This window comes from Glycine max, chromosome 9 (assembly GCF_000004515.6).
Source record: "Glycine max cultivar Williams 82 chromosome 9, Glycine_max_v4.0, whole genome shotgun sequence".
Classification (NCBI taxonomy): domain Eukaryota; kingdom Viridiplantae; phylum Streptophyta; class Magnoliopsida; order Fabales; family Fabaceae; genus Glycine; species Glycine max.
In genome coordinates, this window is record NC_038245.2 from 11,120,182 (window position 1) to 11,192,270 (window position 72,089).

General features: G+C 35.8%; 1 protein-coding gene, 1 non-coding gene and 1 pseudogene across 2 annotated transcripts; 1 reads left to right on the top strand and 2 right to left on the bottom strand.

Moving 5' to 3' along the window:
• Positions 1–15,517: 15,517 nt before the first annotated feature.
• Positions 15,518–16,261, top strand: LOC106794344 (uncharacterized). Its single transcript, XM_014761591.1, has one exon. The coding sequence runs from the start codon at positions 15,518–15,520 to the stop codon at positions 16,259–16,261; it is 744 nt and encodes a 247-aa protein (XP_014617077.1).
• A 16,090-nt stretch (positions 16,262–32,351) lies between these two features.
• LOC100784502 (14-3-3-like protein) lies at positions 32,352–32,672 on the bottom strand (annotated as a pseudogene).
• A 19,019-nt stretch (positions 32,673–51,691) lies between these two features.
• LOC112997984 (small nucleolar RNA R71) lies at positions 51,692–51,798 on the bottom strand. Its single transcript, XR_003263031.1, has one exon. It is a non-coding gene; the product is annotated as a small nucleolar RNA R71 (small nucleolar RNA).
• Positions 51,799–72,089: the final 20,291 nt, after the last annotated feature.

Consider the following 72,089-nt stretch of genomic DNA (forward strand, 5'->3'; position numbering starts at 1 on the left):
GACCTTGGACAGGAGTCTTTCCAGCAAGCACACGCCCCTGTGTATGAAGGATTGCAGAGTGATTCAAAGAAGCCTTTGTATACAGGGTGCAAGAATTCCTTAACCCTGTTGTCTGTGGTGTTAAGTCTGGTTAATGTGAAGGCCAGGTATGGGTGGAGTGACAAAAGTTTCACCTCACTGCTTGAGGTAGTGCACAATCTGCTTCCAGAGGACAACATGCTGCCTAAAAGTTACTATAAGGCGAAGAAGATATTGTGTCCCATGGGTATGGAGTATCAGAAGATTCATGCTTGCCCCAATGATTGCATACTCTACAGGCATGAATTCCAAGAAATGTCCAAATGCCCTGTCTGTGGGACTTCACGGTACAAAGTGAAGGATGAAGAGGAAAGCAATTCTGATGAAAACTCCAACAAAGGCCCCCCAGCGAAGGTTTTGTGGTATCTTCCAATCATTCCAAGGTTTAAGCGTCTGTTTGCTAACGAGGATGACGCAAAAGACCTTACATGGCATGCAAATGGAAGGATTTCTGATGGAATGGTCCGTCATCCGGCTGATTGCTCGCAGTGGAAGAAGATTGATGGTTTGTATCCGAATTTTGGGAATGAGCCAAGAAATCTTAGACTTGGACTAGCCAGTGATGGAATTAATCCATATGGCACCTTAAGCACTCAACACAGTTCATGGCCAGTTCTGCTAGTAATTTACAATTTGCCTCCTTGGTTGTGCATGAAGCGAAAATACATGATGTTGTCTATGATGATATCGGGCCCAAGACAGCCAGGAAATGACATTGACGTTTATCTAAGTCCGTTGGTTGAAGATCTGAGAAAGTTGTGGGACGAGCGGGTTGTAGTATTTGATGCGTTTCGCAAAGAGACGTTTGAAATGCGTGCAATACTTTTTTGTACCATTAATGAATTTCCAGCATATGGGAATCTCAGCGGTTACAGTGTTAAGGGTCATCATGCATGCCCCATCTGTGAAGAAAATACAAGTTACACACAACTGAAACATGGGAGAAAAACAGTCTACAATATGCATCGCCGCTTTCTAACACCCAATCATCCTTACAGACGACTTAGAAAAGCTTTTAATGGAAGTCAAGAGCATGATATTGCGCCGATACCATTCACTGGTGAGCAGGTATATCAGCGGGTTCAACACCTGAACACTGTATTTGGGAAGACCCAAAAGAAGGATAAAAGTCAGAGTTGCATATGGAAGAAGAGGTCCATTTTCTTTGATCTTCCGTACTGGTGTGATCTTGACGTTAGACATTGTATTGATGTTATGCATGTGGAGAAAAATGTTTGTGACAGTGTGATTGGGACGCTCCTTAACATTCAAGGCAAGACGAAGGATGGCTTGAATACCCGTCAAGATCTAGCTGATATGGGTATACGATCACAGTTGCATCGAAGGTCTGATGGGAAGAAAATTTACTTGCCCCCAGCCTGCCATACTTTGTCCAAGAAGGAGAAGATAAGTTTTTGTCAGTGTCTTCGTCGGGTGAAGGTTCCACAAGGATACTCTTCAAATATTAAGAGCCTTGTGCAGTTGAAGGAGCTTAAGCTTGTAGGGTTAAAGTCTCACGATTGTCACGTGCTGATGCAACAATTGTTAGTCGTGGCTATACGAGACATCTTGCCAAACAAAGTCAGGTTCACGATAACTCGCCTGTGCTTTTTCTTCCATGCTATATGTAGCAAAGTGATTGATCCAGTAATGTTTGATGAGTTGGAAAATGAGGCCGCAATTATACTCTGCCAGTTGGAGATGTATTTTCCCCCTGCTTTCTTTGACATCATGATTCACTTGATTGTGCATCTGGTCAGAGAAATCAAATGTTGTGATCCTGTTTATCTACGGTGGATGTACCCGGTTTAGCGATACATGAAGATCTTAAAAGGGTATACAAAGAATCTATATCATCCGGAAGCATCTATTGTTGAGAGGTACATTACAGAAGAAGCCATTGAATTTTGTTCAGAATACTTAGAGAAGGCTAAAGCTGTTAGGCTTCCTGAGTGTCGGCATGATGACAGAGTGGGTGGTAAAGGTTCAAGAGGACTGCAGGTGATCACTCCAAGTGTAGAAGATTTGTTACAAGCTCACTTGTATGTCTTGAACAACAGTAATGAAGTTTTGCCATACATAGTTAAGCATGAAGCTTTAGTCAAACAAAATAATCCGAAAATGTCAAAGAATTGGGTGTTGAAAAAGCATAACAAAACTTTCTGTGATTGGTTTAAAGATACAATCTTTGCAGATGAGAATGCTTCAGAAACATTAAGAAAACTAGCAGATGGGCCCAAAAGAAATGTTATAACCTGGCAAGGATACGACATAAACAGGTATTCATTTTACACAAAAGCACAAGATGACAAAAGTACAATGCAGAACAGCGGGGTCACCCTAAGGGCTGAATCTCAACACTTTGCAAGTGTCAATGACGCGAATCCCTGTGTAGCTTCCATCCCTTACTTTGGGTTCATTGATGAAATTTGGGAGCTTAATTATGTGAAATTTACAGTATGTGTTTTCAAATGTAAATGGGTTGACAGCAACACCGGTGTGCGCACCGATGATATAGGATTTACGTTGGTAGACCTAAAGAAACTTGGTTACCATAATGACCATTTCATCATGGCAGAACAAGCTAGACAACTATTTTATGTGCAAGACAATTGTGATGAAAGGTGGTGCATGGTTCTACAGGGCAAAACAATTGGTGTTAATGTAGAAGATGATGATTCATACATGGACACCTATGTTAGTCCTTTGACCGCTCAAATCACTGGTAACGTTGTCGGAGAAGAAGAAGCTGACGACATTCATGCAAATCGAAATGATCATGATGAAGGAGAATTGATTAACATCGGCTAATGTAATTTTCTGCAGAGACAGAGGTCACCAAACCTAGTAAGTGACAACTACATTTTTCTCTTATTGAGGCATCGGTTTTTTGTTTCAATTTGCCTCCTTAGGACTTCATCCAGCTGATGTTTGTTGCCAGTTTCATCATCCACCACTCTTTTCTTCTCTGGCTTCTCACGTTCATTGTTGTTAAACCCATATTTATGCTCTCTTCCCTTCATGTCTTGTTTTATCACAACTTTAGCTGAATCTCCCATCTTCAGCATAGTTGAATCTCTTGTCTTATTGTCCAATGCCAAATTTTGATGGGCTGTATCTCTTTTGTTCGTATGTTTCTACTGCTTCAGCTTCACAATGCATAGAACAATCAGAATTTCCGAGTGATCACCAAAGGCTTCTGCATCAGTATTGACACTCTCCACCCTTTTTGGTTTATGCTTCTGTGTTTTTCTTCCGTGCCTCCTCGTTATAAATCTCAGCTTTATTCGAGGTTGCACTAGAACGATCACCACCAATCTGTGCTTCTTCCTCGTCTATCAGGTCAATATCTTTCCTTTCAACTTTTGTTTTGTAAATTACAGTGTAGTTTTCAAAAGCAAAGGTGAAAGGAAAGATATTGAGCTGGTAGAGGAGGAACAGGCACGGATTGGTGCTGATCCTTCTAGTGGGACCTCCAATAAATCTGAGAATTATAAGGAGGAAGCATGGAAGAAAACACAGAAGCATAAACCAAAGAGGGTGGAGAGTGTCAACGCTGATGCAAAAGCCTTTGGTGATGACTCGAAAATTCTGATTGCTCTATGCATTGTGAAGCTGAAGCATTAAAACATATGAACAAAAGAGATACAGGCCATCAAAATTTGGCATTGGACAATAAGACAGGAGATTCAACTATGCTGAAGATGGGAGATTCAGCTAAAGTTGTGATCAAACAAGACATGAAGGGAAGAAGGCATAAATATGGGTTTAACAACAATGAACGTGAGAAGGCACAGAAGAAAAGGGTGGTGGATGATGAAACTGCCGACAAACATCAGCTGGATGAAGTCCTATGAAGATCCTCCTCATTCTCAAAGAGGGGGAACGAGCAACAATTTGAAGGTTGTACATTCAGGAACTAAAGAATTCAAAATAGTTAGTCATAAGAGGGATTTGTTTTTGGGATTTTCTGAGCACCAAGAGCGGCTACGCAAGAAGTTTGCACTTGAGGAGGGAAGGATATTTGCAGCTAATGAACAAGTTTCTTAACTATTTGTCCTTAAGATTTTACTGTTTCTTTTTGCTAATATGTAAATATAAATGGTATAAGGGTATGGCGTAAAAACATGGTCTATATTTACTTCTAAGATTGTTAGGGGTAAAAATGACCATGTCCCTATGGCATAACCTTATATTATTTATATTTACATATAAGAAAAAAAAACAGTAAAATCTGAAGGACAAATAGTTAAGAAAGTTGTTCATTAGCTGCAAATATCCTTCCCTCCTCAAGTGCAAGCTTCTTGCATATCCGCTCTTGGTGCTCAGAAAATCCCAAAAAAAAATCTCTCTTATTACTAGCTATTTTGAATTCTTTAGTTCCTGAATGTACAACCTTCAAATTGTTGCTCATTCCCCTCTTTCTTTTCTGCAAAAAAGAAAATCAAATGCTGTCAAAACATGGATGAAGTCCTAAGAAAATCAATATCAAAGAAAACATGGATGAAATCACAATTAAAAAGCACAACTACCTATCTTTCAGAGTCCTTTGGTTAATTTGTCTTGTCTCCTTATGTGGTGGGGTTTTGTTTAATAATCTTATACTTTTGCCTTCCAAAAAAAACTTATCACTAATCCTCTTTTCATTAATCCAATTTTTTATGTTATTGTATAAAAGATCATGGGTTCTCCACCTGCCTCCACTACTCCTCCTCCTCCTCCTCCTTCTCCTCCTTCTCCTCCTCCTACTTCGGACGCATCGGCTTCGACGTCTGCCGTGAAGCGGACACGCAAAGCCTCACGCCTACGATCGTTGTCCACTAGACCACCTGGTGTTGAGAGACCAGTGGTGCATGTTGATCCTGCTACAGGGAAGGCCGACGGTCCCCACAAGAAGAAATTAAGAACATATTTGGGGATTGTGGCACGTGATAAGGTGGACATCACCTACGAGAACTGGAAGGAGGTCCCTACTGCTCAGAAGGACCTGATTTGGGAGGATATTCAGGTATTTCTCTTTTCTTATTTGATTGTGTGTAATTAATAGCCAAAAAATTTCATTATTGTAACAAATAAACTTTGTTTCATGTTGTCAGGCGGAATTTGATTTCCCAGAGGCTTCTGACAGTAGGACGAAAAGGAAGTTACTACAGACCGTGTGGGAGAGATGGAGGCAGTTTAAATCAGACCTCACGAGGAAATGGGCCCTTGCAGCCGATCAGGACGGTGTCGAGGACACTGTCTGTGACAAATACGGCATCAGCAAGGAAAAGTGGGCCTAGTTTTGCCAGACTCGCAGAGACCCTTCTTGGGAGGTATGTTCCTTTGCCATTTAAGTTGTTTTTCATATTAAACATGATGTTGTTATACTTCATTCTACCCATTTCAAACATTATTGTTTAATTTTTTTAGGATGTGCGCATGAAGGCACAGGCCATCCAGAAGCAGAATACTGCCCCCACGTTTTGTCTCATGGGGGTTATGATTATTTGGAGCAGAAGCTCCTGGCTGAGAAGACCAAGAAGAAGATGCAGGAAGCTGCACAGTCAGGAAGCGTTGATGGCGTCATCGACCCTCCATCCCCGGTCAGACGCCACGTGAAGTGGAAGATGGCCCGCACGAAGAAGACAGGGGAGATGACGACTGAGGCCGCAAAGGAAATCGCTGAGAAGATTGTAAGTCATGTTCAACTAACCATTACAATTATGTTTGAATATTTTGAGAATGCCATGTACCACTGTGTGTTTTCTGTGCAGGATTCGTTTGAGGAGCAGGCCACACAGGGATCGTTCGTCCCCCATGGACGTCAGGATGTTCTGGCCGCTGCTATTGGACGTCCAGAGCACCCAGGACGTGTCCGTGCTGCTGGAGCCGGTGTCACCATCAAGCAATACTTTGGATCGGCTCCACGGACGTCCCGCAACGCTTCCTCCCTACCTCCTGACGAATTACACCAGCTGACCCAGCAGATCAGGAACCAACTAGAGGAGTCCATCACAGAGAAAGTGACGAGGTAGGTCATGGCATCCTTCAGCCACCTTCAGTCGTAGATGCAATCTCAGGGACATGCAGTGCCTCCTGAGCCTCTGGTTGGTCCTGGTCCCTTCGGTCCTCGAGTGAGCACAAAGGGGAGTTGTGTTGATCCCTCAGGAAACGATCCTGAGACCGGTGACTCTGACAGGTGCGGCTTGTACATAGAAGCAGATCCACTGTTGTTCATAACACTCCTTTGTTGCCTGGCCAAGTAAAGGTGAGTGTGGAGGAGGTTAGAGATGCAGATGCTCCAGTTCCTGTACCCACTGATGAGGTTTCCTTAGTGGGACAGACACTTCACACCTTCCTTGCTTGGCCGACACATCTGGTCAAGTCTTTATCACAGCAGGTACTTATTGTCCTTACTATATGTTTCTTCTTTTCAAATTAGGCTATTTAACTTTGTTTCATGAACAGGTAGCTGTGTCTCCGCCAAAACTACCTCCGAAGCCCGATCCGGAGGTCGATGATCCGCTTTATCTGATGACATTGACCATCCCAGAGCTTTTCTTGAGGTCTTATCAGGTTAGATGGAATGCCACCGTGTTCGGGGTCGTTAATCCAGATTTCCCCCTGTACATAAAGCACGAAGACCTCTCCGAAATCGCACATGGTGGTCAATGTCTCAGCATATCAGTGTTACAGTTGTGGATTCTGTAAGTCTTTATATAAAACGCTTTTATTTACCTAAGTTATGGCTTTCAATTCATAAATATTTAACTTAACATAAACAGGCATCTCACTGAAACATGTATGCGAGCGGGGAATTCTGATATCTATGGATTCCTCGAGCCTCAGTCCATTCAGAGGTCTGGGCAATCGCAGTTTGAATCTGAAAGTTACATAAAGAAGTGGATGCAGAGTTCACAACGCGATGTGTATCTTGGAGCCTACCTAAATGGGTAAGTCACAAAATAACAAAATTTAATTAATGTTTACTAATGTACTAACCCATTTTAGGTTCCACTGCAGCGGACACTGGCAGATGGTGGTCATCCTGCCCAAGGAACACTTAGTTGTCTGGTTTTGTTCATTGCATAACAGGCCAAACAACTACCTTAAGGGGATTATTAATAGGTTAGTGTTGTTTTCAATACATTTGCATTGTAATACCTCAACGTACAACACCAATTTTTAATTGTTACTCATATGGAACTGTGCTATCAAGGGTCTTGATGATGCTCCACAGCCTAAATCAAAGGCTCCTGCTAGGCGGATTGTCGTCAAGGTACGTCATTTACATAAAACTTCTACTTATATATATTTCTTTATGTGTCTGTACACTAGTTGTTTAATTAATATCCAAATTTCATTATGTATTTAGTGTAATAGACAAAAAGGAACTACTGAGTGCGGCTACTATGTCATGCACTGGATGTCCACCATTATTTTAGGAACTTTTACAAATAATTGCGAAGCGGTAAGTTTATTTCAAAGAAAATCGATTTATTTATAATTTGTATTACATTATTAACTTAATATGATTTATTTAATCATGCAGTATTTTAACGACCCTAGACCATTGGAGCCTGAGAGATTAAAAGCATTGCGGATCCAGTGAGCATAGTTTTATCTCCGAATTAGAGATCAGGCCTAGGATTTAGGGACATTTTTTAACATTTTTGACATTTTCTATGTAACATGAACATTCAATTCATTTGTTGATAGTTCTTTATAATATATAAATCAATTATTTGATGTTTATTATCATTAAAACTGCTTGAAACCAGAATAAAATGTTTATTTGTTGTGAATTGGGCCTTCTGAAATTGCATTTGACAGGTACAATTTTGGGTTTACTGTAAAAACAGAATGTATATATAAAAAAAAAATTTGAAAACAACATCGGTTATTAACAAAAACCGATGTTAATATCATAACCAACATCGGTTATAATAGAAAACCGATGTTAAGGTTTGTATATTAACATCGGTTTTTTGTGTATAACCGATGTCAGCGTTTGTAATTTAACATCGGTTATCTGTAGAAAACCGATGTTAACTAGTGTACATTAACATTGGTTAATTATCAATAACCGATGTGAATATTTGAATATTAACATCGGTTATTTATAATTAATCGATGTTATACACAAAGAACTACACCAAATAAGTGTATGCATCATCAACGTTGACATCGGTTTTCTAGCAAAACCGATGTTAAGGGCATATATTAACATCGGTTTTTCTAGAAAATCGATGTTAAACTAACATATTTACATCGGTTTTACTGGAAAACCGATGTCAACGTTCATCATGCCTACACTTTTTTTGCTGTTGTTCATTGTGTTTAACATCGGGTATTTGGAGAACCGATGTTGTCATATGTATGTTAACATCTTAACATTCATACATTCAACATCGTCACTTTCAACATCGGTTTTAGAACCGATGTAGAATGTCCTAAATAACCGATGTTGAAAGTGTATTTTCTAGTAGTGAATCATATTGGGTTTTAGTTCCTAATCTTCTCTTGCTAGTAATGTGACATATATTTTTTATTATGTCACCTTATCAATTCGTTTTGGAGCAAGCTGGTTATCGTCGTGACTTGCACTATTAGAAAATATACTTTCAACACCGGTTATTTAGAACATTCTACATCGGTTCTAAAATCGATGTTGAAAGTGTCGATGTTGAATGTATCAATGTTAACATCGGTTTTATAAAACCGATGTTAACATATATATGACAACATCGGTTTTCTAAATACCCGATGTTAAACACAATGAACAACAACAAAAAAAGTGTACGCATGATGAACGTTGACATCGGTTTTGCAGTAAAACCGATGTTAATATGTTATATTAACATCGGCTTTCTAGAAAAACCGATGTTAATGTAATATATTAACATCAGTTTCCTACGATAACCGATGTTAATATATTCCATTAACATCGGTTTTGCTAGAAAACTGATGTCAACGTTGATGATGCATATACTTATTTGGTGTAGTTCTTTGTGTATAATATCAGTTATGTTTAAATAACCGATGTTAATATTCAAATGTTCACATCGGTTATTTATAACTAACCGATGTTAATGTACAAGAGTTGACATCGGTTATCTACAGATGACTGATGTTAAAATACAAACGCTGACATCGGTTATACACAAATAACCGATGTTAATATACAAACGTTAACATCAGTTGTCTATTACAACTGATGTTAAGGTTCATGTCGACATCGGTTTTTGTAAATAACCGATGTTTTTTATCATATTAACATCGGTTTTTGTTAATAACCGATGTTGTTTTTAAGTATTTTTTTTATATATACTTTCTGTTTTTACAGTAAACCCAAAATTGTACCTGTCAAATGCAATTTCAAGCCCAATTCACAGCAAATAAACATTTTATTCTGCTTTCAAGCAGTTTTAATGATAATAAACATCAAATAATTGATTTATCATAAAGAACAATCATCAAATGAATTCAATGTTCATATTACATAGAAAATGTCAAAAATGTTAAACCAAAGTAAACTAAGGAAAAAACCATTGTCCCTAAATCCTAGGCCTGATCTCTAACTCGGAGATAAAACTGTGCAATAGATGCTTCTGGACGATATAGATTCTTTGTATACCCTTTTAAGATCTTCATGTATCGCTCAACCGGGTACATCCATCCTAGATAAACATGACCACATCATTTGATTTCTCTGACCAGATGCACAATCAAGTGAATCATGATGTCAAAGAAAGCAGGGGGAAAATACATCTTCAACTGGCACAATATAATTGCGGCCTCATTTTCCAACTCATCAAACTTGACTGGATCAATGACTTTGCTACATATAGCATGGAAGAAAAAGCACAGGCGAGTTATCGCTAACCTGACTTTGTTTGGCAAGATGTCTCGTATAGCCACGGCTAACAATTGTTGCATCAGCACGTGACAATCGTGAGACTTTAACCCTACAAGCTTAAGCTCCTTCAACTGCACAAGATTCTTAATATTTGAAGAGTATCCTTGTGGAACCTTCACCCGACAAAGACACTGACAAAAACTTATCTTCTCCTTCTTGGACAAAGTATGGCAGGTTGGGGGCAAGTAAATTTTCTTCCCATCAGACCTTGGATGCAACTGTGATCGTATACCCATATCAGCTAGATCTTGACGGGTATTTAAGTCATCCTTCGTCTTGCCTTGAATGTTAAGGAGCGTCCCAACCACACTGTCACAAACATTTTTCTCCAGATGCATAACATCAATACAATGTCTAACGTCAAGATCACACCAATACGAAAGATCAAAGAAAATGGACCTCTTTTTCCATATGCAACTCTGACTTTTATCCTTCTTTTGGGTCTTCCCAAATACAGTATTCAGGTGTTGAACCCACTGATATACCTGCTCACCAGTCAACGGTATCGGCGCAATATCATGCTCTTGACTTCCATTAAAAGCTTTTTTCAATCATCTGTAAGGATGATTGGGTGTTAGAAAGCGGCGATGCCTACTGTAGACTGTTTTTCTCCCATGTTTAAGTTGTATGTAACTTGTGTTTTCTTCACAGATTGGGCATGCATGATGACCCTTAACACTGTAACCACTGAGATTCCCATATGCTGAAAAGTCATTAATGGTACAAAAAAGCATTGCACGCATTTCGAACGTCTCCTTGCGAAACGCATCAAACACTACAACCCCCTCGTCCCACAACTTTCTCAGATCTTCAACCAACGGACTTAGATAAACGTCAATGTCATTTCCTGGCTGTCTTGGGCCCGATATCATCATAGACAACATCATGTATTTTCGCTTCATGCACAACCAAGGAGGCAAATTGTAAATTACTAGCAGAACTGGCCATGAACTGTGTTGAGTGCTTAAGGTGCCATATGGATTCATTCCATCACTGGCTAGTCCAAGTCGAAGATTTCTTGGGTCTTTCCCGAAATCCGGATACAAACCATCAATCTTCTTCCACTGCGAGCAATCAGCCAGATGACGGACCATTCCATCAGAAATCCTTCCATTTGCATGCCATGTAAGGTCTTTTGCGTCATCCTCATTAGAAAAAAGACGCTTAAACCTTGGAATGATTGGAAGATACCACAAAACCTTCGCTGGGGGGCCCTTGTTGGAGTTTTCATCAGAACTGCTTTCCTCTTCATCCTTCACTTTGTATCGTGAAGTCCCACTGATAGGGCATTTCGACATTTCTTAGAATCCATGCCTGTACAGTATGCAATCATTGGGGCAAGCATGAATCTTCTGATACTCCATACCCATCAGACACAATATCTTTTTCGCCTTATAGTAACTTTTAGGCAACGTGTTGTCCTCTGGAAGCAGATTGTGCACTTCCTCAAGCAGTGAGGTGAAACTTTTGTCACTCCACCCATACCTGGCCTTCACATTAACCAGACTTAACACAGCAGATAACAGGGTTAAGGAATTCTTGCACCCTGCATACAAAGGCTTCTTTGAATCACTCTGCAATCCTTTATACACAGGGGCGTGTGCTTGCTGGAAAGACTCTTGTCCAAGGTCACGAATCATGTCCTCCAACCAATCTCCCATTTCTACATCAAAAGGTTCAGATTGGGACCCACTCTGCATGTCTGTGACTTCACCATGCCATATCCACGTCGTGTAATTCTTCTTAATCCCATCACACAATAGATGGTCCCGTATGTCATCGAGTACTTGTCGTCTTCCATTCAAACAGTTGATGCAAGGACAATAATATTTTCCTTCTTCATTCGGTCGACCTCTTTCTGAAGCAAATTGCAAGAACTGTTCGACGCCATCCTCATATTCTGGGCTCATACGACTTTCATTCATCCAACTTCGATCCATCTAAGCAATTCCATGCATGAAAATCTCACTTTTTTATTTATAGGTATGGCCCTATCCCATTTAGGAAAACTGTCTTTTATGTTAGCTTCAAACGTCAAGGTTACCATTATTTACAAAAATTTGACTAAATTTCGGCAGCATTTCGCATTGGTCTCCAAGTACACGACATGACATTGGTGAAATGAATTTCCCGATAATCAAGTATGCACTCAGAGAACAATTTGAAATGCATTGAACCGAAATTTAATCAAATTAATGAAGATAATAATAACCTTCACGAATGAATCTAACATAAAAATACCAGTCTCCCCAAACTGTCCAAATGGACAATTCAAGACTAAATACAATGACTAATGCAAACTGTCCGCAAGAGTCATTGCATTCAGTCTCAAACGGGAATCTAAGGTTCACTCAGCATGAACAACAGTTGTTTATATAGCAAATTACACTGATCACATACAAGAACATACAAAAGGTAAAATTCAATTACAGGCAAATATAGACATCAACAGTTGTTTATGTATCTAATTTAAAATGCTGGGTTTGAAGGGTGCTTATGCTTTATTATTGTAGTTGGGTATATGTCTATGTGTGGGTGTGTCTGTGGTTCCTTCAGGTTTGACACTGCACAAACTCTTGTGTCAAGGTTCCTTCAGGTTTCTTCTTTTTTCGAGGATGAGGGTGAAAGCCCCGTCGAGTCTGATGACACAAAAGTCCAAAGTTGGAGCTGTGTGTGTGTGTGTGTGTGTGTGTGTGTGTGTGTGTGTGTGTGTGTGTGTGTGTGTGAATATTGGGAACGACGAACAAGATTGCTAATCCAAAATTGATTTTCTTCACTTTTCAATGTTTTTAGGTGAACAAACAAATTATGTCACATAGAAAGTGGGAATATAATTCAGGGTCGAACACGTACAAGAGAAAGCGACTTGGTACTGCTACAAGGAAAGGATTATTACTTATTAGCACCATGACTAAGATGCCAAGCCAACCATTTATTTCACCAAAAGACACTAGAGAGCTCCATGTTTTGAATTGTGATGGGTTTGGTTGTAGGCTTGTAGCTAGCTAGCAAAGCAAAGCTAAGGTACCTTTTTCACTCTAACCACTAGTGAGAAAGGCACGACCGACCCACGACCCTTTATTTTGCTTTGAATTGTAAACATTTTGTGTCCTCACTTAGAAGCATTTATGACCCTAATTAGCGACGAAATAATAGTTATATTTTTTTAAAAGGAAATAATAGTTAGATTATTCTCTCTCTTAAAAGGTTTTCTTATCGTGATCATTGGCTTATATGGGGACCAGTAGAGAGGTGGTGCTAGGTGAAGATTGATAACTGATAGAGGGGAATCAATCAAAAAGGCCATGCCCTGGGCTAGCATTCTTTGGAATGACTGTGGTGTGAATTGGCATTATACTGACTTTGGATGCAAACAAGAGACGCTGCTGTTGCCCTTCAAAGCTCAAGTACCAAACGAATATATATGTTGTCATTTCAACGATACATCCCTAAATTTAGCTTCTTCCGCACGAAAAGAGTTAAAGAGAATGGTCACTTTCCAAATTAAGTTATTTAACTTTTATTCTTAAATTTCATCGTCTAAGATCAAATTCAAGTCTTTCCTCGTGTTAAATAGGTTTGAAAACAATATAAGTATGTGTCAAACATTGATTTTCTTTAATTTAAAAATTTAATGTCTATGTATTTAATCTCAAATTTAATGTCTATCTTAAATTTCTATGTCTGTGTGTGTGTGTGTGTGTCTGTGGTTGTGTGTATGTATGTGGGTGTGTGTGTGTGGGTGTGTGGCTGTGTGTGTGTGTGTGTGTGTGTTTGTGTGTCTGTGGGTGTGTGTGTGTGTGTGTGGTTATGTATGTGTATGTGTGTGTGCGTGTGTGTGTGTGTGGGTCTGTGGGTGTGTGTGTGTGTGTGTGTGTGTGTGTGTGTGTGTGTGTGTGTGTGTGTGTGTGTGTGTGTGTGTGTGTGTGTGTGTGTGTGTGTGTGTGTGTGTGTGTGTGGCTGTGTGTGTCTGTCAACAGCACAACCTGTATTTCAAAGATAGCAAAATTGAATGCAGTATAGAGGTGTTGAAACCAAATAGAAATTCAGCTACAACATTGAGCTTATGTTTGGTTCTTCTTGTATTTTATTGCAATTGCTTTGCTTTCAGTCTATGAGTATGTTTCTATGTTGTCTAGATAAGCTGAAAAACTTAAAAGCTGCTATAAAACAGTGGAGTAAGGTAGAGGGGAATATTGATGTCAAGAAGATCTTCAGCATTCAGTAGAAACTAAATGAGGGGGAGGATCTAGCCTCTCATCGAATTCTGTCTGATCAAGAGCTCAAGGACAGAAATTCCCTACAGCAGGAATTATGGAATGCTTCAAATGCATTTGAATCTCTATTGAGACAAAAATCTAGGGCCAGATGGTTGAAGGAAGGGGACTGCAGCACTGGTTATTTCCACAAAATAATAAATTTCAGGAGAGCATTCGATGCTATTCCAGACATTTTTATTGATGGGGTGTGGCTCCAGCAACCCAATACAGTGAAAAATGCAGCTGCTAATTTTTTCCATAACAGATTTACTGAACATAACTACTCTAGACCTTCCTTGGATGGGGTTTTTTTCAATTCTATCTCATGGGCAAAGGGAGCAGCTGACTGCCCCTTTCTCTGACCAAGAGATCAAGGAAGTTGTGTGGAGCTGTGGAGGTGATAAATGCCCTGGGCCAGATGGCCTTAACTTCAATTTTATCAAAGAATTTTGGGATGTGCTGAATCCAGAGTTTAGAAGATTTGTGGATGAGTTCTATGCTCATGGAAGCTTTCCTAGAGGCAGCAATGCTTCCTTTGTGGCCTTAATTCCTAAAATGAATAACCCTCAGTCTCTAAATGATTATAGACCTATATCTTTGATATGATGTACGTAGAAAGTGATAGCCAAGCTGCTGTCTAACAGATTGAGGTCTGTCATGGATGGGTTAATTGATGAATGGCAGTCAGGCTTCACTAAAGGAAGGCATATTCTTCATGGTATCTTGATCCTCAATGAGGTGGTTGAGGAAGCAAGGAGAAGTAAAAAGCCACTGATTATTTTCAAGGTGGATTTCGAAAAGGCTTATGATTCGATGTCTTGGTCTTTCTTGGATTACATGCTGTTTAGGTTGGGTTTCTGCTTAAAAAAATTCCTTGGGTGAAATGGGCTGATATTTGCTTGTCTAAGACTGATGGGGGGGTTTGGGGATAAAGGACATTTCTAAATTCAATGTAGCTTTGATGGGAAGATGGATATGGGCCTTTGCATTTGATTAGCAACAGCTTTGGGTCAAAATTATAACTTCAAAATATGGTGGTTGGTCAGAATTCCAAAATGGTAGAGATAAAAGGGGTTATTCCCATTGGTGGAAGGACATTAGAAATCTGTATCATCAGTCGGATCACAGTATTTTTAAAAACAATTTGACTTGGAAGGTTGGGTGTGGGGAAAATATTAAATTCTGGACAGATAAGTGGCTAGGGGAAGATTACACTCTTCAACAGAAATATAATCAGTTTTTCCTGATAAGTAGACAGCAAAAAGCCCTCATTTCAAATATGGGTCATTTTACTCATGATAGTGGGAGGTGGGACATGAGGTGGAGGAGGAATTTCTTTGATCATGAAAGTCATTTAGCTGTGCAGTTTATGGAGGAAATCAGCTCTGTTCCTATTCAGAGACAGGTTAAAGACACTATGTTGTGGTTGGCTGAACCTAATGGACAATACACCACTAAGTCAGCTTATAGATTACGCATGAACACCAGCTCATCAAGTTCAGATGGGAAGATCTTTAAGACAATTTGGCAGCTGAAAATCCCCCCTTGGGCAGTGGTCTTCTGTTGGAGACTTCTTAAAAATAGACTCCCCACCAAGGATAATCTCTTAAGAAGAAATGCCATTACTCAGGAAGCTAACTGTCCTTTGTGTGGATGTGTGCAGGAGGATGTGGGTTATCTTTTCTTCAACTGTAAATTGGCAAAAGGCCTGTGGTGGGAATCCATGAGCTGGATCCGGGTAGTAGGTCCCCTTCCAATTACCCCTGTTTGCCATTTTTCTCAATTCTGTGATGGCTTTGAGGCAGTTGTGAATCATAGTACAAGGTGTGGGTGGTGGATTGCCTTAACTAGCTCTATATGGCAGCATAGGAATCAATTGATTTTCCAAGGAAAACCTTTTGATCCCTATAAAGTCATGGACCATGCTATCTTTTTAGCTTGGTCATGGTTAAAGGCTAATGACAAAGACTTTAGTACTTGCTTCAACCATTGGTCTTCCAATATAACGAATTTCGTTGCCTAGATTGGTTTGGGCTTGTATGTTTTTGTTGTATTAGTTTGGATTGTTATTTTGGAGGGCAGCACTTTGGTGCCTTGTAACTTCTATCTCTGGTACCACTGGTACTAGTTTATATATTAATAATATATATTTTCTGCCTTCCAAAAAAAAATGCAAACTGTGAACCTCAAACATAGGCTAAAAACCTGAAGCATAGATAATTGTGGAGACCTGGGCAAGAAGTTGAAGCAAACTCAAAAAAAGCTGAATGACCTGGAGAATTCTGTCATAGCTCACCCCTCTGATCAGCAAGTCCAACAGCTCAAGAAAATATAGTCTGACCTATGGGAGCAGTCTTTTCTTCATGAATCAATAGTGAGACAGAAATCTAGAAGCAAGTGGATCAAAGAGGGTGATGGTAACACCTCTTATTTTCACAAAATTATAAATTTTAGCAGAAGAAGGAATGCCTTGAGGGGGCTGCACATTGAGGGCAGTTGGGTAGACAAACCTGCTGTGGTTAAGGCTGCAATCCTCCAGCATTTCCAAGGCAGATTTGCTGAACCTTCCTTGAACAGACCCAATCTAGATGGGGTTTCCTTCAATGTTTTATCCAGTAACCAGAGAGATATGATGGGGTTTCATGAAAGGTGGATCAGATGGATAAAGGGCTGCCTTTCATCAGCATCCATATCTATTCTAGTGAATGGAACCCCAACTAAAGAATTTTTATCTTTTATTGTTTGCAGAAGTGGGGAATGGACAATTTCAACAGATAGCAATGCAGAAAGCAGGACTAGTAAGTTTTTTTTCTTTCCCACTTTTGCATACATGTCATTTTCTTAAGCTAACTTTTAAATTTACAATTCACAATTTATATTTTAGTTCACTTAGGATAGGAAGTATTAGAAAACTGTAGTCGAGAGAATTTTGAGAAACTCAAGCTAAGTGTTCAAGAGACTAAATGTGTATTCTCATCAATGATAAGCTAGTAGAGAGAGGTTTATATATGAAGAGAAAATGAGTGGGTCGTTATCGCATTGTTACAATAGCAAAGCCTGGGACAGATGCAACTGTTATGACTAATACTAACATACTAATAGCAACTGACCTGCACTAACAGATAAGGTTGCCCCATACAGACCAGTATACACTAATAATCCTCCCTCAAGCCCAGGGAGGATGAGATAATTTTGCTTATTAATTCCAGAAACTGAGCTTGGCTTTTAATTTCAGAAAGAGAGTAGGAGATAGGGTGGTAGAAACTTGAAGCTTAGGAAGTAGTGTTCGAATCCATAAGATTTCTGAGGTAGCTGAAGCAAGACTGCAATATTCAACTGCAGTAGGTGGCCACAACAGTTTGCTTTTTGTGGTACTAGGACTAGGAGACTAGATTAGGCCCAAGAAAAATGCACACACTAGAGGTTGACCTGCGATCATCAGAATTGGAAGCCCAGTCAGTGTCTCAGTAACATTGAATTTGGAGAGGAGAGTGAGTAGGTGCAGGCTGTAAATGGTACAGCTTGGAGGAGATGGAACCTTGGAGATATCTAAGGACCCTCTTAAATGCTTTCTAGTATGATTCTAGGGGTTTGTACAAAACTTGACAGACTTTGTTAACAGTGTAGTCAATTTCTAATCTTTCAATGGTTGAATATTCTAAGGTGCTGATAGCTGAACAATACAGAGTAGGATCAAAAACATATTATGCACCCTGTCTTGGGAGTTTTTTTTTGTCTCCAATCATGGGAGATGAGATGCCATTAGAATTAGTCGTATTGGATTTAGCAAGAAGATTGTAAATATATTGGCTCTAAGTGACAAGTAGAGAACCATCAGAAAGATGCTTTACTTCAATGCCTAAAAAGTAATCAAGATGGTCAAGCTGTTTTAGGGCCAAGACTGATTTCAATCGAGTGATCAATTGTTGAATTAAAATAGGAGAGTTCCCTGTAAAAATAATATCATCAAAGTAGACCAAAATACTGTGCAATAACAATGATTGCTATAATTATTAATAATGTTTCTAATATTGTCACTTGCAGTTTATTTTGAACTTGTCAACAAGGATCCAACTGCATGATTAAATTTAATAAAATAACAGGTATAGCAAAAACGTAGAAAGAAAACTAGAACTGGTATTGATTCATATTTCTTTTTGGATTTGAGAAATGGATTTAAAAACATATTTTAAGAAAATGGGTTAAACCAATGTTAGAACTGGTTTTGGATTTACAAGTGGTTTTTAACCCAAAATCAATTTTAAAACTAGTATTGAAAGTGGTTTTGGATTGGAAACCATTTTTAAAATTAGTTTGGGTTCTAAACCAAGTTAAAATCTGGTTTGCCAAAAAACCTATTTTGGTTATAGGATTTTACCTATGAGTATTATCATAGTTTTTTTAAATACTTTTATATACGGCATTTGTAAGTTGAGTTTACAAGTCGAGTTTATGGAAATTTCACAAGTTTGATAGCCTCTCTAGATTTTGGTAACCTTAATGTTAAGTAACATTAATAAAGATAGTGTCTTGAGTCGTCTGCTGCCTGTGCCTTATAAACCTCGAGCCAGTAACAGTGCTTCAATCTCCTCGATGTGGAAATGGTTTGAACTTGCTACCGATAAAGGTTACTATGGCATCATATTCATCTGGTAGGCCCTCAACAATGACATCTAATTACTTGAGTTGAGATAAGATCAACAACAAACGGGGAATCAATGATGGCTTTGATGCGAAGGAGAAATTTTGAGTGAGAGATTTCCAAGTTTAGTTCTTTTATCTCAGTGTAAAGTTGTTCAATTGTGAAAATGATTGTGGATTCACTCTCGCAGATGCAGCCCAGATTCATTTTCTCAAGATCATTTGGTCCATATTCTTGATACCATACGAAAACTATAGTTCGGACTTCAGAGAAATTTGAAAGTGTATTTTAATTTATGATAAACCAGTACAGAGAGGTATAGGAAGAGAAAATGAGTGGATCACAACCATACTGTTACAATATCAAAGCCTAAAAGCAGATGAAACTGTTCTAACTAATATTAACCATGCAGCTCTTTGAAAGTGGAAGGTGTGAAGTGGAGACATGATCAGATTTTGGGAGGACAAATGACTTGGAGAGAACATATCTTTAAAGGAAAAATTCCCTACGCTGTATCAAATCTCTAACCAACAACAGCAACCTATCAGCCTCTTGGGAAGTCATAAGGAGGAAGGGTGGGAATGGAACTTTAAATGGAGGAGAAACTTATTTGATAATGAAGCTACAATGGCTGCTGAATTCCTAGAGGAAACAGTAGGGCTAGCAGTACAACAACAAGGAGCAGACTCATGGGTTTGGAAGCAAGACTCGAGTGGAATCTATTCGACCAGAACTGCATATATGTTTTTGCTGGGGGAAATAAGGGGGGAATTAGAGGATGGGAGTTTCTCGCTTCTGTGGAAACTTAAAATACCACCTAAGGCAAAGGTATTTACATGGAGGCTCATCAAAGACCGTTTACCAACGAAGATGAATTTAAGAGGAAGACAAGTGGAGATAGTTGATCCATTGTGCCCGTTCTTTAACAATTTGGATGAAGATGCAGTGCACCTTTTCTTCAATTGCAGCAAGGTACTTCCCTTGTGGTGGGAGACAGTCTCATGGGTCAAATCAGTGGGTGCTTTCCCAAAAGAACCAAAAGACCACTTCATGCATCATAGCAGATCGAATGCTACACGAACAAGGCTTTTTGTATCACTAGAGGGTAGATTTTTATTGGGGCTTTAGCAGATGTATTAGCCATAATATGGTTCCTAATTAAACTGTATTAGTTTTTTTCTAAGCAACCATATCTGTGGGATCCTATCTATGTACAAAGTACCTCTAGTACTTCATCACTATTTACATAATGAAATATTTATATATTTTTGCCGATAAAAAAAACCATGCAGACTAATAGGAAAGAACAAAATACTAAACATTTATTTAATTAAATCTAATAAAAAATTTACTTCAATCACATTATTTAACAAAATACTTGCAAGGTCTGTAACTTCATGAACTAAAGAGCAAATACAAACGAACAAAATACAAATACATCCAGTAACATCAAATGACTCAAATCCATTACTTCAAAATACAAATACCCAAAGGAACTACAACACAACATATTTTAATTATTAGCAACAAGCATATTCTCTCATCTTGGTAAGAACCACAAATAGAGATGCATATACTCACCGATTGTCAATTGTCGTCAGTGTTGGAGATATTCCTAATCAGCACTGATCACTTAGCAGCACACAGAACACAAGCAACAACGAACCTTGACAGCGACTAAAGAAGACGAACAAATCACCTGAGCAGCAAAGTAGACATCATATATACAAAGTTAACCAATTGGTTTCAAAACATGACAACAAAGACATACCTTCGATGGCTTCCCTGGGAGTCTTAAAGCCAACCACAAGTGACTTCCAAAATCGATTCCCACCCTTTCCGGGACTCTTTCCTTTCCTAGTTTTCTTCGAGCTGCGAAAGTGAGCAAATGTTAAAACGAGGAACGCCTAATGTAAAAACAAAAGGACGTACCTCAATCGATAAGTGCCAGACACGAACTCCACAAAGACGAACTCCACAATGTCGTTGCAGTCACGGAAGCGCAGCCCAGTTTGCAACAAAGACGAACTCAGACAGAAGAAGAAAGAAGAAAAACGCCCTGGGAGTCTTAAGGCGAACCACAATGGACTTCCAAAATCGATTCCCACCCTTTCCGGGACTCTTTCCTTTCCTAGTTTTCTTCGACCTGCAAAAGTGAGCAAATGTTAAAACGACGAACGCCTAATGTTAAAATGAAAGGATGTACCTCAATCGATAAGTGGCAGAGACAAACTCCACAAACACGATCTCCACAATATGGTTGCAGTCACGGAAGCGCAAGCCAGTTTGCGACAAAGACGAACTCAGGCAGAAGGAGAAAGAAGAAGAACGATAGGGTTCGAGCGCGCGGATTGTGCAATTTTAGATTTTTAATATATAATGATAACAACATCGGTTTTTTAAAAATAACCGATGTTAACATCAACTAGGTAACGTCGGTTTTCTTAAAACTGATGTTAACATCAACTCGATAACATCGGTTTTTCCGAAACCGATGTTAACAACGACATACTAACATCGGTTTTTCCAAAACTGAAGTTAACTACTCCATAGTAACATCGATTATTTAAATAAATGATGTTAATATCGAGTAGTTAACATCGGTTTCGGAAAAACCGATGTTAACTAAGTCTACTTATTTACAAAAATGCCATCGCGCTTTTGTTAACATCGGTTTTGTGAATAACCGATATTAACCGTGCGATGTTAAATCTAAAAATTGTAGTAGTGTTGTATTTTTGGGAGGCCCTTGGGCATTCCGGAGGAATCTAGATTCTTACTTGTTTATCAGAGATATTACCTTTAATTTGGTGGACACATCTCCTCAGGCCATCACTTTCTCTCTCCAAAGACGAAATCTTCTCTGGTCATGCTCTGCAGTTTACGCTTCTCCCAATCCCGCAATAAGAACGATATTCTGGGATTATCTCGTTAACCTCAAGCAGTCTATTTCCGATCCCTGGATCCTTTTTGGTGATCTTAATGAGATTCTTTATTCAACAGAGGTAACAGGGGGCAGCTTCAATGCCTCACATGCTTCCATGTTTGCTCATTCTCTTCATTCCTACCAGCTTAATTATTGACATGAACACTGTTGGAGGAATATTTACCTGGCGTCGCAATGGGCCTAATGGCAGCCAGATTAACAAAAAGTTAGATCGTTGTTTGGCCAATTCTGATTGGCACTTAACTTTTCCTCATGCTTTGGTTGAGCTTTTGCCTCCTTATAACTCGGACCATATTCCGATATTTTCCTCAGTTGCAGTAAGTCATATAGCAAGACCACTCGTCTCTTTCATTTCCAGGCTGCGTGGCTCACTCATCCAAGGTACCCTATTGTGGTTGAATCGGCCTGGGACAAACCTAGCATGAGTGTTCTAGCTAAGATGAACCATGTCAAAAAGGATTCAATCAAGTTCAATACGGAAATATTTTAGCAATATTGATGTAGCTTCACGTGGAGCTTGTAAGCCTTGGATCTTCTTCATCAATGGATTCCTTTGCTTCTTGAGGTCTGATTGCAGCGGAATTGAGAAGGAGAAAGATGAATGGAGACACTACTTCAAGTAGAGGATGAGTCTAGAAGAAACTCATCACCACAGGAAGCCATGGATAAAAGCTTGAAGGTAGAAGAAGATGAATGAAGGGAGAGGAAGAGAAGAGCACAAAATTTAGTGCCTCTAAAGAAGTATGAACTTTGAAGTTTAATTCTCAAATGATCAAAGTTGAAAACATGCACACACATGACCTCTATTTATAGCCTAAGTGTCACACAAAATTGGAGGGAAATTTGAATTTCAATTCAAATTTCTCTTGAATTTGTGGAGTGAAATTTTGGAACCAAAATTTCACTAATTATGATTAGTGAATTTCAGTTATGGTTCAGCCCACTAATCCAAGATCAATTCCAAGATTCTCCACTAAGTGTGCTTAGGTGTCATGAGGCATGTAAAGCATGAAGGACATACACAAAGTGTGACTATATGATGTGACAATGGGGTGTAGTAAGCAAATGCTCACCTCCCCCTCTAAAATTTAATTGGATTGAGCTTCTACCAATTCAATTAAATTTATTTCCCAACACACACATCAAATATTCACTTAGTGCATGTAAAATTATAAAACTACCCCTAATACAAAAACTAGTCTAGGTGCCCTAAAATACAAGGGCTGAAAAATGCTATATTTCTAGGATATCCTACCTACATTGTGGAGCCCTAAATACAAAGGCAAAAAAAATAATGAAATCCTAATCTAATATGTACAGAGATAAGTGGACCCAACCTTGGCCCATAGACTCAAAAATCTACCCTGAGGTTCATGAGAACCCTCGGGCCTTCTTCAACAGCTCTAACCCAATCCTCTTGGAGCCTCTTGCTCATGGCTCTAGTAACTGATCCCTTCCTAGGGTGGATTGCATCAAATATCTTTAAAAGGAAGAGGCAAATTGAAGCCAGAATTAATGGGGTGCCCAACTAGCTTGAATCCCATTCTTGGTCTAACTTTATCTTTCAAAGGCAATATGATTAAGTGTTGGTCCAAGAAAAACTTCTTTTGGTTCCAAAAATCGCGAGAGAAGTGGATTAAATCTGGTAGCAAAAATACCAAATATTTTCACACTCAAGCAATCATTCGAAGAAGAAAGAACAAGATTGATAGTCTGATGATTGATGGAGTGTGGTGCTTAGATGAGGATTTTCTTAAGAGAGAAGCCTTAAAATTCTTTAAAGATTTGTTCGAGAGCCCTAAGTGTTTCCCCTCTAGTCTTGTTTTGAATACTATTCCAAATATTTGCCATGAGATGCACCAAGTTCCGTTGAAGCCTTTTACTAGGTTTAAAGTAAGAAAAATGTCATTTTTTATGGATTCCTATAAAGCTTTGGGCTTAGATGGGTTTCAACTAGTGTTTTTAAAGAATTTTTGGAGCTTAGTAGGCAGTAGGCACCGACGTATAGGAGTTGGTGGACTAGGCATTACTACAAAAAAAGTTTTCTATGTCGGTTATTTGTTACTTTCCACGATGGTTTTCAATCGATATCGAAATTGCCATTGTGAAAAGTCAACATTTTCCTTTGACAACGGTTTTTACATCAGTTTGCATAATTATGGTCATGTTACTTGTTATTGTTTCTCTTGCTAATTATGGTCATTTGATAATTGTTTATTTCTTTTATAATAAACTCATCCTTGCAATTTTGTACCGTGTGGTTGATACCTATGATGATCATGAACCTTCGTTCATGGGAACAAATGAACAACAATAGACAACTGGAGGGAGATTCTTTTTGTGGGAGTTGCCAAGCCAACGTGATAATGCTAGAATTATTTTAGGAAATAGTTGTGTTTTGTTATCAACTCCTCCGTAGTGGTTCCATGATTCTTTTTGGTTTAGGCATGTCAATCTTGAATTTAGATACATGTAAAAAAGAAAATTGTTTTTTGTCATGTGAATGGTGTATAATGGTTTAAGATATACATATATATGTTTTTATTTAAGTGTTTGTGCGTTGTTTGGTGAATGTATATCGTGAAAAATTTACTCTTGTTTTCATAATCAAATTAATGGAGATTTCATTTAAAAATTGAAATTACACGTTTAAAAGTTTGTAATATTGTAGCGACGAGGCAGATCGTTACATTTGTAATATTGTAGCGACAAGGCATTCACAGGGTTAAGCATGTAGAAGAAGCAGGCTTAGTTCCTAGGTTCAAAAAGGAGTTTTTGATCGTTGGTGAGAACTATGTGGATGATAGCTTGCTCTTGAGTTTAAGGGCTCTTCAGTTTGACTTTGCATGGGAACATTGTAGCAAAAGATGTTACAGTCAAGGGTAAGGTGTCCTACTATAAAGCTGTGCTGGATTCAGTTACTCCTATTACCACTCTGCAATAAGGTTAATTTGATCTAAAGATTATTGATTTATTTATTGTGTTAATAGATTGTGGGGGTGAACAAAGACAGAGTGATGGCTGAGTTGGAAGGGCTTAGAGGATTTGTTCCATTTGTCGCAAATATCAACGGTTAACTCTTGACTTGAGTTGTATTGACATTTATGGACTTAGCATCAGGTTTAAACTTTATGCATATCAAAAGTTTCAAATTATAGGGTGGGGAACTAATTCTGTGTTATACTAATCAATAGTAGCAAATTATTGGTGTGACATTTACCAACATACCATGTAACAATTAAAAAATATCTTATATTCTCATTGAAGTTGAAATTGAGTGATGCACTTTTCTTAACAGAACTTGTATGCTTCAACAAGTTATATAAATTGGATCATTTTATGAAATAAGTGTCTATTCAACCCAATAGGATTGGTCAATTAATATGGGTCAAGGTAATATGTATAAGATCTTATGTTTGAACCTCAATATGTCCTTGTACAAAAATAAATGTAACTTTAGCATTATAATTTCTTTTATGTTGTTGTCTTGTATGATTGAGGCAGTGTTCATGTTTAATGTATATACATATTTATCATAATTTTTTCATCATTAACAACTTTCATGCCAAATGTCACAAAAGAGTTCAACCAAGTACATAGCTTATTAGTCATATACTATGTTGCATTTATGACTCATTTTCATGTCATTTCAAGATAAAAACTTGGAGTCTGCTCAGGCAAATTCTCAGAATTATGACTCTACTGCATATATTTAAGGAGTTCCCGATTAGTAAACTTACATTAGAAAGTAGACTTTCTAAGTTGGTTCTTTAAAAAATCGTCTTAGAAGGTAGACTTTCTAAGACGATTCTTCGAAAAATTGTCTCAGCAAGTAGACTTTCTAAGACAGTTTTTTAGAAAACCGTCTTAGAATCTTCATTTTTTTTAATTTTTAAAACAAAAAATATTCTAAGATGGTTTTTACGCAAACCGATGTAAAAACGGAGCTTCATAGTAGGACACCTTACCCTTGACAGTAACATCTTTTGCTACAATGTTCCCATGCAAGGTCAAACTGAAGAGCCCTTAAACTCAAGAGCAAGCTATCATCCACTTAGTTCTCACCAACGATCAAAAACTCCTTTTTGAACCCAGGAACTAAGCCTGCTTCTTCTACATGCTTAACCCTGTGAATGGGCGCCTCTTGTAGTGGCAAATGTAACGACCCGCCTCGTCGCTATAATATCACTAACTCTTAAACATGTAATTTCAATTTTTTAAATGAAATCTCCATTAATTTGATTATGAAAACAAGAGTATATTTTTTACGATATACATTCATCAAACAACGCACAAACACTTAAATAAAAACATATATATGTATATCTTAAACCATTATACACCATTCACATGACAAAAAACAATTTGGTTTTTTACATGTATCTAAATTTGAGATTTAATGCCTAAACCAAAAACAATCATTGAACTACTACGGAGGAGTTGATAACAAAACACAATTCTTTTCTAAATAATTCTTGCGTCATCACGTTGGCATGATGACTCCCACAAAAAGAATCTCCCTCCAGTCATCTATTCTTGTTCATCTGTTCCCACGAACGAAGGTTCGCGATCATCATACGTATCAACCACACGATACAAAATTGCAAGGGTGAGTTTATTATAAAAGAAACCAACAATTATCAAATGACCATAATTAGCAAGAGAAACAATAACAAGTAACATGATCACACACAATTATCCATCAATTCAATATACACTTAACAACCATTCATCAACTTTTCCATAATTCCAATCAATCATGCTCAGTATGATACATGCACCTGACCTCAACTCTCAAATGCAATGTAGTACCACTCGTCAGGAAATAGCCTGAGCGTGTCCACACGACACTCATACTCAGGAAAACTAGGTAGCAAGTGTTGAGGTCACCCTGTCGTGCATAGGAAACTCCACCCATCCCCCCCCCTCCCCGCCCTTGGTGATCAGCCCGAGTCATAAGGGAGTTCCAAACCGAGTGACATGCTCCCAAGTACAAGTATTTTCCCTCATGAAAAACTACAAGTACTTACTGAAAAAGTTTATACTATCTCCATGTAGAATGAAGTATGACACATGGATACCATCAATGCACTGATCGTGGATAATTAAAAATTCTAAGTGACCCCTTCACTCTAGAGATGCTTAAAACTCTTTAACCACTCTATTTCCCCCACTAGGGATGTCCAACTTGGTCACTGCACCTCCATATACATACACAACATACATCATCATTATGACATTATCAACATCAACATTTCATCTCAATGTCATTATCAACATCAATATCATTCGATCTCAATGTTATTCTCAACATCATCTCATCTTAATGACATTATCAACAATAACATCATCTCATATCAATATTATCATTAATAACAACTTCATCTCATATCAATATTATCATAAACACCAACATCGTGTCATATCAATTATTATCATCAATAACAACATCATAAATAATCACATTCCACATGTACATACATATAAATTTCATGCCTGAGATTCACACTCCCTAGGTCTTCAGACAACATAAGTCTAATAAAATGATAATGTCATTTATCAATAATAGATATATCACATTCCATTAGTCGAAATCATTGCCTTTCTTGAAAACCAGCATGCATAGGGACAAACATGCATTCCCATAATTGGGTTCCCTGACCCCAATTATGGTATCAAAGCCATAAATTATAATAAACTCCCCTCACCTATTGTGAGCTCTCCGTCAGCTCCTCTTTGCGTCGCTCAGAGGCCTCTTATGTTCACATTTGTCAGTCTAAACGAAAAGTTCTATATACCAAGGTTAATATCAACAATCAGGGTCAAATACCCCTATCAAAATAAAAGGGACTAGGGTGTGTGTTGGGTTCTACTACAAAAAGAAATCATTTTGAAATTTCGATCACGCCAATGTGATCGGAGTTCAACGAAGGTCACGAAAAAAACATCAATTTTATAAAAAGGTAAATTTTACAACATCTCATTTTCAAGGGTTTTTCAAAGGACATGTAAAAACATCCTATTATGTACCCAAAACACAAGAGACACTGAGAGAAGCTCAAACTAACTAGGAAAAAGGCATAGAAGTCAAGGTTACCTCAGAGAAACTATGAAAGAAAGGATTGAGAGCTTGTTTCTCTATTGAATCCTTGAGGTAGATTCTAAGAATTCTGATCCAGTTAAAGCATTCCTCTCTGTGTAGTGGTCCGATGGCAAGCAAGGGCGGCTTGTGGTGACCACTAGTGGTCGTGGGTGGTGGAGAAGAAGGTGTTAGGGTTTGGGTGGGTGTTTGGAGAGAATAAGAGTGAAAATTGTATTTTTCATACTGAAGAACTTATTTATAATTTACAGATCTTGATTAGCAAGCTCATCTCACTAAGCAAAATTCAACTTTTGGTGCTAAGTGTGACATTTCGCGCTAAGCGCAATTTCTCTACTGGCTGGAATTGCGCTTAGTGCACTGATCTCACTGGGCAAATTTTCTCCTCGAGTTGGAATTGCACTTAGCAGTTAGTGCGCTTGTCTCGCTTGGTGAGATGTCCGAAAATGTTATTTTACAAATCCCTACGGTCAAAGCGTAAAGACGTGGGTTACGAACCTATAGTCCAAATTTAAGGCGATTCAATCGTTAACGAGTCCAGGATCGTGATTTTACCGGAACAGGTTTGGGTAAAACTTGAAATCTCACAATTCTAAAATAGGTCAATCAAACTCCACATAACATAACATCCACATCAAGCAATCACACCTAGCTAATTCACACAACACCCCAACTCATCCAAATCAATCAAATTATCAAATAGCACAAGAAATACATTAAATATCGATTTTCAGCTAGTGAAATTTCAAGGCGTTACATCAAATATGTCGAAGACTTTGCAGCGGTATCAACAACTGCTCCATTAGCATCTGTGTAGAACAAAATGCCTTTAATCTGAGTTAAAAATGAACCCATCATTAATTAGGCCCAGCTTAGATATACACCAATAAGACAAGAGAATAAGGTCCCGATTGAATAAACTTTTCAATAAGGAAGTATAGTAGAAGAAAATAAGAAGATATCATAATATAACGAATTGAAATTTTATAAACTAAAATCAATTATGCACCTTGACTTTTATAAACTATGGTAATTGAAACCAACTTTTGGGATTGTTGGGTCCAAAAGGAGGGTTTGGAGAAAAGATAAGAAGATAAGAGTGGGGAGCATTTGAGCCCGCTAAATTGCAGAGGCAAAGATGTGATGACAATGGCAATGGCTGTGATGATGCCATTGGCTCAGATAAGGTGTCACTCTTATTATCACCCATTCACCCCTTTCACTCTTATATTCATAACATGAAATTGGATCATGCAATTTTCATAACATGAATTGATAGATTCAATTGTCCAAGTTTAGAGGGTGCAATACTTGTTTCTCATGGAAGCCAACCACTGAGGTAATTGTTCTCAAATTCCAAAAGGGCCAACTCAGGCCAATAAAGAAAACCATTTGGAATTGATCTTATCAAGTAGCTCTGTCCCAAACGAACTCTTTTAAGTGTGTAGCATTGTCCAAGATCGACAGGCAAAGATCCAAAGAGAAGATTGTTGAGCAAGATCAAAATCCTAAGCCTCCTCCCAAGGCATAGAGATTTAGGCACCAATCCAGTGAGCTTGTTTGTTGAGAGGTCAAGCTTAGCTAATTTACCATTCTGGCCAAGCCTCGAGGGAATGGCACCTATGAAGTTGTTCTGCCAAAGCTTCAACACTTCCAAGTTAGGCAGCTTAACAATGAAAGGTGGAATTTCACCATGCAACCTATTGATGAACAAGTTCAAGAGTGTGAGCTCATGAAGGCATGCATGAGAACTCATTAGGGATGTCTCTTGTGAGCTCATTGTTTGATAAATTGGTGTTTGGACATTATAATTTAATGAAAAATTGGTCCCGTAAAACCTTAACAACAAGACTTAATTGTTACATTTTTTATATATTCATGGACTAAATAAAAAAATAACATTCAAGAACTAAATTATCATTGGTTTACTCTTAGAAACCAAAATAATTATTTATTCAAAATAATTTTTTAGCATAAATAGCAGCTGGTGATTGTAATGAATACTAAAGCAGATGAGAACTTCTCTTCAACAAGCAAATAGTCTATTCCTATGCAAGCTTGACCACTGCAAGGTCACCACTTGCCTCCTACAATTCTTTTCATTGCCAACTTGATGCCCACAAATGAAAAAAAAAAAAGAAAACTTAATTAGACCTTGAAATTGAATGTGGCAAGCATAATAGTAATATTAATAACTCATATGTGAACTACCAGTGAAGGAGACATGTTTTCTTTTAGAGAGAGATATAAAAGGATTAACAATCATTTACAGAAATACAAGCTTCCTCCTTCCTGCAAAAACCTTGTTTGGTTTTACATATAATCCAAAGTACGACAGTAAAGGAAATGGTATTTAAATTAAGATAAATCTCATCTACAAAATATAAAGAAACAAGATCAAATTCAAAGTGAGTAAATGGTGAGCAACATTAGCTAAGATCAAATATTTGATAATTTGCATGGTAAAATCTTTGTGACTATGAGTGACAAAAATCTAACAATCTTGGTACATATAAAACATCACAGAAAATGAAAAAAAAATACATATGCAAGACAAAAAAATCAGGGCAAATGATCATACTAGTCAAACTTTCTTGCAGGAGACATTATTGTGGAATACACAAATGAAAGTCCAAACTCCACAGATCCCTTCAAATAATTTGATATCATATATTCACAAAGAAGCATCTAATTATAGGTGATATTATTGCTTAGCAATGAGAAAGACAAACATGTAGTACTACTCTAAGGATTGGGATGGTACACACATTTAGACACCAACATCATGCTTTGGTTCCTTATCCATAGCCGAAAGACAGAAAGCCAATTTTTCCTCGAGAAGAGACACTAAACAGAAGGGAATTTGAGTCTTAGTCACACAATATCACATCACATGGTTATATATGATAGAGGCATAACATATGCTTATATAACCAGATAATCTTAAGTCCATATCTTATAGTAGTATAAAAGAAGCTACAACAAAAGAACCAACTCATCCTAAAATTTTCTATACATACCTTTTCTATGTACAGTTTAGAATCAAATACTCAACTCATTTTGGTAAATAGACAACCAGTAAACAAAGAAACAATAGTTCACAATTTTGGTCAATAGAAATATCAATGACAAATAGACTAGCACAAAATCCTCATTAAGTTTGAAGCAGTAGAATGTTGAGCACTAAGATGAAATGTTGAACTCACCAGCATAATGTCCTCGTGGATTTGAATCCGGATACAGTGACTAAAGACGCTTCACCGGACCCCATAATTTTCTATAAGAAGGAGTCTACATAAAAATAACAACAAAAAATTTTGAAATAAAAAAATTGCACACAAATGAAAACAAAGTCCAAAAGCTCATTAGCAAAAAGTTGCTTGGTATGAAAAATAATACCAATGAAGAATATTTTGTTACATTTTTGTCACAGTAATTATTCATAGACATCTATTCCACCCTCAATCACCATGATGGCATTAGAGTCCAAGTAGGGAGGAATGGTATTTGCAAGAAAATAAGAGCATGTTAGAGCTTGCTCTGAAGGTTTAATGACTACAACATTTCTAGCAAATATTGCCCCAATTATTGGATCCAATGTCAGTACTGCAAAATAGTGTAAATATATTAACATTTTTGTGATAAGTTTAAAACACCAAAATATGACAACAATTGAAACATTGCTAAACTTATATTCAGCCTGGTCTTGGGGTTACACGAAATTCTTATGAGGTAAATAGTACCTTAACCTTTGAGCACTTATAATTCCATAAATCAAACAAATCATTCAAACAAAAGAAAGTCCATAGTTCTAGAAATCCACAAATCACATCACAAAATGGAAGTAACCGCTGATAAAACACACACGCACGCAATAACGATTCAATAATTTCATATTTTCAATTTTAAACAAGAAATTTCAAAACCTCAACTTCCTTCACTTCAAAAAGCTGTTATTTTTAACCTAAATTTTGCAATGCAAAATCACATGTTTTGAACCATAGATGAAACACGCACACAAAAACAACTTAGCAATTCAATATTTTCAATTTTAAACAATTAATTTCAAAATTCCAACTTTCTTCCCTTAAAAAATTGTTATCATAAAGATTCCACTATCTCTAACCTAAAATTTGCAGAATCACATGTATTGAACCATAGATCAAACACGCACGCAAAAAAAATTCAATAGTTCAATATTTTCAATTTTAAACAAGTAATTTAAAAAATCAACTTCCTTCACTTCAAAAAAATTACTATTACCATAAAAATTCCACTATTCTAACCTAAAATCCACCAAATTGTGCATGTGTGAGATTCCCTCCCGTGCATGCAAACAATATACACATAATCAGTCAAATTGTAAATAGATCAACATTGCGAAAAAAAATTAAACGAATTGAAAGAAAAAAGAAAAAGCAAACTTAAGCAGATTTGTAGGCAGAGAGCGTGCTCTTAGCGTCCTCCTTGCAGTCGGTGCTAGTCTTGAACTCAACGAGGTACCTATTGTAGTCTTCTTTCATCTTGAAGTAGAAGACCTTGGAGTCGTCGGAGGTAGCAGAGGGGACGAGGCGCGTGTTAAGGATTCCATCACAGATGTTGGAGAGTTTGGCCTCAATCTTGGAGTGGTAGTCACAGATGACGACGATGTGGTGCTCGTTGTTGTGGCTCTGCTGCTTTTGCTTGATCAAGGGAATGATGCGTCAGGAGGCGCTACGCGCCCTGATCACGTTCTTGTAGGCGAAAGAGATAGAAAGAAATTATGTGTGAGAGAGATAGACAGAGGGATTCGCTCACAACAAGCAACAAATAGTGGGTTAAATAATTTCAAAGTGTAATTGGTAATCAACATTAACCATCGTTGAACGTGACTTTCTAAGACAGTCTTTATAAAATCGTCATCGTCGAAGTTGTTCATATTACAAAATTGCTACCACAAAGACATTCTAAGATATGGTTTTTGGGAACCGTCGTCATTTCACCATCGTAGAATGCAGTTTTTTTTAGTAGTGAGACATTTTTCACTAGTAACATCAATCCTAGCCTTGCAGACACATTGATAGTCCCTACTTCTAAGGTTGATAGTCCTAAATGCGTCAAGGAATTTAGATCAATCAGTTTGTGCAATGTTCTTTTCAAGACTATCTCAAAAGTACTAGTTTAGAGAATTAGACCCTACCTAGATGATCTTATTGGCTCCCTTCAGGGCAGCTTCATCCCAGGCCGAGGTATAGGGGACAATGCTCTCATCACATAAGAGATTGTCCACCACATTCACAAAAAAGAAGGTTGAGATGGTTATATTCTTTTTAAGATTGAGTTCGTGAAGGTGTATGACAGGATTGGCTAGGGTTTCTTAGAGCTAACTCTAATCGAATTTGGCTTCCTGATACAATCATTTGTCTTATAATGAACAATATAAGAACAACTTCTCTATCCTTAAAATGGAATAATGAGATATCTGAATCTTTCTTCCCAACACGTGGACTTAGACAAGGTGACCCTCTTTCTCCCTATCTCTTTGTCCACTGCATGGATAAGTTGGCTCTTCTTATACAAGAGGAGGTTCAAGACAATTCATGGCAACCTATCCATGTTACACGTGGAGGTCCCAAGGTGTGTCACATTTTTTTTGTGGACAATTTCCTCTTATTTGTCAAAGCAAAATCCTCACAAGTCAAACTTGTCAAGCAAGTTTTGGAGATGTTTGGTTATGTGTCTAGCCTTAAGGTCAATCTTAAGAAATCCAAGTTTTATTGTTCTAAAAATGTCCCTGATGCTAAGGTGAATAAGTTTAAGGAAATCCAAGTTTTATCATTATGGGAAGAGTAAAAAAATCTGACTTTGCCTTCATTCTTGATAAAATGAATTTGCGGCTTGTTGGGTGGAAAACGAATCTCCTAGGAAGGGCTGATAGGGTGGTTCTCGATTCTGCTTAATTCTAGTCCTAACTATGTCATGCAAAATGCTTGGCTCCCCGAAGGAATATGTGATGAGATTGAAAAGAAGATTAGATCTTTCATTTGGGGTTGTTACCACAAGCATTGGGCCAATTGACAAACAGTCACTAAAGCCAACAAAGATGGTGGTCTTGGCATCCGCACTTCTAGGGAAGTCAGTATAGCTCTCTTGGATAAGCATTATTGGGATCTCATTTGCGAGAAATCCAAGTTGTGAACTCAAATTCTGGAGGCTAAGTACCTTAAGGGTAACTCGATACTGCAGTTTTAATTCTTCTCCTGCAGCGGAGCTTCAGGAAATCTACTATGGTATCAAATTAGCTTGGCAATCCGGCTATAGAAACATACATGATTTATGAGTCTGATTCTCTTAGTGCCATCAGTATGATCTCGAATGGAGTTTGTCTTTCTCATCCTCTATTTCCCATTATTCAAGCTATCAAGAATCTCATTGCTCTTGATTAGGTTGTGATGCTTCAACACACGCTTAGGGAAGCCAACGCTCGTGTTGACTGGTTGGCTAACAATTAAAGGTGCTTCTGCTGGCTTGGGCTTCACTGTTCTTCAAATTTGTCCTTCGTAGTTAGGTCCTCTCCTTTTGGCAGATGCTATTGGGACCTCCTTTGTTAGGGTAGCTTAATTTCTTTTTTTGCTCTTCCTTTTATGATTAGCTTAGTGGTAAAGGTAAGGTTTAGGCAGTTTACATAAAGTCTTAGATTCAAAATTTATTTTTTTCATTTTAGTTTCAGGAGATAGTTGTCATTATATTTAGATGCATGATATGTCCTTATTTTAGTATTGATAGGTTAGTTTAAAAATAAAATAAAATTCACAATGTTAAAAGAAATTTTAAAACTAAAATCACGTACAAGAACCAAAAAATATTTTTCCTAAAACACAATATAAAATAACAATCTTCATAATGAAATATTCTTTTAAAATATTGGAGTTCGTATAATCATGAAAATCTATTTTTAAAATTAGTAGTTTGCTTTGATCAGTTGAGAAGATCAAACATTAAAATGAACAGTATGTACGTGTCGATCTTCGATAAAAACGTGTATAGAAAAGAACAAAACAAATAAAATAAAAATGCACAGAATGATCGAACACAAATATAGAGGTTATTAATGACTATTTTGGCATTGTTTTGATAGTTTAATTAATTAACATGAATCTGACTTATTTTTCGTATGAAATTGAATATAGATTCTTCTGTTAAGTAAATTCATCATTATTCTCACATATAAATCCAATAAAATCTTACATTGGTGCATACATAAGCCTTTTGGCTTAACATTAATCTTACTTTGGTGGAACTCTAAATAATTTGTTACTTGTTGGAAACGAAAAGTCTGGGAAGTGGAATGGATGATAAATGAGGGAAAGCACACCCAGTACGTGATGGGGAACATGCTCAGAGCAAAATCAACCGCACAAGTGCCCACGACACCACGGTATCTGGGTTTTGATTGAATAACCACATGATGTTTTCGTTGAATAAAACAGTTTCACATGTTTTTTCACTTTTACAAACCAACAATTTATGTTTTCTGAGGCCCAATGATTACTTCTATTGGGTTTTGCCTCAATCGGTGCTGTTGGGGAAGTACATTGGATTAGGTCATTAACCAATATCTTTCCTTTTATTCTTGTGTTTCATGCTTCATACATCTTACTCATAAAAAATAAAATAAAAAATTCTTCATCCAGCTTCAGATTATTATAATTGGAAACTAAAAACAAAATCATTGTAACTGGGTAAATAAATGGAATGGGGTTGTTACGTGATATGGGAACATAACATTTATTCTAAATGTTAGTGTTAACAAAACATAAATGTTATTATGTTTTGGTTAAATCATATGTATATTGGATAGGTATTCGACTAGAACAGTCAGAAACAGATTCAAACTGAAATGAGAAGGAGATTAATCATAGATTCAGACTCAAATGAGAGGGGCCGAGATTAATCTCAAAAAATAAAATTCATCTACCAATTATATTTCATCAATTTTTATACAAAATATTAATAATTTGAAGTTTTGATATGTTATATTTACATTAATAATCTATCAAACCATAAAGCTGACTTTCTTATGTCATGAAAATAAAAATTAATAATTGAGTTTATACTAATTTTTTTAACTATTTTCTTTTCCATGTATACTAACAAATAGTCAATAAATATTTCATCTTTCATCTTATTACAAAGTCTAGTATTTGTTACTAAAACATTAAATATCATATTTGAAAATTTCTTTCTTTTGTGTGATGTTGGTGTCTTTCAGTTTTTTCCTCTTGCAATGTCATAGGCTCGCAACTCATTATTAGTACAATGATTCCTATTGTGTTTTCATAATTTTAAAATTATAACAATCTCTAATTAATTCAATTACACTTGTTTATATGAAATATGGAAAATAAGAGCTCTTTCAATTGCAAGAAATAAAGTTAAAGAATTAGACATTTGTGAATTATGCAGGTTTTGGTGATGTCAAAAGTATTTACTTGATGAAAGCACAAAGATAGATAAAATGATGGTTGTCATCATCAAAAAGGGGGAGAATGTGAACGTATGCATACAAGTTTTTGATAATGCCAAAAGAGTTTACTTGATAATGGTTGTCATCATCAAAAAGGGGGAGAATGTTAATAAATATCATGCATGGTTTTATGATGTCAAAAAGGTTACTTGATGAGCATGGATTGAATCAAGTCAAAAGAACTAGATCAAGTAAATCTAAGATAAGAGCTTAGTAAATTTTTTTAAAGAATCTCAATTTGATTGCTTTAGTTTGGCCTCAACATCTTTAGTATCAAACATTCTTTTATCAAAGGTTAAATCAGTTAAAAAAGATATTTTTGATTTGGTAATCGATTACCAAACTGTGTAATCGATTACCAAAGAGTTTGTGAAGATATTTTTGACTAACGACACAAAACTGTTTGAATTTTGATCTGTGTAATTGATTATCAGAATCCTGTAACGGATTACCAGCGAAGAGATTTAAAAAAAAAACTTTGAAAAATCACGACTCTTCAAAAATTTAACTGTGTAATCGACTACCAGAATCCTGTAATCAATTACCAGTGAGAAAATTTCAGAAAACCTTTTTGAAAAGACACATCTCTTCAAACCATCTTGAAAAGGCACAATGGGCCTATATATGTGTGTGTGACTTCCAAAAGTAAGAGAGAGATTTTAAAAGAGAACTTAATTGTCAAATGTTCTCTAAATAACTATTGGCCAAACACTTGCAAATCAATTGAGTATTCTTCTAAGATCTTCAATTTGTATTATCATCTCTAAAAGAGAGAAATTCATTTGTATATTCCAAAAACATTGTTGTGATCAAGAGATTGTTCATCTCTTGACTTGTGAGAATCCTGAACACAAGGGAGAGGAATCCCAAGGTGTGTTCAGAAGTTATAAAGAGTTTACAAAGATAGTGGAAAATCTCAAGTGGGTTACTTGAGGACTGAACGTAGGCATGAGAAGTGGCTGAACCAAGATAAAACAAGTTTGCAATTCTCTCTTCCCTTATCTCAGTTATTTTATTATAGTTTACTTTGTCTTGCACATTTAAAAGAACATTATTAAATTGATAGTTTCTTCTTCTGCATTTTCGGAAAAATTTTAAAACTTAATTCACCCATGCGGCCCTGCCCCCCTCTTAAGTTATTGAGGCCACTTGTCAACAACATTAACAAAGAAAAAAAAACAAATTATATAATAACTAAAATTTGATGAAATATAATATTTAGATAAAACTTGTTTAAAAAGATAAAATCATTATTGATTTTATAATTTAAAAAAGTTAGGAGATAAAACTCATCATATAATAACTAAAGTTTGATAAAATATAATATTGAGATAAGAATTCTTGAAAAAAATAAGATTACTATTAATTTTATAATCTAAAAAGAAGTTGAGAGATAAAAACTAATTGTATTATAAAGATTTAATAAAAATATAATATTTAGTTTCAAATTAGATTTTTTTTACTAACAAAGGAGTCTAACTGAATTGGTTGAACAGGGTGTGTGAGCATTGTAAACTCTTTAATATCATCTTCAATTCCTATGGAAAAAAAAGTCAAATTTTTTACTAAATAAAAAATATAATTTTTTATAATAAATAAATAATAATCTATTTTTTTAATTGAAAAAAAACAAGGTAAAACAATCATGATCAAAGGTACACCCCTATAGCCCCCCTCCTCATAACATAGGTCTGCCTCTACAGCCCCAGATAAGGACAAAACAATTATGGTCAAAGGAAACCACGGGATAAGCACGTCTGATCCAATTTAAAGGATGGATTACCTAAATGGTAATTTGTGAATAAAGGCCTAAGGTCCAAGGCCCAAGAAGGTTCGCATAAATAGTGTTATTATCCTTGAGGTAAGGACCATTGTTCACTTGGCATTTATTATTATATTTATTGCTCAAGATTGAAAGCTTACTTGAGTGTTGAAATGTCTTTTGTAGGTATCCCCTTTGATAAAATAGCATCCAAAACAAAGAACAATAAGGAGCAAGGAACATCAAGACAAAAGGATTAGTGTCTGGCCACTATTCGGCATGAACATTTTGGCGCCAACTGTGGGATTGAGTAAAGTAGATTCCCAGCCCCAAGTGTTATGGCAATTACTCGAACATGGATGGATACAATAGCAATAACACATCCAAGGGAACAACAACAAAGAGAAAAAGAGGTGCAAGTAGAGGACTAGATTGACTTGTCCTTTATGGTCAGGCGACTACAAGCACAAGTAACTGACATGCATCGGCACCATGCCCAAGAAATCTCAACTCTTTGGCAGAAGAACGCACAATTGCAAAGTCTTAACTTATCATGACAACCCAAAGATGAAACACCAGTCGGAGCTAAGGAGGAGCCCATGACATATGAGATTCCCTGGGTCACTAACATTAGTGTCAAGCAGGATACATAATGCTTGTCCACAAACATGCTGGGAAAATAACTACAACAGTACACAAATCCTTTCATCCCTGACATCATGCAAACTACTTTTCCCTCTTACTGGAAGAGTTTGAATATCAAAAAGTATGATGGTAGCAGTGATCCGAACGAACACCTAGACGTCTATATTATACAAGTTAGTTTTTACACCATAGATGATGTTGTGTTATGTCGAGTGTTCCCCACTTCCTTGAAAGGGAAAACCCTTCATTGGTTTACCTGTCTAACTCTAAATATGATTAATTCATTTGAAACATTGGCAACTCCCTTCGGCATAGTTTTCCATAAGTTAGTTCTACCACCTAACTTCAGTAGCCTTGGTCAACATTCGAAAAGAAAAGAAGGAGCCCCTTTGAATGTTCAATGAGTGACTAAAAAATATAGCCTTAAATATTCAAAACTTGGATCTCACTGTCGCTATGCATCATTGGATAACAGTCCTCTGGCGGGAACCTTTTGTTCCCAACCTATGCAAAAAACATGCATCTAATATGGATGACCTTTGACAGAGAGAGAAAAAGTATATGCAAATGGAATAATTACTCCAATATGGAACTAAGTTCGAGCTGATGCAATGACAACATAGAAAGACTAGGATAAGCCTAGCTTTATCAAAGCAAGGGATGATAGGCACAGGGATTGACCACCTTGGGAACCACGTTATGCACACTATACCCCTCCTCAATGCAAATAGATCTCGGATTTTGGACCAAGCTCTGGCCACCGAAATCTTGGCCATACCAAAGAGAGCTAACACCCTACCCAAGGCAGATTTTTCTAAGCACTACTAATATCATAGAAACCAAGGCCACTCAATTGAGTCTTGAAAGATATGATTGAGAACCTCATCATGTTGGGCCACCTGAAAGACTTCATCCACAAGCCTCAGTCCCATCAACCATATCATTCTCGTCAGCAAGAACATGATAGGGATCAGAAGCTAAGACCATGATAACAAATCTCGAACCAAAAGGTGCAAAAGTCATTCAAAACAAATAACTAGAGTCAAGCCACAGATTCATATACAATAGAAATACAATAGACTTATTCCTCAAAGGTTTATTCTTAAATGATATGACCAACTTTGGTACTGATAACTGCTATGTATAGGTATATTTTTGGACAAAAATTATGCAGGAATTGTTAATTTTTCTCTAATATTTCTTCTTTTTCATGTGAATAATTGAAATTTTAACATCAATTAAGTTTTTGTGCATAAAATGTTTAAATTTTGTGAATTTACAAGTTCGTCGTGAATAATTAATGTAGAGAAACAAAGTAAAGCCCAAAGAAGACAAATTGAAGATCTGAAGCTACTCGCTCAGTGGGTCTCAGGCATCCAGTGCGATGTAGTCGCTTAGCGCCAAAAAGTATGGAGAAGTCTGGATCGTGAATGGGCACTTAGCGCGAGATTACCGCCACACACACTATGAGCAGCAATCGCGCTTAGCGCGAAGGTTGTGTGAAAACCAAGTTGAACTGCACCTATAAAAGAAGGAGAGAGAAGAAGGAAAAAACACACCGAGACATAGAGCTCTACACTGAATATCCACAAAATTAGAGTTTCCAAAATAGAGGAAACGAACCTTTAGGAGTCATTCCTTCCCTCCATCTCCATCCTTCTTTATCCTCTTCTCTCCCTATCAAACCCTTGCAATTGTAAAGCCTTTCATGAAAATAAGAGGCTAAACCCCTCATTGTTGGGAGCCTAGCAACCAAATGCTCATGACATAATTTCTTTCCTACCATTCGTTTATTGTTTTTTTTAATTATTATTGTCTTTTTTCTATGCTTAATTTCATTGATTGTGGTCTGATCACCCATATTCATGGTATATTTTAAGGGTTTAGGCATTGGGAAATGTTATTCTCTTAAGAACTGGGAAAGGGCATCTAAATGATTCATATCTAGGGATAGAATGATATTGTTTAGACTATTCTATGCATCTCTATTCATAATGCAATTTAACTAGTTTATTCTCTTAAGGGATTAGGAGATGGATTAGGTAAATTAGGCTCTTTCACTTGAGGAATCATGGTTAGAGTAAATGAGTAGATGTCGATGATAATTGGAATAATATTAAATAGACAAAAATCATTAACATTACATCAAGAGTAGTTTTGGGAAGCTAGACCCCCACATATTCGCATTCTCAATCAACCTTTGCATCACAACCCCTAAAGTGTTTGTTTTTCTTGCTCTTGCCTGTTTTAGATAATTAGTTTAATTTTATGTCAATTTACTTTTAATTTACCATCTCTTAAATCTTTAATTTAATTTATTAATTTCTTAAAAATTGGGAATACTCCAATCTAAGTACAAACAAAGTCTCTGTGAACTCGACACACGAACTTCTGTTTTACTTTAGTACTTGGGACAATTTGGTGCACTTGCCAATGAGTTAACAAGTTTTTGGCACCATTGCCGGGGAATTTGTTCTTTGTACTTGGTAATTTGGATATTTTAATTTTAAAGCAATTAGTTTTTATTAATTTCTTAATTTTTTATTTTAAAAAGAAAAAAATATTTTTTTTTCTTTTAATTTTTTTATATTTTAATTCTTTGATAACCTGCTTGGTAGTTGTTTTCTTTCTTGTATGTGAGGTATAATTTCAAGAAAAAAACCTTACTCTTTTGGATCTAGAGATTGAAGCAACTTGTAGAAGAAACAATGCCGCAAGAAGGAAAGAACAACAAGAGGTGTAGGCCAATCAAGGACCATCATCCTCTGTATCAACTTCCTCCTTCCCTATGATCAAACCACATCCAAATTTTGAACAACACATTATGATAGGGAACCGGCCACAGAGGATCACTCTAGAAGACTACTCAGTTCCTCTACACCTTAGTACTTTACAAGCATAGTCCAACCTGAAGTTCAAGTTACCAACATCACTTATCCACAATCCCTCATCCAGCTCATTCAAGGGAATATCTTTCATGGCTTACCAAATGAAGATCCATATGTTCACCTTGCCACATACATAGAGATCTGCAACATAGTGAAGATAGCAGGAGTTCCAAAAGATGCCATCCACCTCAACCTGTTTTCCTTTTCCGTAGCTGGCGAAGCAAAAAGATGGCTTTACTCGTTCAAGGGGAAAAACTTGTGGACATGGGAAAAGGTGGTAGAGAAGTTCCTGAAGAAGTATTTTCTAGAGTCCAAGACCACCGAGGGGAAGGTGGAGATCTCTTCATTCCACCAATTCCCTGAGGAATCATTGAGTGAAGCTCTAGACCATTTCTATGGTCTACTCTGGAAGACTCCTACCCACGAGTTCAATGAGCTAGTTCAGCTAAACATATTCATTGACGACTTGCGACCCCATTCCATGCAGCTTCTCGATGCCTCTATTGGTGGAAAGATCAAATTGAAGACACCTGATGAATCTATGGAGTTGATTGAAAATATGGCAACCAGTGACCATGCCATCCTTCGTGATCAAGCTTACACGCCTACAAAGAAGAGTCTTCTTGAGCTCACATCTCAAGATGCATTACTAGCTCAAAAGAGAAGGAGCGACCATGCCATCCTTCATGATCGAGCTTACACGCCTACAAAGAGGCATTACAAGCTCATTGCCAAGAAAATAGAGACCCTTACAGAGACATTGAACAAACTTCCTCAACAATTTTATGCAGTGCAATCGGCTCATTCTTCAGTCATACAAATTGGAGGATGCAACATTTGTGGTGGGGCCCATGAGTCAGGCATATGCATAGCTCAAGACGATGCATCCAAAGAAGACAACTACATGGCCATTCCCAACTGCCAAAGGTTTTATCAAGGAAGACCTCCAGAATACAATCAGGGGGGAAATTTCTCTCAAGTCCAGGGCTGGAGATCCCATCCTAGGAATAACTTCAACAAAGATCAAGGTTGTCCATCCATCTGGCCTTCCAATCAAGGGCCTAATCTTTATAAGAGGACCACTAAGCTAGAAGAGACTCTGACTCAAATTATGTAGGTTTCTCTGTCAAATCATTAGAGCACTGAGTCAGCCATCAAGAATCTGGAGGTACAAGTGGGCCAATTAGCTAAGCAATTGGCTGAAAAGTCCATGGGAAATTTTGTGGCCAACGCGGAGAAGAATCCAAAGGAGGAGTGTAAGACAATTTTCACCAAGAGTCTGAGAAGGGAGAGTGTTGAGAAGGAGAACAAACTTAAGGGAGTATTGGAGGATGTGAGTGATGAGGAAGGAGAGGAAAAACAGAGAGAAAAGGTTAAAAATAAAGAGAAAAAAATTGAAAAAAAATGAAAAAAGAAAAAAAGAAAAAAATGAAAGTAAAGAGAGTGGTGATAAGGACTTAATCACTAAGACCAAAAGTGACTTAGCTCGAGAGGCTAAAAAGGAGATACCATCAGTCCCAGTGAAGAATGTCCCATATCCCTTGGTGCATCAAAGAAAGAGAAAGAACGATATTTTGCTCATTTTCTTGACATCTTCAAGAAGTTGGAAATCACCATTCCTTTTGGAGAGGCCTTACAGTAGATGACGTCATATACCAAATTCCTGAAGGACCTTTTTACAAAGAAAAGGAAATACATCAATAATGAGAGCATCATGGTGGAAGGAAATTGTAGTGTTGTGGTCCAGAGGATTCTACCACAAAAATTCAAAGATCCAGGAAGTGTAACCATCCCATGCTCTATTGGGGATGTGTCAGTGCGGTAAAGCTCTCATTAATCTGGGGGCAAGCATCAATTTGATGTCTCTCTATGTGCCAAAGAATTGGGAACCTGAAGATTGCTCCTACTAGAATGACTCTTCAACTAGCGAACCATTCTATTACCAGACCATATGGTGTAGTTAAAGATGTCCTAGTTAAGGTTCACCAATTCACTTTTCCGGTGGACTTTGTGATGATGGACATAAAAGAGGATTCTGATATCCCCTTGATATTGGGCAGACCATTCATGCTTACTACAAAATGCGTTGTGGACATGGGGAATGACAACTTGGAGATGAGTGTGGAGGACCAGAAAGTCAACTTCAACTTGTTTGAGGCAATAAAGCATCCCAGTGATAGCAAGACTTGCTTCAAGGTGGAGGCAATTGAGCAAGAAAATGAAGCCAAGCCAGTCATGAATCCAGCAAACCCTTCCATTGTCTTCTCGAGGCCAAGGCGGGTCAGGGCCTGAGCCACTCTAGACGCTCCACCAACTCCACCTCCGATGATCCCTCCTCCAGCCACCTCTCCTACAGTCGGCAAACCTTCTCCCTCTTCCTCTCAACTGCAGCAGCTCCTCCCCATGTTGTAGACCCTTCACCACGGTTGGTACCTACTAATGCAGAGCCTCTACCATCTCTTCCTCCAGCAGCCGATGATGGCGCCAGAGGCATTCCTAGCCTAGGTTGTTTGGCCAAGAGTTCAACTTCCTTTTGTCGGGAGGGGGGGTGACACCTCTGGCACTGGTGGTGATGATGCCGCAGATGCAGAAGCTGATGATGATTATGTTGCAGACATCACTACTACTCAAGGAACTTGGGATCCAGGGCCGCCACATGATTAAGGCCCATTTTGATCAGGACTCTTTTCTTTATTTTTAGTTTTATTTTATTTTAGTTTATTTTACTTTCAATTTATTTTCTCACATTTATGACAATTTAATTTCGGTAGTTTAATTTTAATAGTTTAAATTCATTCATTTAATAATTTTAATTTAGTTTGATGCATGATAGAGAAGTAGGGTACTTATTGATTGGTTGCAAAACTTTTTGAGTGAATCAATTGCATAAGTGAGATAAATTGCATACTTTTGTGAAATTTCTGATTCTTGTGTAAGCAGGCATCAGTGTAAGTGTTGGAGTGTTAATTAATCATACAAGAGTGAAGAGGTTAGTATTTCTGACAGAAAAACATGGAATGTGAACCTGAATGCTTCATAAAAATCGATGAGTTGTGTGAACTTTAAACTGTGAGAGAACGATTGGTTTTAATTTTCCGATTTTGCGTGATTCTTAGATTGTTTGAATGCATGTATGATGTGGAGATGATCAAGGCCATGTTTATTTTATTTTAGCCACTTAGCCAAAAAGTCATCTTGTGAATGAATATATCCCTTAAACCCTTGTTGTGCCTAATGTAAATTATTTGTCATTAGAATCCAAGCCTAATGAAATTGATATTGACTAACTACCCTTTCTTAGGTTGTAGGAGATTGCTCATGAATCCAGACAAATTTGTCCCAAATTTGGGGGAGTGTTTTTGGGTGAATTTTTATTGCAGGAATATGAATAAACAACACAAGCTAATGTAAGTCAAAGTATATGGTATTACTCCAGCCAAGTACTAATGTCTATTACTTCTTCAAAATAAATAAATAAATATCTTGTTATTTTGAAGAATAAAAGCTCGGGTAAACCATGATCAAAGAAAGTGGATGTGCTGAAAAGAGTAGCAAAATAATAAGGTTGGTGTAGTGAAAAAAATTTGAGTTATGGTTTGTCATGAATTGGGAGAATGAATGTTCTCCTATATCCTAAGCTTTGAATCCAAGAAAAACCATGATTCCTTTGTTAGCCCAGCCACGTTACAAGCCTGATAAAGTCCTTAATGATCCACATTGTGCATGTATGATTGCATTGATTGAGATGATGTGCAAAGTTAGGAATTTTACAATTCAATTGTTGTAATTAAAACACTTATAACTGAAACACTTGCGAGATTAAGAGAAACACTAGCCTTGTGAGGAATAAAGATTGGTGACTCATTCGTGTGACTTGTCATTCTTGCTAAATGATTCATCTCGAAGTGCATCATTTTCGTACTCCTTTCATGAACTTATGACAACTGTGAACTTGAGAATAGGTCAATGAAGCTTTTGGAATGTATGTAGTTATCTCATGTATTGTGATTGGTAAACTCTAAACTTTATCTCAGTGTAATTAGTTACTTTTGCTTGAGGACAAACAAAGCTTTAAATTTGGGGGAGTTTGATAGTTTCTATGTATAGTTATATTTTGGGACTAAATTATGTAGGAATTGTTAATTTTTCTCTCATATTTCTTCCTTTTCATGTGAATAATTGGAATTTTAACATCAATTAAGTTTTTGTGCAAAACGTGTTTAAAGTTTGTGAACTTACAAAGTTCTTGGTGAATGATTGACGCAGAAAAACAAAGTAAAGCCCAAAGAAGCAAAATTGAAGATCTAAAGTTGCTCGTTCGGCGCATCTCAGGCGCCCAGCATGATGCAGTCGCTTAGCGGGCAATGCACGCTTAGTGTCAGGAAGTATGGAGAAGTCTAGATTAGGAAAGGGCACTTAGCGTGAGTTATGTGTTACCGCCATACTCGCTAAGCATGGCAATCGTGCTTAGCGCGAAGGTTGCGTGAAAACCAAGATGAACTGGACCTATAAAAGAAGGAGAGGGAAGAAGGAAAAAAACACACTGAGACACAGAGCTCTACACTGAATATCCATGAAATTAGAGTTTTCAAAATAGGAGAAACCAACCTTTAGGAGACATTTGTTCTCTTCATCTCCATCCTTCTTTATCTTCTTCTCTCCCCATTACCCCCTTGCAATTGTAAAACATCTCATGACAATAAGAGGTTAAACCCCTCATTGTTGGGAGCCTAGCAACCAAATGCTTGCTATGTAATTTCTTTCCTTCTATATGTTTAAGGTTATTTTAATTATTATTGTCTCTTTTGTGTGCTTAATTTCATTGATTGTGGTTTGATCACCCATATTCATGGTATGTTTTTAGGGTTTAGGCTGGGAAATGTTATTCTCTTAAGAACTGGGAAAGGGCATCTAAATGATTCATATCTAGGGATAGAATGATATTTTTTATACTATTCTATGCATCTCTATTCATAATGCAATTTAACTAGTTTATTCTCTCAAGGGATTAGGTAAACTAGGATTTTTCACTTGAGGGATCATGGTTAGAGTAAATGACTAGATGTGGGTGATAGTTGGAATAATATTAAATAGAGAAAAATCATTAACATTACATCAAGAGTAGTTTTTGGAAAGCTAGATCCCAACATATTCGCATTCTGAATCAACCTTTGCATCACAACCCCCAAAGTGTTTCTTTTTCTTGCTTTTGTCTGTTTTAGATAATTAGTTTAATTTTGCGTCAATTTACTTTTAATTTTCCATCTCTTAAATCTTTAATTCAATTTATTAATTGCTTAAAAATGTGGAATACTCCAATTTAAGTACAAACAAAGTCCCTGTGGACTCGACACTCGGACTTCCATTTTACTTTACTACTTAGGATAATTTGGTGCACTTGTCAATGAGTTAACATGTACCACAATTGTAATGGTCCACCTTCATTATATAACCAACAAAGCTAAAGATTTTATTTCCATTTAATTTAAAAACTCTTTACTTAGTTTGTTTATGAAAATATTGGTAAAATTTTCTCTAATTTCCAAGCTAACCAAAGATTCAAAACTTAAATTATAAGAACTTTATATACTAAGCTTAACTAAATAAAACCCAATACCAAATGGAACTTTCACATATCACAACCTACTATAATATCACACTCAAAATAACATAGTACGATGTATACATTCATCTTCTTTGCAAGGTAATTACATAATATCCCTAAGTTGGTCCATTCTATTCATAGGACTACATAAATGAAAACAAAGAATGTAACATCCTTGATTTTCAACTTCTCAACAGCTTTCAAATTACGACACTTCACACGGTGGTACTTCACTCTACATTTTTGTTGGTCAGAACCCTCCGTAGGTAGCCTATTTTGAGACCTCAAAAATCAACTTTACCTACTTCCAGGATCAATGACTGATCCCATAAACCAACACAAGACTTTTTAGAGTGTTTTGTTTTCATTCACACACTTTATGGAAAACTTCCCAGATGGTCACTCATCCTAAAACTACTCCAAGCCAAGCATGCTTGAGTGTAAAGTTCTTAAGTGATGAGCTACCAAAAAGTACATGCATCTTGTTGGTATAGGAAGAACCAATTAATTCCTTTAAGCCATCTTGAGTTGTACAATCTCATACTTGCACAGCCTCTAGATCCCTCTCATTTTGGTGTGATTCAATCGGGGAGTTACAAAGAAGACAACAGGTATTCAATCCAGTGCACACCCTATCCACAAAGTCTCCAAGAGGAAGATGCACCTAAAAACTATATGCTCTCTAAACATGTAGTTTGAGATCATCACAGTCACAATAATGTATGTTGCATGCACGGATAAGCTCACTAGAACAAACATATTTAAGCACAACTTGAAATTAAATAAGAATATGCATGTATATATAATTATCTTTATTATAAAACTTTGCATCTTAGGAGAAAGATAACAAAGGCATTTAACTCACCAAAAAGGGATTTCATAAACTTAACCGATCATTAACATCATATTTCAATCACCAATTTTCACCATAAGACATCCATTATTAATAATTATTATCTTATCTTAATTCAATACTCACAAATGTACACCAATAAACAACTACAAATAACAACTTTGTAATCTAACCATCTTAACTGTTACATACAATATCATCATAACATAAATCCAACTACATGTTGGATCAAGTGGCCTCGGAATAATTAAGAAGGGGGGGTTGAATTAATTATTCATGTACCTTGACAAATTAAAACTTATCCTTCTTAATGTTACTAGATTCAATTAGGCTTTACTACTAAGTTATGTAACTTAAAGAAAAGTAAAGCGTAAAAATAAAGTACACAGCAGAAATTAAAAAGTGTAGGGAAGAAGAAGTGATGTGTCATTATTTTCTCCTATTTCTTAACCCTTTTTGCACCATTTTAAGTACTGATTAATCTTAATTGTCAAATTAATTAGGCAGTTTTATTATTTGGGCCCATTCAGCTAATTTGATGTTTTTAATCTAATTTCAAGAATTATTGAAGCAGTGGGCTTGAATCCAGAATTGGGCTTGGACTTGAAGAGGGCAGACTATTTTATTCTACAAAATTTTATCTTATCTAGACTTTATCTTATCTAGATATTATTTAGATTTGATCTCATCTAGATATTATTTCATCTAGATCTTATCTAGATTTGATTTTATTTTATTTATGGGCTTGTATTTAAAACATATTTGTAAGCTTTGGGGCGGGAAAACTATATAACAGCACCAAGGTTCTAGTTTACGCTCTCTTCTCTTCTCTCATATTTTCGTTTTTAGTTTTAGGCTTTTAGACATTATTTTCGTTTTGCAATTCCAGCTTTTACTTTTCGTTTCAGCAATAAAATTTCATTCTTCAATCTATAATTTCGTTCTCTATTTGATTAATGGAAGGCTAAGTCCCCAACGTTGTTTTCTCTTGAGGATCAAGCACAATTCTCTTTAAGGTTCTATTATTACTGTTAAATTTTGTTCAGTTTTTCCTCTTCACTAATTACTCTGAATTTGTTGCTTTTAATTCATGCATGCTTAGTGCTTGATTAATTGTCTCTGTGCTTAATTTACGTTCATGCTTAATGATCGTTTATGAGTAATTGGTGTATGTGTTGCTTAATCACATAATGAATGCCTTATGTTGAATTTTGCTTAGTAATTTAATTTAGGGTTGGATTAAGTGGTTGAACTGATAAAGGATAAATTCTCGCAACCTAGGATAAGAGACTTGCTTGTGAATCAAGGGGAAACAACGTGTTTTAATTCTGATATTTTCTAATTCACATTTATTCGCTGTTTAATTTACAAAAGCAAACAAACCACCCCCCCCCCGATTCATTACTATTTTCCTAATATCTGTCATGAACGTTTGGTTGACCATTGCACGTTGGGAGATGACCTAGGATCACTTCCTAGATACTACATTTTTAATGTTTATTTGATTCGGGTACAGCCTCGATCAAATTTGGCACCGTTGCCGAGGAGCAGTGTCCAAAGGTTCATAATAGCTAGTAATTCGTGTTTTATGTTTTATGCTTTCGTGTGTTGTGTTCGTGTTGCGTTAAGTGTGTTTAGAGTCTTGTTATTTTGTTTAGTGTGGTATTTTGTTTTAGTTTTTCTGTTTAGTACTTCCCCTGTTTTAGTTTTGTGTTTTGCTGTGAATAGTGATTTGCGACGGATTTAGCGACCACTTTTGTTGAACTGGAAAACAGGGTAGTAGTGGAAATCCCTTAGCGACAGATTTTAGAGACCACCCTTGCTGAATTAATTAGGATTTTTTGTTTTGGTAGCTATATTTGTTATTTTTGGCTGAATTTTTTGTGGTCACTTCTTTTGATCCATGTTTTGTGGGAAAAATAGCTGGAGCCCTTAGTTTGGTCAGATTTGAAAGTTCCAAAAAAGTAGCAAATTTGATTTTGGTCAAAACTTCAAACGGCCATAACTTTCGCTCCGGTTATCAGAATCGCTATTATTATATATGTATTTGGGGTAGAAAAAAATTTCCCATGTCATGGCAGCCTGCCGTAGGCCGGCTGAGGTCTCATTCTTCCAAAAATTGCGATTTTGTCAAATTTTTTTTATTTTCCAAGTATTATTCTCTTATTTTTCTCAACTTATCATTTTTAGCTTCTATAGTTAGACTTTGAATTTTTGTTTGAAATTTTTGTGTTATCTTCTCATCATTTTATAAGGTTGCTCACAAAATTTCAAGTCATTTGGATATCATTTAATGGTAGCTGTAGTTCAAACCTACACTGTGTTGGGTTACAAGTGTGAGGTGAAGTCCCACATCGAGTAAAAGTGGAGAGGTTGAGCACCATATAAGTGAGGAGAAGACCCATAAACCTGAGCCTTAAGGTTTTGGGTTAGAGTGTGGTGTCAGGTCTCCTTATGTGGTGGCTCGTGGTCCACAGGTGTACCCCTCGAATCTCCCCAACAATTGGTATCAGAGCCGATGGTTCAAGTTGGTGACCGGCTCAGACGAGTATGCAAGTACCGCAGGTGGCCCGAATGGCTAGCGGCACAGCGTGCCCCGCAGGTGGAGCGGGGTGGCCAAAATGGCTAGCGGGCAGGGCAAGTACCGCAGGTGGCCATGGCTATACTCGTGGATGATAAAAGACTTCCCCTAGAGGGGGAGGCTATCATGTGGAAGAGACTCACACTTGAGGGGGAGATGTGTTGGGTTACAAGTGTGAGGTGAAGTCCCACATCGAGTAGAAGTGGAAAGGTTGAGCGCCATATAAGTGAGGAGCAGACCCATAAACCTGAGCCTTAAGGTTTTGGGTTAGAGTGTGGTGTCAGGTCTCCTTATATGGTGGCTCGTGGTCCACAGGTGTGCCCCTCGAATCTCCCCAACACACTATTACTTGCATAAAAAGGCAACTAGTTGTGCATGCTGAATATAGTGTATGACTAGAGGCAATCCATCTGACTTACAACCCTTTGATCCTGAGATAGATAGGACATTTCATAGATTAGTTAGACATCAGTTAGTACCTTTTGAGCATCCTGAGCATTCTCTTATTGGTGATTTTGAGCATTATTGCTTTGAACATTCTGAGAACATGGCACAACCTCCACCCCGTGAGAGGACTCTAAGGGAAATGGTTGCACCTGATTTCACCTACGAAAGCTTGTGCATCCAATACCCTGATGAGGATGTCCCATATGTTCTTAAAACGGGACTAATCCATTTGCTTCCAAAGTTTCATGGCCTTGCAGGTGAAGACCCGCATAAACATCTAAAGAATTCCATATTGTCTGCTTCACCATGAAACCCCCAGATGTCCAGGAGGATCACATATTTCTGAAGGCCTTTCCTCATTCTTTAGAGTGAGTGGCAAAGGACTAGCTCTATTACCTAGCTCCATGGTCCATCACGAGCTGGGATGACCTCAAGAGAGTATTCTTAGAAAAAATTTTCCTTGCTTCCAGGACCACGACCATCAGAAAAGATATTTCAGGAATTAGGCAACTTAGTGGAGAGAGCTTATATGAATACTGGGAAAGATTTAAGAAACTATGTGCCAGTTGCCCTCACCACCAGATTTCTGAGCAGCTTCTCCTCCAATATTTTTATGAAGGACTCAGTAACATGGAGAGAAGTATGATAGATGTTGCCAGTGGTGGAGCCCTTGGAGACATGACCCCTGCTGAAGCCAGAAATTTAATTGAGAAGATGGCTTCAAACTCCCAGCAATTTAGTGCCAGAAGTGATGCTATTGTCATTAGAGTAGTGCATGAAGTAGCCACGAATTCATCTTCATCAGCCGAGACTAAGAAGCTTGAAGGTAAACTAGATGCCTTGGTTAACCTGGTAACCTAACTAGCCGTGAATCAAAAATCTGCACCTGTCGCCAGACTCTGTGGTTTATGCTCCTCTGCCGACCACCGCACAGACCTTTGCCCTTCTGTGCAACAATCTGAAGCAATTGAACAGCCTGAAGCTTATGCTGCAAACATCTACAATAGACCTCCTCAACCTCAACAGCAAAATCAGCCACAACAGAACAGTTATGACCTCTCCAGCAACAGGTACAGTCCCGGGTGGAGGAATCATCCCAACCTTAGATGGTCGGATCCTTCACAATAGCAGAAACAACAACAACAACCTTATTTTCAGAACGCTGCTGATCCAAGCAGACCATACGTTCCTCCACTAATCCAACAGCAATAATAGCAACAGCCCCAGAAACAACAAATAGTTGAGGCCCCTCCACAACCTTCCCTTGAAGAACTTGTGAGGCAAAAATGACTATGCAAAACATGCAGTTTCAACAAGAAACCAAAGCCTCCATTCAAAGCTTAACCAATCAGATGGGATAATTGGCTACACAGTTAAATCAACAACAGTCCCAGAATTCTGACATATTACCTTCTCAATCTATCCAGAATCCCAAAAATGTGAGTGTCATTGCATTGAGGTCGGGAAAGCAGTGTCTAGAACCTCAACCAGCAACATCTTCCTCATCCGCAAATGAACCTGCCCAACTTCACTCTACTCCAGAAAAAGATGATGACAAAAACTTAAAGAGTAAGTTACCTAACAATTTCTATGCAGGTGAATCTAAAGAGAAGCAGCATATCCCTCTTCCATTCCCTCCAAGAGCAATTTCCAACAAAAAAATGGAAGAGTCAGAGAAGGAGATCTTGGAAACATTTAGAAAAGTAGAAGTAAACATACCTCTGCTGGATGCAATAAAGCAAATTCCAAGATATGCTAAATTCTTGAAGGAGTTGTGCACTAATAAGCGGATGCTTAAAGGAAGTGAAAGAATTAGTATAGGCAGTAATGTCTCCTCATTGATTGGTAAATCTGTTTCCCAAATCCCTGAAAAATGTAAAGATCCAGGTACATTCAACATACCTTGTATTATAGGGAACAATAAGTTTGACAATGCCATGCTAGATTTAGGAGCTTCTGCTAGTGTGATGCCTTTGTCTATTTTTAATCCTCTATCTCTTGGTCCCTTGTAGTCAACTGATGTGGTAATTCATTTAGCTAATAGAAGTGTTGCCTATTCTGTTGGTTTCATAGAGGATGTCCTAGTTAGAGTTGGTGAACTAATTTTCCCTGTTGATTTTTATATTTTGAATATGGAGGAGGGATTTTCTAAAGGATCAGTTTCCCATCATTCTAGGTAGACCTTTTATGAAAACTGCTATAACTAAGATAGATGTATATGCAGGCACACTATCTATGGAGTTTGGTGATATAACTGTTCATTTTAATATTCTTGATGCTATGAAACACCCATCCGAAGATCTTTCTGTATTTCGTGTTCAAATAATTGACCATATTGTTGATGAATACATGATTGATCTTCATTCTAATCTGCATGCCTGCCACTCTTCATGCATTGAATCTGAACTTGTACTTGATCATATGACTGAATTTAATGTTGAGAGTGAATCTGAAATTGATATTAATTACATGTCTGGTGATGTTTTACCTCTTGAGATTGATTTTCTAGAGTCAGATAGAACTAACCATGTTTCAGGAAGTACACATACCTCTGACTTTCTTTATGAGGTACAGGCTGAGAAACCATCTCTTTCTACCATTATCTAGCCGCCCACACCAAAATTGAAGCCTCTGCCATCAAATTTAAAATATGCTTACTTAGATGATAACAAAAGTTTTCCAGTAATTATATCTGCCTCCCTTGCTGATGAGCAAGAGGAGAAGTTGTTATCAATTCTCAAGAAGCATAAGAAGGCTATAGGCTGGACTCTGGCGGACATTCCTGGTATTAGCCCATCCACATGTATGCATCAGATAAATTTAGAGGATGGGGCTAAACCAGTAAGACAGCCACAAAGAAGACTCAACCCAGTGAATCTTGATGTAGTGAAGAAGGAGGTAACCAAGCTTTTGTAAGTTGGCATCATTTATCCTATCTTCGACAGCCAATTGGTGAGTCCCGTCCAGGTAGTCCCGAAGAAAACTGGCCTCACCGTGATCAAAAATGAGAAGGAGGAGTTGATTCCTACTCGGGTGCAGAACAGTTGGAGAGTCTGCATCGACTATAGGAGGCTGAACCAGGTTACCAAAAAGGACCATTTTCCACTGTCATTCATTGACCAGATGCTTGAACGCCTGGCAGGTAAATCTCACTACTGCTTCCTTAATGGTTTTTCTGGTTATATGCAAATCACTATTGCTCCTAAGGATTAAGAAAAGACCATATTCACCTGCCCCTTCGGCACTTTTGTCTATAGGAGGATGCCTTTTGGCCTGTGCAATGCCCCTGGTACCTTCCAGCGGTGCATGATCAGTATTTTTAGTGATTTTTTAGAAAATTGCATAGAGGTGTTTATGGATGATTTCACTATATATGGATCCTCTTTTGATATTTGTTTGGATCGTCTAGAAAAGGTTTTGAATAGATGCATTGAAACTAACCTTGTTCTAAATTTTGGAAAATGTCATTTTATGGTTGAGCAAGGTATAGTTTTAGGCCACATTATTTCCAATAAGGGCATTGAAGTAGATCCTGTAAAAATTTTATGTTATTTCACAATTGTCTTACCCCTCTTGTGTGCGAGAAGTGCGATCTTTTCTTGGTCATGCAAGATTCTACAGGCGCTTTATAAGAGATTTTAGTAAGGTAGCCCTTCCACTATCCAACTTGTTGCAAAAGGAGGTGGAGTTTGACTTTAATGATAAATGCAAAGAGGCCTTTCATTGCCTCAAAAGAGCACTGACTACCACCCCTATCATTCAGGCACCTGATTGGACAGCCCCATTTGAGCTAATGTGCGATGCATCCAATTACACATTGGGGGTTGTCCTTGCTCAAAAGATCTCCTTACTTCAGCTTACTTCTTTTCCACCATGATTTAGGGAGTTTTTCTTTTCCTATCTCCTTCTTTACTTTTATTACATTTGTCCGATTCTATTTGATGGTTTAATTGCTTTTCATCTTTTAATTGTGCTACAATGAGGACAATGTGTTGTTTAAGTATGGGGGGAGTGTTCTTTGGTTTTGGTTTTGCTAGTTTTGTCTGTGTTAAATTTGTTAGTTTTGTTGGGTTTCTAGTTTAATATTTTAGGTCAATTTTGTTTGCATGTACAACTTTGCATATTTTTCTTTGAATTATAGGATATGTTCAAGAAATGGGTAATTGTTCTGAAAATAAAAGTCTCTTGACATTTTGTGATTTGAAATCCTTGTTTTTCCTCTACATGTCATGATACTTTTGAAAGCTCAATTTGAAAGTGATAAGTTTACCTTGGTGAGAATTTGAGCCATCCATCATCATAATCTTTTGGTGTGTTTTGCCCCATTGATTGCTTGCACAATAGCCTTGGCTTGATTCTTGTTGATGCTTCCTAATTCACATGCATATTTGGAAATGATTTAGGCAATTTTGTTCTTATAAACTTCTAGCCGAATGGACTTACCTTGAATTAATTTCTTTGATAGCCCCTTTGAGCCTATGTTCCCCTTTCTTTGTTTTGAAGCTCATTACAAGCCTTAAGTGAAAAACCATGATATCACCTTACCCTTAAGGAATTTTGGAGCTTTGGAATTATTTTGGGAATAAGTGTGGGGGGGTATGTTTCATTGGAAGATATGATTTTTGGCCATGCTTAATGTTTTATTTTGGTCATGCTTGATGTATATATATATTGCCTAGTTCTTGCTTTAATCTTCAAATTCGTACTGTTTAAAAAAAATTGGAAAAAAGAGAAATGAATGAAAAAAAAATTCAATTGCTGCAAATTCTGCAAATTCGTACTGTTCAAAAAAAAAGAAAAAAAAAGAGAAGAAGAAAAGAAGTGAAGTTGAATAAATGAGGTCTTGTTATGAGAACTTGATTTGGGAGCCTTGGTTGATTTTGTTGATATTAGAGGGTTTGGGTTTACTACTTGTGCTTAATTTCCACTTATTCCCCATTGCTCCTCTATTCCTTTGGGATTTAGCTACTTATTCCATATTTTTTCCCTACCTTGTCCTTGGCCTCATTACAACCTTTAAAGACCTTTTGATCCTCATGTGCATGTGTTTGTCAAGTTGTTTGTCAATTTTAGAATTTTGCCAAGTCTATGTGGTGTTTGTTTTCATGGGTGCTTCAAGAGTAAACAATAGCCTAGACACTTGAGAGATAGAGTGTATATCTTGTGAGGCTTAATCATTTTTCATTCTTGAGCCGATTAACTATTTTGCCATGATTGGGTTACTTGAATGATTTTCACGAATGTCTTGACTCTTTGGATCTCTTCATGTTAGATGTTACCCGTTCCTTTCATTCTTTGATGTTCATTGAGAAATATGTAAATGTTTTTGTTTGTCTCTCTTTGATATCCTTGGATTTTGTTCTTTATTTCATTTTGCCCAGGAGTGCAAAGGGCTAAGTATGGGGGGTTTTGATGTGTCATTATTTTCTCCTATTTCTTAACCCTTTTTGCACCATTTTAAGTACTGATTAATCTTAATTGTCGAATTAATTAGACATTTTTATTATTTGGGCCCATTCAACTAATTTGATGTTTTTAATCTAATTTCAGGAATTAATGAAGCATTGGGCTTGAATCCAGAATTGGGCTTGGACTTGAAGAGGGCAGACTATTTTATTCTACAAAATTTTATCTTATCTAGACTTTATCTTATCTAGATATTATTTAGATTTGATCTCATCTAGATATTATATCATCTAGATCTTATCTTATCTAGATTTGATTTTATTTTATTTATGGGCTTGGATTTAAAACAGATTTGTAAGCTTTGGGGCGGGAAAACTATATAACAACACCAAGGTTCTAGTTTAGGCTCTCTTCTCTTTTCTCATATTTTCGTTTTTAGTTTTAGGCTTTTAGACATTATTTTCGTTTTGCAATTCCAGCTTTTACTTTTTGTTTCAGCAATAAAATTTCGTTCTTCAATCTATAATTCCATTCTCTATTTGATTAATGGAAGGCTAAGTCCCCAGCGTTGTTTTCTCTTGAGGATCAAGCACAATTCTCTTTAAGGTTCTATTATTACTGTTAAATTTTGTTCAGTTTTTCCTCTTCACTAATTACTCTGAATTTGTTGCTTTTAATTCATGCATGCTTAGTGCTTGATTAATTGTCTCTGCGCTTAATTTACGTTCATGCTTAATGATCGTTTATGAGTAATTGGTGTATGTGTTGCTTAATCACATAATGAATGCCTTATGTTGAATTTCGCTTAGTAATTTAATTTAGGGTTGGATTAAGTGGTTGAACTGATAAAGGATAAATTCTCGCAACCTAGGATAAGAGACTTGCTTGTGAATCAAGGGGAAGCAACGTGTTTTAATTCTAATATTTTCTAATTCACATTTATTCACTGTTTAATTTACAAAAGCAAACACCCCCCCCCCCCCCTCATTCGTTACTATTTTCCTACTATCTGTCATGAACGTTTGGTTGACCATTGCTCGTTGGGAGACGACCTAGGATCACTTCCTAGATACTGCATTTTTAATGTTTATTTGATTCGGGTACGGCCTCGATCAAGAAGACAAACACAAGAATTTTATACTGGTTCGGCAATAATCCGTGCCTATATCCAGTCCCCAAGCAACCACTGGTTCTTGAGATTTCTTTCAACCTTGTAAAAACCTTTACAAGCAAAGATCCACAAGGTATGTACCCTCCCTTGTTCTCTTTGAACAACCAAGCGGATGTACCCTCCACTTGAATTGATCCATAAGAGATGTACCATCTCTTGTTCTCAGTTACAACAACCCAAGTAGATGTACCATCTACTTGTACCACAAAGGATGTACCATCCAATGTGTTAAGACAAAGAATTCTCAGGTGGTTAGTCCTTTGAAATCTTTTGTTTAAGGGAAAGGGAAGAATCAAAAGAATTCTCAGGCGGGGTCCTTTGAATTCTTTTGGAAAGGGAGAAGGGAGACACAAAAGAATTCAGGTGGTTAGTCCTTCGTTCTTTTGGAAAAGGGAGAAGAGAGACACAAAAAGAATTCAGGCGATTAGTCCTTGTTGAATTCTTTTTGGCAAAGGGAGAAGAGAATGAAAAGATATAGCACACTTTTGTTTTCTGTAGAATTTTCACTTGCAGAAGAACAAGGTTTGGAAAAGAAACTTAGAAAGCTTTTTGGCAAAGGAAGAAGAAGAAGAAGAAAGATGAGTAGGAAAGAATTGTAAAGGTTTAAAGGTTTCTCAAAAGTTGTTCAAGAAGTTGTTGTGAATGCAAGTCAAGGTCTTGTTTTTATAGACTCTTCATGTTTAGTCAAGAAAACCATTGGAAGAGTTATAACCTTGAGAAAATCATGTCAAGAGTTACGTCTCTTGACCTTTTATTCAAAACTTGTCATTAGTAATCGATTATCATAATCATGTAATCGATTACACAATGCATTTTATGAAAAGATGTGACTCTTCACAATTGAATTTGAATTTCAACGTTCAGATACACTGGTAATCGATTGCCAATATATTGTAATTGATTACACCATTTAAAAATCATTTGGAACATTGAAAATTTAGTTAAAACTTTTTGAAATCAAATTTTATCACTGGTAATCGATTACAGGAAACTGGTAGTCGATTACCAGAGAGTAAATACTCTGGTAACTTAGAAAAATTTGAGAAAACTCTTTTGTAAAACAAAACTGTGCTATGTTTGGTTTTTGAAAAATCCTTTTCAATACTTCCCTTGTGAAGTCTTCTTGATTTATTCTCTTGAATCTTGAATTCATCTTCTCTTGAATCTTGAAATTAATCTTGATTTTGAACTTGTTGACTCAATCTTGAAATCATTCTTTTGGGCTTTTTGTCATCATCAAAACTACTTGATTCATACTTGAATCATCATCATGAAGCTTGCTTTTACACTACCACCATCACATTTGACTCAAACAACATCATTAACAACAAACTCTAGTCCATGGAATTTTCTATACCATTTGGGCAATCCCCAGAGACCCATCCCGTAGCATGGTTGCACTCTCTGACCATTCAGGGAGTCCCTTGAGTTAGCCCTATGGAGGAAGTGTGGTTATATTTATAATAGACAAGTGTATGTGTTGCTTTACCTTTGTAAGTAAGGTTTGCAAGACCATACATCTCTAGGGATTTTCCTACTCATTTATTCTACAAGCTCTTTCTTGTTAGTCATAATGAAAACTCCCAACATTAGGTTGAGCAAGTCACCTATCAACACGACTGTGCACTAATAACACAAATTTATTTGGAATCTCATTCGATCTTAGATACAACACCTTCGTACTTGCCATCTCCAATGGCCTAACTTAAGGGTCCAAATAAATCTCACCTTATTTGGAATCTTCTATAATCTTAGATATGAGACCTTTGTATTTGCCATCAATAAATGACCTAACTTAATGGTCTAAGTCTCAACAACAACAATTCATCCCATACTAAAAAAATTCAACTGAGCCTTTTGGAAAGCAATTTTCATCACTCTAACACGTCATTCAAAGTTAAAACATAAGGGTGGATACTTATGAATATATCCAACTAAGCGAGAGCCCTAGGTTGCTTTAGTGGATCGAAATTTTGGCGTGAAACTTACCCTCCTAAAGTAGCCATTTTTCTATAAATGTCTTCCCAAAAGTGCATAACTAACTCATTTAAAATGTATAGAGGTGATTCCATTAACAATTCACACTCACAACACACATATCATCATGTCAGCAAAATATAGACATCTCAACAACAAAGTTAATACTTACTAAATTACACTACATTAAGATAAAACTTTGTTTTCAATTACTACCATAACCATTCCAATGATGTGGTTATCTTAATAACAATAGCATACATATCTCCTCAAAAGCATTTAAACATGACATTCATATGACAACAAAGTTCTGGCATCCATATGACAACATATACATACAATTCAAGCAATAGAAATCACTTAAGGAATAAATATGAAAGGCAATTACATCAAATGCCCATCCTCTAACTAACTAGAAAGTACTTATTGTCCAAAGGACCATGATTAGCACAGTTATTATAAGCTTAGCCCACAAAACCCTTGTGCTTAGCACTTGTAGCTTATGCCTAGCACGCTGGAACAAGGGTTGCAAACTTACTCCCTGGATATCCTTAGGCTTAGCACAACCATCAGGGAGTCCACACAAATGATCAAGCCTACAATTTTTTTTTAAAAAAAAAACTCAAGCAGGTTGATCACCTTGCGAAAGTTGCAATCCTCACTCTCAAGAGCCAACCCATGGATTTTAATCAAACCCAAGTATACCAAAACATTTCTAAACACTCATATTACATTTCTAACCAAATAATTTGCTCAATAAACCCTTCAATCAAGCTTAATTGTGAAATTCCTAAATCTAAAAAACTTAGGTTTCAAAAGGAGAATAGGTAATATAACACAATACTCCAACAAATCAATAATTCATTATGACAACACAATAAAGCATATGATAGAGCTTACTTTACCTATAGTTCTAAGCTTAGATTCTTTGGGAAAGAACAAAAGGGTAAACACATACGTCAAAAGAATAAGCTTTCTCTTTATCCACCAACAATACACACAAACACCAAAAGGAAAGGCCTTCTAAGCCAAAGGGAGGAGGATCAATTCCATCTTGAAAGGGAGGGATCCACAACTTAAATCTCTAGAGAGGAAATGAAACTTGGAGAAGGAGGGGAAAACAAGAAATGAAAGAAAGAGGAAGAGCTTAAGCTTTTAGACTTTGGGATGGTGTGTTTTAAAATAAAGTTTTGGCCTTTTCCCATAATACTACCCTATGCTACATGTTTAAAATCCACTTTCTTGGCCCGACCCTCCTAGTGTCACTAAAACACATAAAGCACACAGAGGTCATTCCATTTTATTAGTAAGCTCATTAACAACACAAATTTGAATTAAATTCTTATTTTGATGTTAATCAAACATTTAACATATATTATGAAAAATCATAGTGTTACATTTGGATATACTCCTCTCAATCATTAATATTTTTCTCTGGCTCTTCTCTTATTCTTACATCTATTACATTTAGTTTGTTCGCATTATTATTTTAGGACCTCACTCTCATTATCAATGCTTTTCTACCATAACTTTATCTAGTTAACTCAACAATCCTTTCTTAGACTCTACCCTCTATTCCTTAAATACTTAATGTCGTCCACTAAGGTTAAATCTAAGGCTAACAATGGTCAAAGATATATACTCCTAACATTAACCTTAAATTACACCATTTTATCCATCTTATTTAATAACATATGTCTTGTTCTAATAACATGTTCTTATAACCCCAACATTGATGCCTCATCAATTCACATTATAGGTCAAAACTACCATCTTCATATACATACAACATAATAACACAATTCAACATCTTAAAACAAAATGAACATATTATTCCATGTTCCTAAATCTTTATTCCATGCACATGTGGTACCAATCAAAACTCATGAAGTAGTCATGGAGCACATGCCTAGTCATAAGAAGCTCCATCAACACCTGATACCTAGAATTATGTCCTTTAGTGGCTAGTTAGGGTTTTTCCAGCTTTTGAAGTACTCTCGATGCATGGGATCAACATGATTTAATGGGGTTTACACACAAGACTCTATTAACCCAAGGTCCAGGTTGAACTCATTGCGAGCCCCCACTTTCCAAATTTATGTCTACCTTCCACCATGACAATTGTCTCAAATGTTATGATGCATGCCTTACATAATGGACACACATGTTCTTCTGAACTTCTCTTCACAAACATGGAAGTCTCATTCTCGCTTCTTACAGGCTAGGTCCATCACTGACAAAATGTCACCCAATCCCATTCTGGTTTTTCATTGAATAGGTCACCTATCTCAATGATATCAAGTCACGTGACACATATCATATAAAAATATCACATGTTAAACACACCATACATCTCATAGCACAAGTCATGTTCATAGCCAAGGGAACAACATTCTCACACATAATTCATTCACAAACATCTTATATGTGTTAACTCATTGGCAAGCACACCAATTTGTCTAAGTAGTATTCTAAAATGGTAAGACCGAGTATCATTTTCGTAGGGATTTTGTTTGTACTCAAGATAGTGTATACCCAATTTGTGTGCAATTAATGAATGAATTTAAGAAATGCAATTTAAGTCATTTTTTTTGTAAATTAGATATTTATGTGATTTTAGAGTAAGGCTGAGCAAAGAAAACAAACACTGGGAATGGTGAAGAAACGTGAATGCAAGAGTTGATTATGTTGGGGGCTTCCTACCAAAACTTCTCTTGACGTAAGATAATTAATTTTTCTGTATTTAATAGTACTCTAGTTATCACTTACATCTATTAAGTACTCTAACCGTGATTCCTCACGTGAGAGAGCCTAATTCCCCTAGTTCCTTTCTTAATCCCTCAAGAACTAAACTAGTTGAACTACATGACCAATAGATATGTATACACAGGATAAACCACCTCACATTATCCCTAGCAATGAAGCATTTTAGATGCTCTTTCCAATTCTAAGGATTAACCACATTTTCCAATACCTAAACCCTAACATAGCATATAAATGGGTGATCAAACCAAATACATAGAAATAAGCATGGAAAGAGACAATGAAACTAATAATAATATTAAATAGATAGTGAGAGTAATTACATCAAGAGAGTTTGGTGGAAAGCTCCTCAACAATGGATTGTTTAGCCCTTCATTGCCATGAAGGGCTTAACTATACAAAAAGGGTGTAAAATATGAAGGGAAAAGGAATGAGAATGAATAAGTGGAAGAGGAATGGCTCCCAATGGTTGTATTATTATTCTTCCTCAAGCTTTAGGGTTTAGTCTTGTCTCCATACGAACATCCCCTTTTTCTTCTCTTTTTTTCACTTAAAAACCATCCTGGGCTGAGATTTCGCGATTCTGTATTGAGCGAGTCTGCGCGCTAAGCACAAGTAAGTGGTTGGGCGCTTAGTGCACAACGTGCACTAAGCACCCTTTCGCATGACTTCAGATTCTCCAAGTTGCTTCTTCACACTAAGCGGAGGCCTTCCCGCTAAGCGACAATAGCTCGCTAAGCGAACCTAGCGCGCTAAGCATGAATCCTCAGGCTTCAACTTCTCTTCCTATCCCTTGCATGTGTTTCTACAAAATAAAAACCACCAAAACAGTATAAATTAGCATTTTAAGGCATCTAATGCACAAAAACTCAAAGGTTGTCGAAATTCCAATGATTCACACAGAAAGAAGCAATAAAATGGGAGAATATTAATAATTCTTATGTTTTAATTACATAATTTATTTATGCACATTAGTTATCAATACACATTCAACTAAGTTTTATACAAAGCAATCCATCGTAATTATATACCAATAATCCATGATAATAACTATCTACTTAGTATTGTAGTCGATATAACATTTATTAACTTTTTTGGTGTTATCTTTATCATTTCCTATTATGTGTCTATGACCTTTGTAAAGTGTAAACATGATATCTAGAGTTATACTAACCCTATCAAGTTGATATTTTTCTTGTTTTGAAGATAACACAATTATATACAACTTCTTTGTTGACTTGAAGGTCTAGTTTGATCATTTTACTATGCCTAAAAATAGGATGAACATGAAGTAATTGCTTAATCCTGATAGCTCAATCTTTGCTTACTAAAATAATTACATCTTGAGTTTTAGACCTTATTTTTTGGTGAGACCAAAGTCATTGGTTAACTAACATCTATGACTACATTTCTTATGAAGACACCTAAGGATAACTTCATCTCTAAAATTCTCTCAAGCAAGCCAAATTCGCTTAAGTGAATTCCCCTTGGGAACTACACCCAACTTACTGTCCAAATTTTGCTTATGCGAGCCAAATAATTTCTATGTGCAAATCATCACAAGTTTTGAAATGTATGCACAAATCCAAGACTCACTCTAAGCTTATACAATTAATTCGTAACATGTTCCAATCATTACTAACCAGTAGAGAACATGGATTCTAATACATCCAAACACCAATTCACAAAATCCAATGCAAAAACTCAATTGGGGAATTCATTCAGATAGTCCAACAAATCCATTAAACAACAAAATTGAACATAATAAACAAAATCAAGGTTGGGAAAAAATATTTTCCCTCACAAAAATCATCATACAACACACAATTTGGGGTCTAGGATCAACTTCATTACCCAAAACCAAACATCCAGTCTAACCCTCTCGAGACCCTAACCTTGACAAAATAGGTAGGATGGAAAGACAAACATAAAGTAGAATAAACCACAAAGGTAATGCTTGGAAAGGGTGGGGAAGGCACTCACCTAGTGAAAAGCACAAAGGTGAGCTCTAACTTGAGGTTTCCAATCTTTTCTCTTCCTCTCCTAGTTTCCAATTTTAATTTTGGTCCTCCTAATTTTTTAAATCTATGATTTTGGTCCCCTTGGTTTTTAATTCTAAAATTTGGTCCCTTAATTTTATAAATTTTACAAATAATTGTGATTAATAGAGTTATTAAGTTAATTATAGATTAATAAAAAAATGATTAATTATCAACTCTAATGAACCACATCACTATGTTCCTCCTCTCCTATGCAAACATCTCTTCCACCTTCACCGTCACATGCAACTCCCCCGAGAATATTACCACACAAGGGTTAATAATCTTTTATTAAAATTTTTAATGATTAATAATTTTTATTTAATTTATAATTAAATAAATAATTCTATTAACACAATTATTAGTTAATAATTTATCGAGAGACCCAAATTGTCAATTTATAAAATTAGGTGGACCAAAATTATAAGTTTTATTTAGTCCTTAAACTTTTGTTTGAGTGGTCAAATTCACTAAACTTTTAGAAATTTTTATTTTTATTCCCTTAACAAAAGTTTGAATCTAATATTTTTATTCGAGAATATAATCCTTAACTTTCAAATAAAATAATATTTTGATTAAAAAAATAAAAAAAAAATTATATATCATCACCCTAAAAATGTTAATTGTTAGTTGTAACAATAAAAAATGAAAAGTGTTAAAAAATAGAAAACGAAAAATCAATTCTTCATTGAAGTCAACTAATATATTTGGATTAACATTGAAAAAAAATAATTTTGAATCAATTTGATTTTATAAAATTAATTTTGGTTAAATTGATTTTGAAGTGATATAATTTATGTTTAAATATTTTTACTATAAAATCAACTCAGGAATAAAACTCAGAATAAAATTTTGGATCCACTGTAAAAATTATACAAAATTTCTTCAACTCAAAATTAATTTAAATTCATTTGGAATGTAAAATCAAACATATAAAAATTTATCTAAAATCAATTATAAATTCAACGAAATCTCAGACATAAAATCAAACACGCATTAAACCCAAGTACCCAACCATACCAGTAATTAATCCTAACTAAGACCTCTCTCTCTTTCAAGCCATTCCTTCTTGGACACTCATTTACCTCAAATATATATGTAACACGTGTACTTCATTCTTATGAAGGGGTCTTTCCACTCTTTCTGTCATTCCCTCTCCGACACACATTTATTGAGGAAAAATCGACCTCTACGTTCAAAAGAGAGAAAAATAATACTAATTAATAAAAAGGTAAAACCGACGCCCCCAGAAAGAAAGCTAAGGACGCGGAAAAAAAATTAAATAAATGAAGGAAAGGAAATATATCACTCTCATGAATTTTTAATTTTTAATTGCGTATTTAAATTTCCCTTTCTCATCGTTGGAAACAAAAGACTATAAATAAATAAATTTTCGAATCATAAAATAACATTGAATTTGAGTAGTATATGTTTCATATCAAAAGAGTACCCACGTTTGACATTATTGATCATGAACTCGGGAAAAGAGTGGGATATATCACAATTGATAATGACTACAACCATAAAGAAGAGGAAAAGCCTTGTTTCTTTCCTTGTTCAAAGGGGATCTAAAGTGAAAAGGGAGAAAGAGATACAAGAAGCATGAAATTTGGGGAAAAGATAATGGATGGAAGAAGAAAACGAAATAACGAGGGACGGTTGAGAGCAAAAAAGTAAAGATAAAATGAAAAATACTGGTCCCATTGACGGTGATAGTTTCGAGAGAGAATAATAAATACCCAAGAAAAGTAACTAATATGAGGAAATTTTTTTGGAAAAGAAGTTATGGTGAGTAGTTGTAGAAAAAGAGAAAAGTTCAAAGGAGTCAAACTAGAAGGAACCAAAAAAAGTTCACAATTCTTTGAATTGAAGCTACGTATTTTATAATCCTTGTTGCTCCTTGAGGTATCGGCTACAAAATCCAGATTCGGACGAAAATGAACCTATAAAAGTTCGAGATTCTGCTTCCATTTAATTTGGTGATAAGGATCATATGGATATTTCTATTTGTTCATGGAAAATGATAACTGCGAAATTTTTTTTGGTACATAAAGTTATCACGACTTATTAACAAAGATTTGGAATAAAATATATTTTTTTGCGGGAGAAAAATAAAATATAATAAAAATAATTTATTAAAGATTAACAAATTAAATTTATAGATATAAAGTATCATTTTAGAATTCTTACAAGTGATTTTTTCCATTCTTTATATATATGTAGTTATGAAATTGAGTGGATAAAAATAAATATCTACACATTTTTTTTTCTCTTAATATCATTTTTTAAAGAGATTCCATACGTATATAATCAGATTTAGCAGATCACTAGAGTTAAAAATGCACCCATCAATCACATTTTTGTTTTGTTACTTATAATTGAAACTTTATCAGATTATTATTATTATTATTATTATTATTATTATTATTATTATTATTATTATTATTATTATTATTATTATTATTATTATTATTATTATTATTATTATTACTGAAGCCCAAGGTTAGTTGCTTTGGTGCGAACATAATTGGGATTAGGGTTGCTAACTGGATGCTTAGTATGTTTGTTTTGGTTTTTAAAAAAATATTATACAAAATTTTTATTTTTGAGGGTGGGTTTAAAACTTATAAATATAAATACATGATCGAAGACATAGAAATAATATTTTTTTAGCAGCACAGAGAAATAAGATTTGTACTAATATCATAAACATCCGTGCCATGAATATTTTAAAAATTACTTTCAAGAATCGTATAGTGGTCCTAAAAGCCTCCAAAGAATTTTCTTCAATTTCCCTCGTTCTACAATCTTGGTCTTGCATGCCTCCACCAATTCTCATCTCCATCAATCATAAGATAAATAACATAGATCACTTTTTGTGTCTCAATATACCTCAACCTCAACAATTCTCTCCAACTCCCTAATCTATGCGTGAGCTCCATCGCAGGCTAGGATGGTACTCTCCTAGGAAATAGGAATTGGGAAGCATTTCTTTGTAGGAACCTGTCCAAACCTTGATATTCTATGTTATCTTTTATATAAAGAAATCCCTATAATCCTTTTATCTGTCTAACACATCACATATAGCCACATCATGAGTTCATATACATATAATTAACAAATGTAATCCGTTTTATGATGTTGGGCTACATTTCGTTTCCTACCCCATAAAATTCGATTTTCAAGGATGTAAATGTCTTTAGTCCTTTAATCTTAAGTAATTATTTTTTAATTCTTAAAGTTTTATGTTTTTATTAGTTTCTTAAACTTTTGAAAAGTTACTTTTAGTTCCTTTTATTCTATATTAATGGTGCCACAATTTGTGACAGTTTTACATTGTCAAAAATATATTTTTTTAATTTAATTTCTTTAAAATAATTTGTAACAATTTAAAATTATCATAATATGTAAAAAATCATAACAATTCCACATATATGTTTTAATTTTTTGTCTTTAAAATCACCATGATATGTAAAAAACCGTCACCAAACTGTACAAGTAAAATATTTTGGCGATTTAAAATGACCAGAAATCATTTTTTTAATAAATAAATTAAAAAATAAATTTTAATAGTTAAGAACCATCACAAAATGTAAAACTATGAACACAATGAATAAAAAAGAACTAAAAATAGCTTTTCAAAAATTTGAAGGAACAATAAAAACAAATTTTTTAAGGATTAAAAGAAATATCCAAATTAAATATAAAAACATACATATAACAAATAAGTTGAACATTAACCCTGATAAGTTAGCTCTAGTAACATAAAAATGTCCATTTAATTAGAGAAAAATCAAACTAACTGTCAAATTAATTTAGAACTTGAAAGATATGGGCTATATTCGGTAAATCATGGTTTGAAATTAAAATAGAGCTTGAAGTAACGTTTTTTAAAATGGTAGTTTGTAACTTCTAAATTTTTATCCTTAAATATTTATTAAATTTTTCTATTACCCTTTTTAAATAAGAATGGACTTATGATTATTTTTCACTCATTCCTCCTTTATATTTTTTATAATACACTATTTTTTTATTTTAACCAATGTACTATTTATAATATTTAATTTATTTTTCAACAATATACTTCATGAATTTGACAATGATAAATGTTAGATTTATTTATTTTAATTTTCTATTAATTTTTAATAATTTTATATTATATGATTTATTTTAATTATTACACTAATTAATATAACCATAAGTGTATTTTTTTTAATTTTTTTCAACTTCATTAAAAATATTTTAAAATATAACATAAGATTAAGATTAATAGTAGAATATATAATATGAAAAAAATGTAATAATTGAAACTAAAAAGTGTAATAAAAATAATTTATCTATAAATAAGAAATTACAATATTTTAAAATTAATTAAAATTATATTACCTAAAATATATTTTTAACCATGAAATAAAATTGAGTTTTATAAAAAAAATTATACAAATATGTTCATTTATGTCATTTAAATTTTTTTAGTTATTTTAACATATAATTTTATTGAACACTTATGATTTAATAAACAAATTTTTCAATTTTCTGCTACTAATTGATTTAATATCCATAGAAATAAATTACAAATTATGAAAGTAGATGACAAAGTACGTACAAATAGTTGTTTTCCCTGTAAAAAGTACAAATAGTAATTAAATTTAAAGTTTGATTATACAAATTATTATTAAAATCTGATTATTTAATTAATATATCTATAAATAAGACAAGATTCTAATTAGTTAAGACTTAAAGACATTTATTTTGTTTTAATTTAAGACAACTAAAACTACTTCAAAAAAATCTGATTATAATTAGATTCAACTTGAGTGAAGATTATTTTATTTTAATTAAGACTTAAATCAAATAGCAACCATTATTATAAGAAAGTAATTGTTAAATAGACGTACACAAATTTAAAGCAATATAAAAAAGTTTAATTATTAATTTAGTCTCTTATTTTTTTAACAAAAAAGAGGGATGAAGCTACGACCAAGCATTTGGGACAAACTAAAATAGGTAGACATCCTCCCAAACACCAAACAAAAGCCGCTCGATCATCCTGAATATCACAAATATATAACAAAGTAACCAACAAAACACTTGGGGGACATGAACTAAATCCAAGGAAGATGAGAAAAAAACCAAAAGCTACCTAAATTTGTAGTTTGGTAAAAGCTTCCCTATCATTTACAAAAGATCTAGTAATAAAGTGTGGAATAAATTCCCACCAACAAAAAGAACTAACAGATATACTGTTAGCGACTAATCTATTTACACAAGTATTCCTCCTCATGAAAAATGTGTCCAATAAAAAATTTAGTCCCTTAATTATTGTATAATATTCAATTAAGTCCCTTTATTTTTGAACGCTTCAATCATGTTCTTTAATTTAAAAAAATGTCCCAACCACATCTTTTCCATCCAATTGAAGCTCACGTCATTAGATTGCAATTTTTGACAAATTTTGTTTATGTATAATAGAAAGAAATTATTCACCGTGTTGTATATTTTGTGGAACCATACCAAATAGTGTAATCTATATTTACTAGGAATTATTTGAACCATTTTGCTCCAATACCTTGCATGCAAGGTGATGAATTCACATCCCTGATTTTAATTATGGCAAACCATTAGCAATGTAAATTGTAAGGATAATAGAATTTGTGTGATGACTAATATTTTTGCTTAAGTATTTCAGTGATAACAATCCTTGAAAAACATATATGGGCATGCATTCTAAGGTGCTCAAAACAAGCTTAGAATGGTTGTCTCATATCTGCTATCAAAAGAGAAAGTCTCAAAAGATTACTTGAAGCCCATCAACATGATGAAGATTTGTGCTTCTCTCTGAGAACTTGATCTTTGCTAAGTACAAGACAACTACAAGGACTTACATAAAAGATTTAACGAAGGCTACAAAGAGTATCCAACATTAGAATGAAGTTGCACTAGAGTCTACATCAAAATGATGAAGTATATAACTTTGAGAATTGAACTTCAGAATAACATTCATAATGGTTCATCTCTTCACTTCAAGGATAACATCCTGTCTTCCATATGCAGTCACTAAACGAAGCTGATTCATCAAAAGACAAAAATTTGAAGACATCTCATCTTCCATATGTAGCCATACAGATAGAGAGCGCTCATCAAAAGATGAATGCTTAAAGCATTTTAAGATGCAATCAATTTGAAATTTGAAGCTCTGTCCATGTGAAGATCTGGTGAACAACATTAGAATGAAAATTGAAGGCATTGTGTAGTCTAAGTATTGGACATACCACTAACACACCAGAAATTGTATCTTCACCTTTGATCATTGAAGCATGCTACTTCATAATGCTTTGTGCTATAAAGATGTGTTGAGATTGATGAAGTTGTGATCTTTCAAGAGTCATACCAACTTTGCTTCATCAGAAGAATCTACCTTAACACAAATCATTCCTTAGCAAACATTAGAATCACCATTCTGATGTGTCTTTAGAATGTTCATTAGAATGGGAACCTCAGAGCAATTTTGCATAACTGTCAAGTCTGGACAGCTACCACCTTTTTTAAAACTTTCTCTGGAAGTATGTCAGTGGTGTGGGCTCCACTTCAACAACTATATTTGAAGGTTTAAGAGGACTTGAAGGAGCAAAGTGAAGACTATTGAAGCTATCTAGAGAGAGATTAAAAAAACTTGAGTTGCATCTCTGTGTGAGAATCCTCTGTTGTTGCTTCAATACCTCTCAAGTGAAAGTGACTCACTTCTACAATAGATCTTGAACTGTAATATTTCATAGATAAAAATGAGATTTGTAAATTTCTAGAGTGGGAATTCCTATTGTTAGGAGAAATCTATCTCTGTTCAGTCAAACACAGAACCTTGTTGTGAAGTCTAGCAAGTGATTGGCAAAGTGAAATCCAGTGGGGTTGCTGGTCTAGCAGTTGGCTAATTGTGAAGTCAAGGTTGAACACTCTTTGATAAAAGGAACCATAAATAAACCTTTCATTTAAATTCTTGTAACTGGACAACCTTTTTGAAACAAACCTCTAAGCTATAAAAATCATTTTCCAGAAAACTGGCTGAACTTTTGTACTTTTTTTTTCTGAGCTCAGAATAGTTCTTCATTCTGAACTGTCACTTTTCGAACTAATATTAGGATAACAAATTATTTTCAAAAAGTGTTATAATTTTGTGAAAACAATTCAAGCCACCTTTCTTTTGGTATTTGTATCACTTCACAAAGTTGGTTTGCCTACCAAAAAAGAATAAAAAAACTCATAAGCGAAGAAAGACTACTTCCCCTTCCTTGCAATTTAGTTTCACATGTTCAAAGCATCATATGGACTCTGAAATATTTACGAATTGGACTATATTTGATATTTGATTTCCCTTTGTGATAGTAAATGGGGTAGTACAATAGTGTTGTCACTGACAAACCTAAAGCAATGACGACATATGCACGCAAAAAAAAAGGTAGGTAGATGACATCGCTTTAGGTATAAACTCGGGCATCAGTATTGGGAATGGATAGCGGATGAT

What these genes read in the sequence shown, in the direction of transcription:
- LOC106794344 (XM_014761591.1), top strand. Translation starts at nt 15,518, where the DNA reads ATGGGTCATTTTACTCATGATAGTGGGAGGTGGGACATGAGGTGGAGG.